General features: G+C 36.9%; 5 protein-coding genes across 6 annotated transcripts; 3 read left to right on the forward strand and 2 right to left on the reverse strand.

Annotated features, from left to right (window-relative positions):
• Positions 1–4,854: 4,854 nt before the first annotated feature.
• On the reverse strand, positions 4,855–5,619 carry LOC141910026 (relaxin receptor 1-like). Its single transcript, XM_074800714.1, has one exon. It carries the CDS (start codon positions 5,617–5,619, stop codon positions 4,855–4,857), a length of 765 nt encoding a protein of 254 aa, XP_074656815.1.
• Positions 5,620–23,764: 18,145 nt separating this feature from the next.
• On the forward strand, positions 23,765–24,925 carry LOC141910027 (uncharacterized). The gene has a single exon (XM_074800715.1). The coding sequence runs from the start codon at positions 23,765–23,767 to the stop codon at positions 24,923–24,925; it is 1,161 nt and encodes a 386-aa protein (XP_074656816.1).
• Positions 24,926–28,099: 3,174 nt separating this feature from the next.
• LOC141910067 (toll-like receptor 2 type-1) lies at positions 28,100–29,969 on the reverse strand. The gene has a single exon (XM_074800780.1). It carries the CDS (start codon positions 29,890–29,892, stop codon positions 28,600–28,602), a length of 1,293 nt encoding a protein of 430 aa, XP_074656881.1. The 5' UTR covers positions 29,893–29,969; the 3' UTR covers positions 28,100–28,599.
• Positions 29,970–36,621: 6,652 nt separating this feature from the next.
• Positions 36,622–42,056, forward strand: LOC141909990 (caspase-3-like). 2 transcript variants are annotated; one of them, XM_074800680.1, is made up of 4 exons: positions 36,622–38,088; positions 39,573–39,761; positions 40,171–40,306; positions 40,547–42,056. In XM_074800680.1, exons 1-3 carry the CDS (start codon positions 37,485–37,487, stop codon positions 40,173–40,175), a joined length of 798 nt encoding a protein of 265 aa, XP_074656781.1. In that variant the 5' UTR covers positions 36,622–37,484; the 3' UTR covers positions 40,176–40,306; positions 40,547–42,056. The 2 variants fall into 2 exon arrangements, with proteins under 2 accessions (XP_074656781.1, XP_074656780.1); XM_074800679.1 differs by having other exon boundaries at positions 40,183–40,306.
• Positions 42,057–58,059: 16,003 nt separating this feature from the next.
• Positions 58,060–58,950, forward strand: LOC141910029 (uncharacterized). The gene has a single exon (XM_074800718.1). The coding sequence runs from the start codon at positions 58,060–58,062 to the stop codon at positions 58,948–58,950; it is 891 nt and encodes a 296-aa protein (XP_074656819.1).
• Positions 58,951–72,089: the final 13,139 nt, after the last annotated feature.

Here is a 72,089-nt window from a genome sequence, read left to right on the forward strand (position 1 = left end):
TAATTTTTCCCTATACTGTATTGTAAATACATGCAGTCTACCACCGATATACTGCCCTCCAATTAACCGCCATCCCCGCCTACCGCCAGGTTTTCTCGATGTACACTTCTATAGAAATATGTAGTAAAACCCCTCGATATACCGCCAAAATCGTTCAGCACCGATGTGGGTGGTATATCGGGGTTTGACAGTATAAAGTGTCTTTATTGTATTTGTCATAATTTGAGCGTCTCAACTACGAAAATTCAATGTGAATTTCATCGTAACTAACTTTAGCTTCGTTCTCTGAGCCCGCCGCACACGGCAAAAAGTTTGTTTGTTCAAGTGATAGTACCGTTTGGGATTATCATTTCATGATAGTTATTGGACGTCAATTTCATATGTGAATTGAAGTTCCCATCTCGTGACTCGCATGGCAGACATGTCACTCCTAGGTCTTCCCCCCTGCAACGCTATAACTAGTTCGGATTGGTTATTTCACCGAGATGCCATTTCGAATCCGTCGATTCCCAACAGCGCCTTGGCTGATTTTGTACGCTTATCCAACCTGGAATTCTGTTCTCACTCGATGTAATATATACAAATAGAATACATGTAGATTCAAATATGATAGCCGATATATGCTATTATTGTTAAATTTCTTTAACTTGAGTACACTGATTCAAAGCATCCTTGCTTGTAGGGCCCGGGGTTAAATTGCCTCCTGCCGAAGCTCAAACCAACACAAACCCTACCCGATGACCCTTATTAAGAAATTAACAAAAATAGCATGTTTTGGCCATCATTTTTTAATCAACAAAGGAGCATCCTGGTTTGAAAAAAAAATCTTTCCGATTCCCGGATATAAGCCGTTGTAATTCGACACAGATTTAAGATGGCTCCTCCACAAATGGGCGCCACCAAACGATAGCTTCGCAAACGTTCGTAAGCTGCCCCGCTGGCTTTAGTTTATTTTTCTTTTTTTGAATTCCATTCTCTCACGAGATTTGTCAAAATTGAGACAATTTGTTGAGTCTAAAATTCCCGTAATCATTCGATCAAAAATCTCAATGAGCGACTGATTTTCTTATGAAAAAAGAATAAAAGTTTTCTTGAGCTAACTCAAGATCTAATAGATATTTCTGATTTAGAATGTGCGGTCGTACAATATTTCTGATTGGTGCAGTGATATGTGATACAATCAAAACATCAATAGGTATTAGATCTGAATTAGTTTGTATATAAATAGTCCCACGTTTCACAATCTGACTTTTAGGCGACGAGCCAAAACATGCTAACTTTACAATTTCCGTTTGGCCACCAACTTAAGTATTTCAGCCAACGACTCAGTGAGGAAACTTCATTGAGCACCGCAATCAACAAGTGCGTTCGCGGTAGTTGACAGAAGTGAATCACTCGACTGACGAACTGTAACGACGGCGGTCTCTAACAAAACGACTGAAAAGGAACCGATATAGAGCCCCCCAATCTCAGTTGGAAGATTGTCGTCACTAGTAGATTTCGTTTCGGATGATTGAACTTCAGTTATGGCTGTTGTTGGACGATTCGATCCATGGCTCGATTGCGTCAAATTTTGCAGTGTCGGATTAGCTGACGTTTAATTAACAGCTGTAGACGACGTAGCCGAATTTCGTATTTGTCGATCACAAATACTCGTATGATGCTTTGAACCGCATTTCTTACAACGTGTTTGCGATCTACAACCATCGGCCCAATGATTGGGTCTGAGGCAATTCAAATACAACCTTTTAGATTTTATAACATCGAAACGCCCTTTGACGGTTTTGAATTTCGCACATAGATTCGACGCATGAAATTTATCACAATAGGCACAATTACGCTTCGAGTGATTGCATTTGCCGTCATGTGCGACAAACGTACACACCTCACTTGTTGAGCGCGAAAAATCGTCGGAATTTGAATATCGTGAATGCTGCTAACATGATTCTAATATGTCTAACTCATGAGAAAGACATTCTAATAAAACACGAAAATTCCACACAACGGAATCTCGGTTGCGTGTTATATTATGAATTACATTTTTCGGCAATTTTTCCAACAAAACCGGAACGAGAAAATCGCCGTACTGATCAGTAGATTTTCCAAGCGATTCGAGAGAGCGCACAGAGCTTATTACACTATCATAAAATGATTGTAACGATTGCAAATCTTCCCCTGGTTTTTTCATGGTCAGCAGCGCTATCATGTGCGCATTGATTTGGAATTCCGATCGATCAAATCTTTTCTGCAGAATCTCAATAGCTGCCAGATAAGTGCTATTTGACGGAGATAGCCATGAAATCGCAGATAGTGCGGCACCGCCTAAATTTGCCTCTAAATACGTAAACTCATTCACTGCTGGCAAATCGGGATTATCATGAATAGCAGTACGAAACGGTTCCCAAAAATCTGCCCACTTTAACATATCGCCATCAAACTTTATCAAGGTTAATTTCGGTAATTGAGCATTCATTGATCTGGACGCATTTGGACGGATGGAGACTGCGGAAAGACCTTTCAGATAGACCGAGGTGTCCCACCTGACAGAATCTACATTTCTTTCGTATTCGTCATGCTCGTTAATCGATTTCTCTATCTCGCTTGGATCCGTGTAGAACTTGATAAGCTCCTCGTGATTTATTGATAGAATTTCAAATTTAGACCTCAACTTATCGTTGAGATCGCTCAACTGATGCGCGTTTTCGGAATTTTCGTCTAATGATTTGCGAAGGTCGTTCACATACCTGGTTACGATTTTTCCGCGTCGCTGTTCAGATAGCTTTTAATCGCGGTATTTCTTCTGACATTTTCCTCTCGAGGGACCAACTATTCTGTCGGGAATTCCTTGGTGTCCAATTGAACGAGGAACTGACTCAGGTTTCAACGATAAAATATATTTATCTACAGCTATATATATACAGGATACGTCGTGACAGCTTGCGTGTCTCTTTCCTACTAACGGTATTTTAAAAACAGTTTCAGCCCTATTCAGCCAACCATGACACTCACGTGATCATGTGATCATAGTAATAAACACACCGTGAAGTCGGCGTAAAATGCCGACAGAATTGCTCACCATTTTGTGACTCCCAAAATTACGTCGGAGGTGCCGAAATTCCCGGAAATTCCCTCAGAAACACAAATATAGGTCAACACAAGTAACTTGTAGAAAGCGAAGAATTTTCGATGATTTTCGCATTTTTCTCGAAAAATATTAGATTCACTTACTGGCCTGACCTCCGCGCATCAATTCTACTTGCTAGTATAACCACTAAATTTTGTGCCGCGATTTAACATACTCTTGGCACACTGCCAACCAACAGCCATAACAAAGGTTAACCAAAAATTCGGCTCGTTGCTAAGGGACTGTGCTTTTTGTGGGATTCGAATCCATTCTGAAAATTATACAAAATCATTTTGTAATCCTTTATTCACGTATTTAAACTACCCGCGCGACGCGGCCCGCAAGTTTCGACGAATGTGATACCGGCGTTAGTGGTACTGGGTTTTCGCTTTGCAATTTCCTTCCATAATTCAATTAAATTCGAGCAAACTTTTCCGATACGTAAATCAATTTTTAGTGAAATCAATACCATACACTCCTTCTGAACAAAATCGCAAGTAGAATACTCCCTCGTACTAAATTCGAGTCGTTTGGAGCTTTTAATCAACCGGACTGACTATACCAGTAAATATAAAATGGACTCCGGAGCTTCCTCGGTAACTGATCAGTGCTAATGATTGCTGTTGACTGAACTAACCTGACCAGGATAGTTTAAAATGTCACATATCACAGGGAAAATAACTGATTATAACTTATCAATGAAACTTCTGTCAAGAATCGTTTGGGTAGATGTTCGAACGGATTGTTGTTTAGGATAATAAGGTCGGGTTTTGGCGACTGGAACATCGTTACAGCAAACTTAGATTACTAACGCTGCTCTTAACATGATTGATTTGTGAACGCTGATTTGTGTTTGAGTTCACGTGAGTACGTCTAATCTAATCGATATTATATTATAATTGCGATGGTTCTAAAATATGTTGGCCAAAAACTATAACAGCAGTCCTCCACTTCATTATTCTACAGTAGATCTTTATTCAGGAAAAAGGCTTTTGAAACGACAAGTAAATAACGAAAATCCGGATAATATAGACCGTAGCAGCTTGGCTTGAATTTCCATGTATGCACACAAATTAATCCACTTTTAGTATATGTTGTTCCCAATTCAGACTACGGACAGAATGACTGAATGTCAAAAGACTTCACCAAAGCTTGTCGGAATCAACGATTACTCTCTTTCTTCCTCAGTCCTATTCGATTTAGATTTAGCTTAGGCATGGCTTATATCTAATTCCTGTCTCATCCAGCTATAAACCTTTTGTCTGTACACATCTACCTTGACGGTTCGACAAACATTCACAATTTTCTCAAAACGCATTCGTCCAGGTGTCGCCACCTCTTGTGGCAGTGCTCCAGACATCATTTTTGAAATGAATTAGGGCGTCGTGTCTGAACAATCAGTTTTAGACAGACATTCACCATTTTGTGAAAAATGTGCTCGTCTAGACTTTGCCATTCGAAAGGTGATCGTCTGAGGGTTGTGTCGCTGCAGATTGACAGCTGCATAAAACTAACTTTGTTATAGTCACATTGACATCCGTAAGACAAGTTAAGATTTAAGAACAATCTTTGCATCTAGGAGCAGCATTGAAAAAATTAGGTCTAAGGAAAATGAGCTATCTTCTTTCTAACGAACGCATAGAAATTCGTATTTCAAATGGGGCTTTTTGAATCCACAATTTGAATCGGTTACATGTGAACTTTGTACAAGGAGCTTTCATTTTAGTATTTCATTGTCGACGACGTTTATATTTTGCCTGTATTGATTTCAAATCGATAGTCAGTATCGTGTAAAGAAGGGGATTCAGGGACGAGTTGATCGGCAAGAAAAGAACCGCCAGCCAAGCCGCCACCTGATTCGGTATGTCCACCCGGAACACCGCGCAAAACTGAACGGTTATTATCGGCAGCCAGCAAAATAAATTGGAAAGATTTATCACCAAACTCCTACGCGCTAAAACCAATTCGGTAGGGTCGATTCTACCGGAGCCGGACCTGCTTCCAGATACGAGTCTGTACATCTGCGCATAAGTCGTCATTATCGTAGCAAGTATTGCCGAGTTAGACACGGCAAAAATCGCCAGAGAATATTGCCAGGCGTGTACGTCAATGATGAGCAAATTCATAGGTAAACAAACTCCGGTTGTGCCATAGAAATTATGACCGAAGTACGGCAATTGTGAAAGCGGTGACAAAGAGATTAAAACAAGTATAAGCCAGCATATACAACAAATACCGGTGACGTGTTTTGGGGTTACGAAAAAACTGTCGGAAAATAGATCTGTGATATTCGAGTATCGATGACGTGTTAATACGAGCAGGAAAGTCAAAGAGCCTTCACACGAAACGGTTACTAGAATCCCGGCAACACGACACAACGAACTGCCCGTCCACATTTCAGAATTTAAGAAATAAACGCCTTTGTAGACGTAATCGGCACCCGCGATCAAGAATAAATAAATCGACATCAGGAAATCGCAAGCTGCGAGATTCATGATGAGGATATCAGAGGAACTGTTGTTTGTTTTGGATGATGATAGTCGAATGCGAAGTAAAATGACAACGCTGTTGGCGAAAGACTGAATGCAGCGATGACCCAGATGATCGCTCGGAGAACTGAATTACCCATCAGGTCGGAACAGGAGGAAAATTGATCAGCTTCGGGAAGGCACTGGTCGACATTCGGAGCCATGCAGCAAAATTTGTACGCATCAGATTTTAGGGAGACTAGTGATGTCAGGTTACCGAAAGTATCATTGTCTGTAGAAATGTAATTTGAATTGATTGCTAAATCAAGATGCAAAAGTTCGTTTAAACCAGAGAAAGCATGTTTAGATATTAAGTTGATTTTATTGCTGCTGATATTTAATGAAGTCATTGAGGACAGACCTGAGAATACTTTTGCACCAAGTACCGAAATGTGCAGTCCGTGCAGATCAAACATTGGAAGCGATCTTAAACCGCTGAAGCTTCCTTCTTCTAAATATCGAATTGGATTTTCTGTTATAAACAGTTCCTCCAGACTACCCAAGCCTAAAAATGATTTCGCGTATAAGGATGTTATGTTATTGTTTGTAAGGTCTAAGGAGTTTAGATTACGCAGGTTTGAGAACGAGTTTGGCAAAACGTGCGATAAACCATTGAAGGAGATATTGAGCGTACGAAGATAAACGAATGAAAAAAATGTCGACACATTGAAAATTACTCTGTTATTTGACAGCATTAGAATTCGAGTTGTAATCGCTAGGAGGTCAGTGATATCGGTGAGGCCGACATTTCTACAGTGAACAGAATGACCTTGACATTGACAACGGTTAGGGCACGTGACGTTGCAGAAAGCCTCGTCATCGGTCGTATATTTACAATTCATAAAACCATCACAAACTTCCGATTGCGGAATGCATCGATTTTCGTGGCCACATTTAAACATTCCTGGACATGAAAATGTCTCGCAATTGTGTTCATCTTCTGAATTGGGACAATCTGATTGACCATCACAGACCTGTCTGATCGGTATACAATACGATGTTGGACATTTTACAGTACTAGCTGGGCATTCAAATTCTTCACATCTCAATACGTGCTCGAGATTTCTACAAACCGGGTAACCAGATGACATCCTTTCTAGAACACATCTGTGACGTCTAGAATAGCAATGCGGAGAATCGAAAGAACATCTTTGTTCATCAGATACCTCGCAAAGATTTGTGAAGTTGGTCACACAGTGATTCTCAATATTGCAATGAATCGTGGGATTTACTGTTACATTATTAGTTGATATTAATTCATCTTCTTCGAGACTCCCTCTGCAATCCACGACTCCATCCTGATACAACTGGGAACTGATACATTCTCCACTGTTACACATGAACCCCCCACATAGTTGAGTGGTGCAGTCAATTTCATCGGAGCCGTCTCGACAATTCATTACTCCGTCACATCTGTTAGACCTACTGACACATTGACCACTTTTACATCGGTATTGGCCGGGCGAACATGGAATATGGAAGCACGAGTTCTCATCGGAACCATCCGGACAATCCTGTATGAAATCACAGAACCCACTTATCGATATGACCCGTCCATCGTTACAGCTGAACTGACTGTCTAGATGTATATCCGTACAGTTAAGTTCATCCTCACCGCGTTGACAGTCGTGTCTGGTATCACATACGCGATGGTCGCTGATACATCTTCCGTCGTTACATCGAAACTGCCACGATTTACAACCGCTTATAGAAGCTAACTCTTCATCAGTTACATTGTAGGAACACAAAACAGAATGTACAACGCCTATTTCTGTTGCGTTATCAATGGTTGGAGCAGACCAAACCAGTGAATAAATATACGTGATTTCATCCCTGGTTAGTGTTGGCCTTATCGCTCTGAATCTGTTCCATCCATCAGTTACTAACACAGCGCCATATTGGTGTTGATAGTTAAACGTAGTGATAACGTTATTCACTTTATTGTCCGTTAAAGAAGTGAACGTGCCTATTTCACCACGAATAGCGCGACACATCTCCGTCGCTGTTTCGATATCTAAACCTCGTTGTTTGTTCCAGTCTGTCAGTATTTGGTAGCACCGTCCGGCTATACCTAGCCAATTTCGGGTACAGGTTGAGTTTAAAGTGATAGTGTTTAGCGTCATATTGTCACTAATGGCTACTTCTGTTTCATTTGCAATCGTTGTTAGAATGTCCCCTTGCTTGTTATCATATCGATCTGATTCGCAAACAAAACTAGTGTGAACCTCCTCGATTTGACACGGGAATCGAACCCAGTTCGCCGATCCTCGCGGATTATTCAGTATCATCGCCGTACACGGCATATTGACGTCATTTATCGGTTGTTTTCGAGGAGGAGATATCAATCCATGAATAACTTCTGGTATCGTTTCGTTACTAGTAGGTTTATACCACTCCGTGTAGCTCAATGGTTTGCCATCAGTCCACGCGTAATGCCCATCAGTATTCGGCTGTAAAATACACAGTTAGTTTGTATGCCTCCTTTAGCAATTGAGTTTCCCTTTATGTTCATGATTTCTAGAATCGTGTATCAATAATCGGTAAATTTTGCCTATTTACTATATGATCGGGGCCGTTCAAATAAGTTACAATTCGCTTAAAATGCCCCTGAATAAAAAAGAAATTCTAGAATGGAATTTACCTGCAATTTCAATCCAATCATTATTACGAGCGCTTTCTGCGAATATGCCTCGTCCAGAAGTTTTGTCGCGAATAATCTTTTTATAGCCATCATTTCCTGTTCTGAGTTGATACTGAGTAGATGTCCCGCGTACTCATATCTACAGTGCGATTCAGCCTTCTCCCAATTCTGACGTTCGTGTCTGATGTATTTCACGCAAGAAAGATATCCAGACTCGATGAATCCAGATTTACAGCGATTACCTTCGCTTTCGGCTGCTTCTTTTAATATAGTATATTGTATTTGGAACGTCGGCACTCGGTCTTTAAGCAGGAAAGAGACTCCATTGGCGATTAAACTGTGAAATACACTACCGAGTAATGAAAATTCAAGCGTACAGATTTTCGAGTCAAGTGATTGGCGCCGCGTGCTGCCAATCAACTGAGTGAACAAAATCGCATCTTTATCTCTTGGAGACGTTTTTGAGCACGGCGTTCTTTCTATGTGTTTGATAACGAATCTGTAATACCCCTGTTCATGTCTAGTTCTTGCTTCCATATCAATAAAGTCGAAGCGATAGATTTGAGAGCTTGTTAAGAAGCCCGCGAACCCCCGGATAGTTCGGCGACTGCATGATTCCGCATTTGTCTTTAAACCGTTCGAAAATTGTTCCAGCCCCGAATGTCCTAACCTTTTTCAAACCTAGCTGCTGCACGGTAGTTTCTGATCACTAGGAAAACATCGATCGATCTGATATTCGTGTTCTGATAGTATATGAATGTTCTTCAAGTGAAGGCGTCGGTTTTCAGGCGTAATTACGACGCAGTGTGACGTAATATCGATCTGGCGTTCTCCTTCCTGAAGCATGTATCCCGTACAGTCCGTCGGTTGAAATCCTATATCTTGGTAATATCCGTCTTCCAACAACTGTCCGTCCCAGTTGTAAGCGTATGCTACTATAGTAACCGGGCCCCCTGATGTAATCAGACTGACGACGTAACGGTCGTACCTGGTCGAAGTGGGAAAATACGGACCGTAGCGTCGGGCCGTTAAGTTACCCCCGTCGTATATGTAAAATCCGGCTCGTTCGCAGTCCTCCGATAAAATCAACATGCGTAATTCATCGTCGTTGATGTCGACCTCGGATGTGAACATTATTCTATCGACGCGATAAGAAATCGTCGGCTCGTTTCTCGCTCGGAACGTTGTAAAAAGTGGTAAATGATTCAAAGGCTGCGGAGAAATATATTAAAAGTCGTTGGAAATGCATATTTTGGCGTTTCATGATATTTCGAAGAAAATAAAAATAAACTGTAGATCGTATTACAGTGGAACCTCGTTAGTACGATTTGTGCGATGAAAAAAAAACGTGAGAGTCGCAGAGGCCGTAATGGTTAAAGCCGCCAGTCATTGGTCTCGTCAATCCAGGGTTTATGGGTTCGAACCCTGGTGGCGACAGCGTTTCTTGGTCGAAGGTTCTTCTCTGGTCTCTCCCCCATTGGAAAAAGAAACATCGAACCCGCTCATAATGACCGTACTAACCGAATTTCGTAGTAACCCTCGTAAAACAAATCCTCAATTACCTCAATATTTCATCTTTAGCTTAAAACGCCGTATCATACTCCTGCTATTTGTTTTCACTGTCAATTTAAAAAAGGGAACTCAAGTGGACGATAGTACTAATAGTCTTTATTTACTATAGAAATGAATAGGAGATCGTGAAATTTTACATCGTATTACCGGGAATTTCGTATTAACGTGATTGCGACTAAGCCAACATTTACCGGTATACAAATTTTTTCGCTGCACGCCGAATCGTACTAACCAGGTTATATATATATATATATATATATATATATATATATATATATATATATATATATATATATATATATATATATATATATATATATATATATACATGTATCGCCTGGTTTATGCGATATTCGTCCTATGCATGGGTTACGGGGTTTTTAAGAAGGGCAGTGTTTTGTCAGGTATTCTGGAATAGATTTAGGTTTCCGTGGAAAATATAAAACAAATTTTGAAAATTTCACAAAAAAATAACTATATAAATTTTACAATATGCGATACTGTATATATGTGCATTATGCGACTGTACGACAATGTGTCGGGAATATACGATACTATCCCTGTAATAATGCATGCAAAGTCCAAACGGAGGCAGTAAAAACGTTAATGGATAACTTCACACAAGGGTAGACGAATATAGATAACGCACTAAAATGTGAATATAATGATAACAATTGAATATATACGAATGTAACACTGTGGTACCAGATCAGAGTAAATGCATATAGGGCGAATTTTTTCTTTTTCTTCATAATTAGATTGGGTATATATGCAGCCTCTCATATTCTACTTCTGCACTATGTATATCGAAAGATATTGTGAGTCTTAATTCCGAATCAAAATTTAACTCGATCTGGATAAACCACCAGGGCAAAGTTTAGGATGGTCTTGCCCTTTCTCGCATAACCCTAGTATTAATAATCAAAAATGGGGATTCGACCCTACATACCCATTCAATATTATCCAAAATATCGCAAATCCCATTTATATATAAATCAACAATGAAATGTATGTTCCATGTGTCTTGTAAATTTAGAGAACACGGAAGAAAATAGATTGTTTGTTTTTCTGATTTTTTTTCTAATTCAACAAGCATTCGTTATATACTACACTAAGTCTGACACTCGTACGTTTATTTGGGCGTTGAGCCAAAATTGAATGTATCTAAAGTATTGTTGAATTTTATTCATTGAAACTGAACAACGCGCTCTGTATGATGTTCAGTGGGATTCGAAACTATAACAAATTCTTCATTCATCGCATAATCCAATTATATATGTAATCCGCATCATTTTGACACTCATACGTTTGATTGGGCGTTGAGCTAGAATTCGATATATCTTAATTATTGTTGAATTCGATTCTTTTAATACCAGAAATTAAGATAATAAGCACGATAAACTGTACCAAATTAAACTTAAGACACATCAACTAAACCACCCTACAATTACAATCTCTTCATTCATCGCATAGTCCAATTATATACTGTAATGTGCATCGCAAAACCCAGCTCAAATAATTTACCATAAAAAAATGTGAATTTCTATATGACATGATAATGAAGGAAATCTGTAACAAAATACCACCAACCATTCCAGAAGTTCTGCTATTGTATGTTCGTTAAAAAGATACTCTGTCGAGTAGCGAAAATGGGGATTCGAACTTACATACCTATTCGATTTTATCCAAGAATATCGCACATCCCATTTTATATATTAAATCAACAAAGTCCCCCAACCTATTTCATATACACCTTTAATAATAATGTCCTAAAAAATAAGACGACCGATGAAACAGCTCACCAACACTACATAATACCAAATTCATTTGACGTGGATTCAAACCCACAGAACAGCTTACCAACACTACCTAATAACAACATACATACTAACATGAAGAACCCGAATTAAGGGAAATAAAGACCAAAAATTAAGATAATAAGCTCGATAAACTGTACCAAATTAAACTTAAGACACATCAACTAAACCTGAAAGAATATTATTGAACAACGCACTCGGTACAATGCTTAGTGGGATTCGAACCTACAACAATCTCTTCTTCATCGCATAATCAAATTATATATAATCCGCATCGCATAACCCATTTCATATATATATCACATGTTTTCCCATAGCAATATGAATTTATATTTTATAGATATTTGGTAGAGTAGCGAAAATGTGGATTCGAACCTACAACCATTCAATATTATCCAAGAATAAAGCACATCCCACTTATATGTTAATCAATAAAATCCCACAATCAATTTCATATATAGCTTTAAACTTATCGTTCAAAATTTTGAGCGCATTGCGTCAAAATGGAATTCATGTTCGATTTGTCTTAAGAATTTAGAGAGCATCGAAGAAAATGGATTATTCTGAAATATAATTTTTTTTCTAATTCAACATGCTCTCGTTATATACAAGACAAAGTTTGACACTCGTGCGTCTGATTGAGCGTTGAGCTAAAATTCGATGTATGTATTTTAACATTCCGTATTCTATTCTGTTTGAATTCTATTTTTTGAAACTGAACAACGTACTCTGTATGATGTTTCAGTGGGATTCGAAACTACAACAATCTCTTCATTCATCGCATAATCCAATTATATAATCCGCATCGCACAACCGATTCCATATATTAATATATATCACTGTTTCCCCCTTAGCAATATGAATTTACATATAACATGATAATGTAGGAAAGTTTTAACCAAAACAAAAACCACCAACCTTTCAAGATAAGCTCTGCTTGTATGTTCGTTAAAAATGATACTTTGTAGAGTAGCGAAAATGGCGATTCGAACCTTCATAGCAATTTATTTTATCAAAAAATATCGCACATCCCATTTATATGTAAAACCTACGAAGTCTCTCGACCGATTTCATATACAACTTAAATAGTATTTTCCAAAAACAAATTTAACTAAAGCCGCATCGACTAAACCTGAAAGAAAATTGTTGCCGGCGGGCAATTTCAATTATCGTTCAAAAGTTTGAGTGCATATTGTGTCAAGATTAAGTTCATGTTCGATGTGTCTCGAAAATTTAGAGAACACCGAACAAAATGGATTGTTTTTGTTTTGAAATTGATATTGCTAATTCGACATGTTTTCTTCACATACGAGACAAAGTATGACACTCGTACGTTTGATTGGGCGTTGAGCTAGAATTCGATGTATCTTAATTATTGTTGAATTCTATTCTTTTAAACTGGACAACGCACTCGATACAATGTTCAGCGGGATTCGACCCTACAATTACAATCTCTTCATTCATCGCATAATCCAATTATATACTGTAATGTACATCGCAAAACCCAGCTCAAATATATATATATATTATATATATATATATATATAATCTCACATATTTGCCATAAAAATGTGAATTTCTATATGACATGATAATGAAGGAAATCTGTAACAAAATACCACCAACCATTCCAGAAGTTCTGCTATTGTATGTTCGTTAAAAAGATACTCTGTCGAGTAGCGAAAATGGGGATTCGAACTTACATACCTATTCGATTTTATCCAAGAATATCGCACATCCCATTTTATATATTAAATCAACAAAGTCCCACAACCCATTTCATATACACCTTTAATATTAATGTCCTAAAAATAAAGAAAAATTAGACGCCCCATGAAACAGCTCACCAACACTACATAATACCAAATTCATTTGACGTGGATTCAAACCCACAGAACAACCCACTCGGTAAAATGCTAAGTGGGATTCGAACCTACAACAATCTCTGGGTACTTCTAAAGTACGAAACTACGAAATTAAGAAATACTATACGAAATGCTAAACTACGAAACGAAATGGTCATTTTTTTCGGGTCCTGCTTAAGTATAAAATGTAATACGAAACGAAAATTTTGTAATTTTTTGCGCTACTGATAGCAGCGGATTCGTGGAGCTGGCTTAAACATGCGCACCCGGTCTAGTGTGGCAGGGTTCCGTGCCGCGACTGAGTTAAGCGATGCCATCAGGGAGAATGATCTGCGCATGCTCATATACAACTGGAAGGTAGCGATTAATAAATTACGGGTTAGAGGACGAAGTGTGCCTTAAAATATATCCTGCAGTGTTTAGGCTAAAAAATTGATACCTCGTTTCTCCTCTGCTGAGGAGCTTAAAAGTTGACCCGACCGGCCGCTAATCTACCATGTACATTAATTTTTTCTGAGCTAAATGATCTATACTAGACAGGTTCAGATATGTCGGCCCGTGTCCAACAAAAACGGGATAATCCTATCGCGGTTACGAGCTCGGTGTCGCGCGAAGCGCTTGCCTTTCCTTTCTGCTACATTATATCGGTCGGGCTAGTGACTAGCACGCTTGAGAGGGGCCGTCCATAAAGTACGTACGCTTTACTTCCTGGTATTTTTAACCCCACCCCTCCCCATGTACGCTCTCTGTACGGGTTTCCATAACCCACCCTTACGTACATACTTCTATGAATGACCCCCTCCCTGTAGATCCATGGCAAAATTCACCAGCATTCATCAGAGGAGCTCCAACGACGATGAACCGTCGTATCGACGAAGTGAAAGACCGAGAGTGGGGAATTCCCAAGAATACTTCTACTCAATGAATACTCCCTCAAAGAAGGGTAAAGAAAAGAAAATTATAACATTTATAGGAACTTTTACAAAAAAATCAATTTATTAGAAAAATTTTGCAAAAATACAAAATTACAGTTTTTTAATACAGAACCTGTATGAGCTGAAGAAAACAAAATTATAAAAAGATATACATGAACACTCTGAGACAAGAAATTATGGTGGAAACAGGAGTGAACTAAGAAAATAAAGTAATTGACACATAAAAACATAAAATCTATCCATATTTGGAGACAAGAAGAGAACAACGGTGTATTGAGGAGAGCATCTTGACTAGGTACCTTCAGGAAAATAAAAATAAAATTACAGTTTTCAATAATGACAGAACACATAAGAAAAGAGATTTTAGAACAGAGAATCCAAAACTCATCGTTGGAGAGGCGATAGGGAGATATTTCCCAATAGCAAATATAATACCCGGCCGAAATGAGACAGGAAAATATTTTTAAAACATCCTGATATCCCAGGGCTTCGCTCACATCACATTAGGGTATACATGTAAATGCAAAAAGAAATCAATCAACATTTTTCTTTTAGCTTGTATATGACAGAAAAAGTTCACATTTTAAAGGTGACTAATCAAAATACCAAAGGTAGAGTTTACAAAGAGCAGCCAAGCTCACGAAGAGTTGATCTGGCCTGCTCTGTTACATGAGGCTCAGCTTCTTTAGAAATGGTTAATTCTGCCGGAGTAAAGTTCACGTATTTCTTTTTTTAGACACGCAGTCTTAAGGCAGAAATATGTATTCTGTTCTTTGATTTCTGTTTTGCCATTGAGGAAAAACTCCCTCTCGCCAAATTTTCTGACTACAAAATCGTTTTTTTCTACAAATTTTTGTTGGCAACCATAACATTTTTGAGCCCTTGTTAGAAACAAAAATGTTATCTCGAATGGATGTGGGTCTCCATTAAGTTGCATCAGCTGTTGAAGCTGGCGAGCACTATCCACAGGAGGAGAATGAGTCCTTCCTCCATATCTAGGTTTAATTGGTTTCTTTTTGCCACCTTTAGGCACATTATAGAACAGTAAATTGTTCAAAGGAACAGATTTCTTGCTCTTCAAATTTTCCAACATCTTTAATGATCCTAAATGCCATGCACCGAGGAGAACATGTGAACATAACATCTTATTGGCTTTAAACATTTGGCAGTCGCAGAATTATTATCATAGAGCCAAGTGACTTGTCAAATTTCACGCGCCAACACTCACCTATCAATAGTGAGTTAAGTGTAAGATTTTGATTGGCACTTTCATCTAGGCGTGTCATAGATTTCCAGGGTATTGTTGTCGGTACGAACTCTGGTAATAATTATTTTGCCACGGTTCCCTCTGAGAGGGCTGGCCACTTAAAGGTGATATCTGACATCAATGTGTTTCATGTAAACGTAGTACCGGTAACAGTCTAAATTTGAACGAGAAACACACGTTCGGATTTTAAGATAAATAATAATCCGTTAGTAAAGAAATTAACGTTTAGGCAATATAGAAATTATATGTAATCTAAAAACTATGCTGATCAGCTGGATGTCGAATTGGTGACGAGTTTAATACAGTTGAATTCATACCACAGAATACGATTTAGACCGGACCTCGTGCCAGTTCCAACAACAGATTTAGTCCGTTCAAAAATTTGGATTGGACCTGGGTTCGCTCTTTTAGGTCCGTCAAAAACCGGTCTAAAATGGAAAAGGCAAATTCGGAATGGAATGTTTGCTCGTGTGAACGCTTGGTCTGGTCAAACTGGACCGGACCAAGTTTAGGCCGGTCTTAACGATGTCGTGTGAACACCCCTTTAAACTTCACTCGGGGTAGACTATCTTACAAGTCTCAACTTTACCGAAGTATAAGACATGTATGGCTCTCATTCGTATGACAATATGTTTGGTTTTGAATTAATTTGTTTGTAGAACAATTCAAATTACTTTCGGTAATAGCATAATCGTCGAGCAGTGAATAAATATTGAACACAAAGATTCGGTAATTATCGAGAAACGAGGCACTTCTTAAGTCGATTTTTGTCGGGGATATTTCGCTTCATCTCCTTAACACATACGTCGAGTGTGTCATTTGCAAAGTATGGGCAGTCTGAATAGACCATGAATAGACCAGGGTTAAATGGACGGGCGGACGTCTCTTAATAAACGCTACGTGGATACTTAAAGGTGTCTTTTTCCGAACCGAATCTGACTTACTGACAGTAATTAATAAATGGCTCAAGTCTGTTAGGCCACACAGAAATACCCTAGTTTCTCATCAGATTCTCTTCTATGACGAGGGCGGGCGAATTTTACTTTTATTGTTTTTTTTTAAATACAAAGTTGAAATAAAAAGCTCAACCCGAGACTTATAGAGCAGACGCGGGAGGGAAGTTTTGTTCCCGAATGACAAACAAATACCAGTAATACAAGTAAATAAAGTAAGTTTAAATAAAGCAAGTAATATGCATAAAATATTTTTTTCATGCCTTTAACCGAGTCCACTAGCCGCTCATAATAAAAACCCTTGCCAGGGACTACGTTTGACTATAAACTCCCGTTGAACTCTATTTTCAGCCAAATAACTAGCAACCTCATTTGACGTAATTATCTCATTCAAGACTTCATTGGCCGATGTAAAAGTAGATGCATTGTCGGATATGCATTTTTTAGGAACTGACCGGCGACTAGTGCACCGCTTAAAAGCCAGAATAATCTCGTCAGTATTTAAATCTCTGACTAACTCTAAATGAACAGCTCAACTATAGTGGCTGATTCGTGGTAAAAAAAATTTCTGTCCACGAGAACGCGCGAAAACAAATCTTTTGCGTGCAAAAGCAAATATTGCCGCGTAAAAACAAACTTTTAACGCTCAAAAACGAAATACCCAGTCTTAGTGCGTAAGATTTGTTTCAGCGCGCCCGCAAAATCAAACTTTAAGATCAAAACGGAATATTTCGTTTTTGCGCGCTAAAACTTTGTTTTTAGTGCTCGGCAAGTAACGTGAAAAAAAAAATAAGTTAGATAATTTACGCGCGCTACTATGATGTCACGCTGTCGCCATCTATTAGATTAAACGGTAACTTATGAAATGATTAATCTATGTAGTTGTATTAATTGATTTCAAAGAAAAACTAACTTGATTCAAGTTTACGACCCCTTGATGAATAAATATATGCGTATATCGTTTGTTATTGTCTTCGATTGATCACAATACAATGAAGTTTTATTGTTGAAATTACCGATAGTTGAATATGATTGACCGGCAACCAGTCTAGCCCCATTATATAGTGATGACCTAGGCACACCAGCCAACACACAACCATATTAATAACGCGTGGTAGTTATTAATGTATGTTAACATATCGTATCGGTTTTTACGGTGTCATAAAACCTTTCAAAATACTAAGAAAAATATCGGCATAACTTTCTGCTAGTTTTCTACCTTAAATACAGATATTTATCTTCATTTCTGAAAGATTCATTTTCTGAGAGACATTTCTAGCAGAACATTGAATTAGAATCTGCAGCACTTGGTACGAACGTGTTAGATATAAATACCGTGCACGTTATATTAAAGTAAAAAAAAGACAATTCCCATATTAGACCATGCGTTAGATTTGTAGATACAGAATTAATAAAAATAAATGAAATTTGACGTTGTTCGTTTGTTTACATTGCTTTACGTCGTTTAGATCTCTATTTGTCCTATGACTAACCCTATTGAACATTTTGCAATGTTTCACCAGTTGGGTTAAATAGTAGGGTTAGATTGAAAAAGCTATTTTCAGATTGTTCTACCAGTTCCAATTTATATTCAAATCGTATGTTAATTAGGGGTGGGACTAGGTAGATCTAACAAGTTATCACATAGAAATTGTTTGATCTAATAGATGGCGACAGCATACCTGCAGGCGTAATATTTTTTAAGTTCACGACCGCTGGCGATTAAAAAAAAATATTCGGATTATTTCGTTTTTGCGCGTTTTAAGTTTGTTTTTGCGCAGTAATATTTGTTTTTGCGCGGTCAGATTTGTTTTTGCGCGTTTTCGTGGAGGACGAAAAAAAATTTTACATGTCCCGAAACAGCCACCATAGCTCGACCGATAGGTCGACACATATAAAAAGCAAGCGTAGCATTTCGATTCACTGTGACCAGACTTTATCACAAGAGGGCCTAAGTAATCTAAATCCGTATAATCGAAATATGGGACCGATACTACTCGACTGCTAGAACCGATACTACTCGATTGCTAGGCAAAGGCAGATGTAGTGGAAGGTTGACCCTAAATACACTTGCATTTAAAACATGGCTTTAATTACGTTTTAACGCGCTGTCTGAGATCTGGAATTCAATAACGAGTTCGTACATCGGCGATGGTAGCATTTACACGTAGATGAAAATTCAAGAATGTGATCTCGAAATCACCGAATCCACAAATTTTTGATACTTTGGCAACGAAATAGGATAGGTCTCTTTGCCAAATCAGAAATGTCAGCATCGTCGATTCTGCCGTTTGAATGTATTATTCCATCGTCACCGATACATAACAGTAAGTTTTCAATCAATCTTTCAGTAACTGGAGCTCAATTATGTAAGGAAACTATTATATCAATATCCGAGTAAAAGATCGAAAGTATTTGTATTTGATGATGCTGTGATAATATATGGATTCGGGAGTCAAAAAATCCAGTTCAAAGTTCAGTGAAAATGAACTAATTTTGACAACGGATGACCTACTGCTCTTCACGCCATCTGGCGGGATAGCTGGTTTTGCTGGTTGTTAGATATTTGTATTAGGGGAAACCTGCTATGTATGCTGATGCTAGTTTTTAGAAGTAGGCATTGCATAATCGGAAGTCAAAGTATTCGCATCTCCTATTGAATTTTATTACATGGATCAGTATTGTAGTAGAACAGTTTTATAAATTGTCTTCTAAAAACATGTAACGTACCGAAATATATGAAAAAGTTTACGCAGAACAAGACGTTTCGAAATCCGTAGAATATTCCTTCTAATTCACTCCACAAAACTATTAGGTAAAACGTTCTAGTAGGGGATCCATAAAAATTAATACGATGGTTTATCCAGATCACATACATGAGAAATTCGTTGAAGTTATGCGTGAATTTAGTGACAGTGTTGGGTAGAACACATATTATATAGACTAAAATGACAACTAGAAGTGTTTTACTAGTCGATGACCGAAAGCGTTCTGCTCCTGTTCTATTCAACATGCTAGATTTCTGAGAACGTGATAAACCAGTTAGAATTGATGCTATGATGATCGCAATGGCCGGAAATATCTCCTGAAAGAATACTCTTGCCATTTTTATAATGACATAAAGAAATTGGTTCATCCTATAAGACTGCTTGCAACTGAATTGAGTGAAGGTTTCGTTATATCTACTAACCGCATTGAGATAAATGTAGATGCTTTTACTCGGAAGAATCGAGGTTTATGATTGAGGAAAACACGATGACCCCACATACTATGATTACACGCCGTTTGTAGGTGAAATATCTCATATGAAAGAATGGAAAACGTATAGAAACAAATCTTTCAACAGCAATTGCTAAGACTATGTAGTGTGATACTGCTATTGCTTGGTTGTAAGATATGTTAACCAACAAACATTTTGGATTTAATTTGTTAGGAATGTACTGAAAATAATGATAGAAATGGTACAATGATGATGAACACAGTTTGCCATGTTTTGACAATGTCATATAGTTATCTCCACATACTTTCGGGTAAAATTGGAATTTTACCAGGATGTATTTCAAATAACATGGAAAGTTGCTCAGCTTGATAAATAAAACGATTTGTTCTGAAAACGCGAGAGTTATGAGATAGGGGAACGTGTAACGAACAGTCTGGTGTCTGCGACATTTAATCAGTAGAATTATTGTCAGAAAGTTGAACACACTTCCGAGTGGAAACACTAACAAAGTAAATGTGTAGAAGTTGAGAAGATAAGCGCGTCTAGTGAAACTTCTAAAGGCTGTAATAAAAGCCGGTGTCCTAGCAGCGTATGACAGTCGCTGGGTTGTATTAACGGCGATGATAGTGACATTATTCATTGATGATACCAGCCGTTTAGAATCCGAATGCTACTCGGTGAACTGCGCAGAAACGCACACGATGCTCCCGTCTCTCAACTGTTATCATTTCTCAACAATCGATATGAAATTACAGTTGAAATGCTCGACATCAAACTGACCGTAGATAATTATGGAGATACAACGGTACTTCTAATATTACTCATTCTGATCGCTCTGTCGATCTCATACAAAGGTTTCAGTCCTCATAATAAACTCCTTCTAAAATTTGTCAGTACGCTAGGACCCAAAACCTAACTATGCGCAGTGATTCGTGTTATATTTTATATCAATGTATATTTATTTATATTATATGTGTATTCATTTGACGTATATAACATTTTAGACAGAACCACCAAAAATATTTCTAGTATTTTATATTAACTTTTTACTCTTTTTACTCTCAACTATTGTGGGATTTTACATTTATTGTTTCCTTTCCAGTTATCCATGGTTTCAAGTAAGCCTAATTGACTGTTTGTTGAGCTTCGTTGTATAAAACCGTGTTGACCGTTGAACAGGATTCTATTTAATTCCCTTCATTTTCTTAAGCATGGTGTAGCTGCTTCGGCATACATGCGATCGTGGTCGACACAGTATCCAGACAAGATCAAGAAGTTTTCTCCGATCGAAAACAGGTGGCCGAAATTAACGGAACTGTCTCATCTTGGAAATAAGTTGATCTAACTAGTGGAGTCACGCAAGGTAGTATCCTCAGTCGTCTTCTCTTCACTGTCCTGAGAGGCAGAGTAATCGCAAAGGTACAGGACCGAGTAAATTTCCAAAACGACCTTATCAAGTTGTGTCCCGTACATGGTCAGAAACACGTATGATAAGCATCATCCTGAAAAGGCATAATATGGATATCGGATACAAAGAAAATCCAGGTTCGTATTATACCTATTGTGTTCGGGTGTGAAGATTACTTTGTTCGAAAAAAGTTTACTCCGTAATGAAAAGACTATTTAGTTCCACGAAAATCTTTTTCTTTGGAATGAAAAACTTTCAATGGATCAATATACTTGTTTGAACGAAAAACTTAATGTTCCGACAAGAATATTTTGTTCGAATGAAAACAATTTTGCTCAATCGAACAATATACTTTCTATACAAATGAAAAGTTGTTCGAATAAAAAGCTATGTTATTGTTTGGACGAAAAATTGTTTGTCCCGACAACAACAAAAATTGGTGAACGAAAACAATTTTGTTCGAATAATAGTTTGAATAAAAAGAATTCTGTTCGATCGAACATTTTCGAATTTTTATTTAAAGTTTTGTTCGAACGAAATCAATTTTGTTCGATCGAAAAAAACATTTTCGGTTCGAACAAAATCATTTTGTTCTGACAAAAAAATTATTTTAAACGAAAAGATTTTCAGACGAAAAAAAGATCTTATCATCCGGGGCTCCGTAGTAACTCATCGGGAATTAATAAAATACAAGTTTCATTAATGATGAAAAACTCAAATGAAACCCATGTTTATAAAGCTGCCTGCTCAGACGAATGCTAACAGCTTATCAAAAAAATCTTCATATTTGCTGATGCAGGCCTAAGTATATGCACGTAGGTCTAGCTTCCAGACAAATGAGGCTTAGACCGATTACGGTTTAACCCTCGTAAACATCGTATTACTACACCTCTATTTAACAGGGTTAGATTTCATGGTGTATTCCATTTGTAATATCAATTTCATTTTCGGACAAAGAAACAAATCATTTGCGCTACGTGTCATAGCAATGTTGTCGGATTTTCTATTGCAAATTTTGTTTGAATTTCAATCCATGTGTCCGTAAATAAACACAACAATTATATTGTGTTTGTTTGAAACAGTAAAGCACGTAGGCCTCAAAGTAGCACAACTCAATAAACACTTCAAGCGGCCAAACGGTCTCAGATCACCAGCGGTATCGGAAATACTGAATCCGAATAACAAGCGTGATTTCAGCTTACGGATAATCATGTGTTATATACAGTTATTTATCAAATATCCTGTCGATTTGGTAAAGATCGGTGTATACTGAAAACGATACATGGTTGAAGCCCGTCGCCGAATCACTGGTAGTAATAAATTCATTTATTTTGGTACCTCGTCAACACTACAGCTTTTCTCTGCTGCATCTTTCCGGCGTGTTTAGTTTAGGCCTACGACTCGCCGGTACTTTAATGGTACTTAAATGATATATCGTACTAAATATCCGTACCATTTTGTAAAGGAAAATAGAATATTGTTAAACTAACTGCCTGAAGCCCGTAGCCAAATCACTGGGAGTAATACATTTATTTGTACTTGATTTGATTTTCATGGCGAGGAGAATTCGCAGCGGATCCGCGGAACGACGATGTAAAGACACACGTAGATTCATCGATCTTTACAGCTACAGCTCGACAGTGCTTATAATATTTAGAGCAGTAAATATCCCGTGGATGATGAAGTGTACTGATGAAGAAGATGGGTAATTGTTAAAATCATTCTTTGAAGACCGCGGCTGAGTGTGAAGTCATGCGGCAATAAATTTGTTTATCTATACTTGAATTGATAATCGCAGTGACGAGCAGCCTGTGGTGGATTTCGGGATGACGACTCAGAAAACATGTACAGTTAGATCGAAAGTCATTTTCATTGCTCGAAAGGCCAATCAATACACACTAACCAGGTGGGGTACGTTTACCTTTTGGCTGCTTACTATAACAGAACCAGAACGAACCATCTAATTGAAGATGCGCTTTCGGAACATTATATTAGCGTAAGGTTGTAATCATCGATTAGTTTTTTCTCGATTTGGACGTCGCTTATTTTAAATGGAGTTTTATTTTCCCATGCACAAAAGCATCTTGCGACCAATTCAGCTTTCGTGCCCGTCGTCCTTAAACCGCGAGCGCATAAATACGATTTTAATTTGTCTACAGTCAATTTGACAAAATCATCGTATCCCTGGATCTCAGCCATTCTGAAATGAAAATAAAATCAATTTTTCAAATTAAGAAGCTTTCATAACTAACATGTGTATTACGTTTATTTACAGATGGGGAAATATGACAATTGCTGTTTTTGTGAAAACGCAAGAAATTATCCGTTCTCAGAGATAAAAAAACCTCATGTAGATGGAAAATTGATATATTACGACATTGTTCGACGCAATGATCCAACATTTGTGAATCACTGCAATACCGCACTAGAAAAAATGGGTAAGCAGCTAACAGTGACGTCGAAGGTCTGCTCAAATCATTTCATCGATGGGAGGCCGACCGATATCAACCCTTATCCATACGTTACAAACGAGGAACAAAATATGCCAAAGAAGCGAAAAAATAGAGATTGTTCACGTTCGGTGATTAGTAAGACGACGACAACGCAGCCGATATATACGGGTGTTGCGGTAGACGGTTCAGGTGATGGGAACACGATGAGCCTGACATCGTGCGTCGCATTTGATGAGATGACGCGGGATGTTGACGTAAAGTTCTTTACCGGTTTCGATAATCGGGCAACTTTGAAAACTATTTTTAATTTCTTGTCTGAAAAAGCTGCCTGTATGGTTTATTGGAAAGGTGGTCAAACAAGAGAAACTCTGTCGAACAATAAGATGGGTAGAAGGAAAAAACTAATCCTCGAAGATGAATATTTCATGGTTTTGATGCGTTTACGTCTGGGGTTATTGGTTCGTGATTTATCGCACCGCTTCAACGTATCAATTTCTGCCGTTAGCTCGATATTTTCAACGTGGATACGTCTAATGAGGCTTGAATTATCATGTATCATTATCTGGCCTTCAAAGAATCAAACCAAAGCTCTTCTACCAGCTGCATTTGTTCAGTTTTATCCGCATACAAGGTGTATCGTGGACTGCACTGAAATTTCTATTGAAACGCCAACAGCGCTCGACCTACAAGCAGCTACTTGGAGCGACTACAAACATTCTAATACGATACAGTTTTTGATTGCCATTACTCCAAATGGATTGATATCGTACGTTTCGCCTTGCTACGGAGGTCGTGCTAGTGATAAATATATATTCACTGATTGCGGTATTCTCGACTTCATTGAACCACACGACGAAATAATGGCCGACCGAGGTTTCAAAGTTCAGGAAATTTTAATGTCAAGACACGCAACGTTAGCAATCCCCCCGAGCGTTTATCATAATGCACAGATGACCAACGATTCAGTGAAAACTACATCCCGAATTGCAAACGTCCGGATATATGTTGAGCAAGCTATAGGGCGGATGAAGAATTTCAGAATTTTAAAGAATACGCTGGAGGTCAAAACCGTTCCTTTAATGGATGATGTAGTTATTGTTTGCGCGGCAATATCAAATCTCAAGCGCGCACTTTGCTCTTAAATTAAGGATCATGTTGTTATTAATTAATTTTTGAAACAATATCTGTTTGTACTAATTCAATAATTACTATGAATAATTTTATGATAAACTGTGTTAATTTAATTCTACCTAAAAATAGAGTTATTTAATAATAAATAATAACTTTATTTCGAATAGGCTTATTAATTAGGCCTGGCCTATTAACTGTTAGGCCCTACTGTAAATATTTATTAGCTGTGAATTGTATATCGAATTATAAATTTTAGCGTTGAAATTGGTTTTCAAAGGATTTGGTTTCCTTAACCTTAATTAAATAATAAAACATTTTTATTTTCAACACATTTGTTTGGTTTTATGGCCATAAAAAATCCCCTGTTTGATACATGTACCGTACACGTATGTCTATCCCGGATCCGGCTCGTATTGCCTTGCTCCAACTATAAGTTCAGATTAATCTAAAATCAGTCATGATTCAAAAGTTCCTAATTCTCTCTCTTGGAAATGGCTGGTTGAATACCCAGTGACGACATCGTAAAATAGAACTGTGGTACCGGTACCCGGCAGTTAAAACTGACCCCGCTGGGACGTTAGATTTAGCTAAATGAAATAGACATTCGGGCCAGCGGTGCACTTAGATCACTCATAACACTAAAGTTAAATTGAATTGAATATATTTTGGCCTTTACGGCTTCCCATAGTCACTCTCCAAGGAGCGCCACTGCATTTGAACTTTGAACTAAAATGGTTGGCAGCCGCTCGAAATATACGCACATTTCGCGAAACAATAGGATATTTCTCAGGCCTACGGATGCGATAAGGTAAGTCTATAGCACCCTAAGAATGATAATAACACACTGATTATAAATCAGTTGCTCGATACTTACCTCAAATGATCATTAAGTCGTAGATGAAGATTCAATCGTCTTTTACTAGGTGATTGTTAAGCGCCATCTAGTGGTCATTGGCAACCCCGAGAAAAATGGCGTTAGAGATAACGAAATTCTCTATTATGCTCGTGTATTTTCTAAGTGTAAAACAGGGTGGTCTACTTTTTTGCCCGGGAGGCTGAATCGGTGATGATTTAGTTGGAAATGGGTTCGTATTGAGAGTTTTCATTTGTTAGTTTTTGGTTCGAAGAATGAGAACCTGAGCTATCGTCAAGTTTCTGTCATGAAGTCACGTGACAAGATTTTTTTTCAGATTGAGTGATACGCCATAATGAAATAGGTCCACATATGTAATTCGCTTGTCTAAAGAATATTATAATTATCATGATTGATATATTCAAATACACTTACTCTGAATAATATCATTTTCTAAAGAGGGTGGCCGAATATTGGTTATACAGCCACCCAGCCATCATTACATCTACTCGCGCATAAATACACCATCAATGGCGAGCCTGTTAAAAAGCGCCAGTACCCGTACGTTCAGCCATACACACGTTGATGCCGACACCGGCTTCCACTTCAAAAGTTAAGAACAAAAATATTAGAAATATTTGTGATCCGATTTACACCAAATAAACCTTTAAAGTAAGGTATTTAGCATCGGATATTGTGCCGAAAATTCTAGATTGATACACTACGTAGTTTTTCAAGTAAGCGCATTTTTAGTGTAAACCAATTATGTTGATTGACAGGCAGCCTCAGCTGCGCGCCTCATTTTATCGTTGACATCAGATGTAAACAATAACATTGCAACATTACCACGTGCGCAATGCAACGGAAAACAAATTGAATTTCTCTAATGGAATATCAATTTCTTTTCATATTTTGCCTTTCTTTTATGTGATTTATAATTTGTACATCGGACTTTGCTTCTTCGAACCCCAGGACTTTGAAGTCCTCTTGTTTGTGTGAAGGTTTAACTTTCATTTACCTCGTCACTTACCTCATTTCATTTACAAATCTTATATGGCCGATGGGTAAAACACAAAAATGAGCAAACGTGTTGTAACAAGTGTATAATGTTATAATCCTACAGCTATGTTATAATCCTTTAGCTACGTACAGGGAGGTTCAATGTGCTCTAAATCTTTATATAGGCTCTTTATCTTTGTATATTTGGTAAAAAGTTGATTAGACATGTTTAGCTCGGTTATTAGGAATGTGTTTAATTGTGAAATACAAATTTAGAAAATCAATTTGCCAATGACCTTTAATTAAACATGACTGCACGATGGCTGCAGTATCGGGAGATGCTGCAGTAATAGAGGGGCAGTATCATGCTACCAGTTCAATGAGGACTCTACGTTCAACTGTGGCAAGGATTCCACTTTTGGCAACCGAAGACCCACCAGGTTCGCTAGTGCGCATTCAGACAAAATCTCCGGGAATTCTTCTCAGATTCACCTAAAATCTATCCAATTTCTAAAATTTGTCCTAAAAGATGATAGGATGACCGTCAAATCAGGTAACCGTAAGTCACTGTCTTGGCGAAAACAGCCAAGTCTGAAAATCTAGGACACTTAGTTTTAGTAACCAATACGTTTTTCAGCAGCTATTTTCAATGCACTAGATGGCGCTATCTGAGGGGCCATAGGACAAATTAGCTAAATTCATTAAGACCGGCTTAGATGTATATAGATCCCTCCAATAGTATTTATAGTATTGTAAATAGTCGATCTACATATATTTTCTTACCCTTCATTCTCTAAATTTTAATCACTTCAGCGTTGTTTTGTAAATATTCGTATACACATGTGTAATAGTTTTCCTCAAAATACCATGGAAATGGTTGGAGTGTAAATAGAATCGTAATCGTAATCGTAATCGTAGGAACCTTGATATAACCCCTATGACGAGGCCAGTTATTGCACTGAGACTAGTTGACCCACAAATCTTCTCTTATGTTAAAAACTCAATGGCCGGTTTTATAAATAAGCATTTTCTTTTACCCGGGAAATTGAAAATAAATAGAGTTACCCCCGGGTAAGAGTTACCTGATACCAGTCTATAAAACCGGTATTATGTGTACGAGTAAGCAGGGGACTGCGTACATGCTGTTTCCACGCTATGTTTGTGATATTCTAGGCCTGACTTTGGCAAAATATGATCTCTAGAAATCACAAAACCTACGACAACATGTTTAAAGATGCTGGGTAAAGAGACTTGTGCTCGGTATTTGACACGATGTTTACACCAAAACCAAACTGCACAAACGCTTATTTCAACTACGATCAAATCTCTTGATTTTATTTTGACATTGACGCGAATTCAAAATGACACATCACATATATTATTTTGTTTAAAATCTTCATCTTTTATATGTGTGCATGTACAACGCCCTTTTGAAGGGTCTATCTACTTGAATATATTTAACAGGCAATAACTATGATAACCGTTTTTGAATAGACTATTATTCTTCTAATGTAGGACAACAATTCTATTAAAACAGATAATGATAAGTCTGATAGATCTCGTTTTGCATATTTTAGGAATTTGATAGAAGAGTTCAAATAAGTTCATTTTCGATAAAAAAACAGGACGATCACAGTTTAAATGTATGGTTAAAATGGATGTCTTTGGGGCCAGGCCTTGTGTCCTGGTGAAGTCGGCGATCCATTTTTGTGATAACGGAACGCTTGTCCGGCGTCTAAGGGTTAAGGCTGGTCTGGCTATGTACGTACACACATTGTATGTGGAAATACGTGGATGTAGTTACGGGTATATTGGACGAGTAATGCGAATAGATTAGCGGTTAGATCGAAACATATTAGCTGGTTGTATGAACTTTTTCTGTTTACCGATCAGGGTAAGGCGAACCTTTTTCCAAAACGTAGAACGGGCTTTATGGTCTCGCGGGTATTTCATGTAAACGATATTTGAAATGATCGTCCGCAAGGATTCAGGCATGCGCGATTCGGGTATATGATCGATATCGAGCACGAGTATGATGTTATTGCCCTCCTCGACGCACCGGGTTGCCGCCATGCTTATCACAAATTCCGTCCATTTTTCCTTGACGAATGATTCGGTCAACAAAAACACAACCCACCGAGACCCGTAAACGGCATCGGCAATGTTCTGTTGTATGTAGCCACCGAGCGTAAAGTCTCGAAACTCGACGCAGAATCTCGAAGCGAAATGTTTGGATTTTTCTATTTCCGGTATGAAATCCAAATAGACAAATTGGAGGTCTTCCATGCTATGGCTGAGGAATCCGTCAAATTTCAAATCATCAGAAGGGTTTATTGTCGTTTGACGTAATCGTTTCGGTAGTATTGGATTAACTTTTACCATCCACCAATAGAACATTGACCATCGGTTTTTGGCGACAATTCGTCCAATAGCCATAATGATAACAGCGACGCATAAAGTCGAAAGTGAAATGATTATATCTTTGTGGTTGTCACATTCTATCGAATTTAAATGAAAGTCTGCGACAGGAACTCCCGATAGCCGTCTGGGTGAAGCGCATACAAGTTTGAACGTGGTTTTATTGTGTATGGCCGCTGCCCAAAAGTCCAAATGGTAATACCTCTTTATTCCATGACTTGCTAACTCTATAAGCCAGTTTCGCAATTTCCTTAGTTTACAATCGCATTCAAAGGTATTATCGAGAAGGAAAATTGATCTAAAATCTTTTAAATTCATGATTTCAGTACGATCGAAGGTTTTTAGTTGATTCGATGCTAAATCCAAAACGCGTAGGTTTATCAGTGGTTTCAACAAACCTGGTTGAATCATTGTCAGTCTATTATACTTCAACCGCAAAAACTTTAAGTCAGGAGTTGCTTCAAACGTGGTTCTATCCAAATGTCTAATTCCATTTCTGGAGAGATCGAGTTCTTCTATCGAGGGAACTCTGCTTAGGATATGATGGAGTACGTGACTAGGACAGCTGCCAATAATTGTTCCACTAAGATGCAAATTAGCTAGTCGATAAAACGTCCTCTTCCACATAAGGCTTTTACAAGCGATTTTAAGCAGACGTTTGTCTAAGTAATTAACAAACGGTCCGGCAAGGTTGCGTATTTCGATCATACGTATAGATTCGGGTAACAAATCGAACGACTTAAGGCATAACAAAATGTAAGGACTTGTTAATCTAATGATCAATACACGCAACTTCCGCAGGTTCGTTATGTCCTTTCTCAAATAGAAATTTCTGTCTAGATAGCCACGCAGCAAATGCCCGGTACAGGGTGATTCAGCGGAAAACCGGCCAGTAACGTGACATAGGATTCTTAATCCTATCAGTCTGTTGTTTGTGGTTGCGAACAATGTGCGACTATCGAAGCACGCTAAACCCGGAGAATTGCCTGATAAAAACAAATATAGTTCAGGGTTGGATATCATAAATTCTGTGAGATTCAAATTCTGAATGTTATTTTGTGTCAAATCTACTTTACGAAGATTAACTTGCCCTTTGAATTGATACTTTTTAAAATTCGTTTCACAATAGTTTAACTCCAAGAGTTTCAACCTTTTGAACCTATGAAAAAAGTCTATATCTATTTCGGGTATTCGATTAAACATTAGACTTAAAACCTTCAAATTCTGCACAGGTAAATATTTCGATATTGACGCAGTCAACGAGATTGCTTCAAACCGCCACACTGCTCGTAAATATAGATATTCTAAGAAAAGGCAATTTTGCAAAGAATAAAATAGATTATGAATATCCTCGACAGTGTGCTTTGTAGGACATGCTTTTTTGATGAGTCCCGGTAAGTTATGCTGATATAGCAGGAAAAAATTGTACGCGAAATATTTCAGATGCTTATTTTCCATGAGAGCCTGTTTGTCAATGGAGTATACTGGATTACACGAAACATCGAGCAATATCAGATTCGGTAGATAATGAAGTGACTTTCGTCCAACCAAAGAACTCAATGCATTTTCTTGTAGCTTTAGCTCCAATAATCTCGGCAATCGACGGGACGGTTTTATGCTCTTTATCCTATTCTTCGATAAGTAAAGAATATTTATGTTATTCTTTATACGAGGGAACTTTCCGAGTCTTTTGTGTCTGCAGTTGGCGATACCAAACCTGAAAAATATGTTCAGGTGCTACCGGTATTCATTTTTTTTTCAAAACTGTATTTTATCTCTTCATAAATTGATAGCTATCAATCAATTTGCATTTGTCATAGCAATACTGGCCGTAAGTTTGACAGTGATCGCCACTAACCGCAGATGTTGCTTTGTTTCAAGCTTTACTTCACTTTTATTCTTGACCGTACCTTTCAATTCAATATCTAATTCCGCCCTTACTCGGTAACAAATACCAAAATGGTTTGAACTTACCCGCGTCGATAATAACAGCGACACACTGACGGACAACCGAAGTAAAAGCGTCTGCTGATGATATCGTCGTGTCTTTTAGGACGCCGTTTATCGTTAACTATTCCAGAATACAGCATCCGACTGTCGTCGAGTGACAGGTATTTCTGATAATCGAGTGAGTTACTTTCTGAACTCCACGGCGTCCTTTCTATTCCATCGATGATTTCAGATATGATACCACAGTGGCGCAACAGTATCGCAACCACGAGAACTAGAAGTTTAGATGCGGCCATTTTCAGTCGGTCACTAAACGCAGCCAACAGACGACACAATTCCCGTATGTAATAATGCAATAGATTATACAATGAAATATCGATTCCTCAGTCGGTCACTGATTTCATCGAACAGACGACAAAATTTCCGTGTATAAGGATGCAATAGATTATACAATGAAATATCGATTGGGAATGCAAGCAAAGCGTCCTGCCTGTATAGGATTGTTGTCATTTATAGATACGGGTAATCACTTTAATGGGATAATTGAAGTGAGAATTCAAGGGAAGCTCCCTGCTTGTTTAATGGATTTTTTTTTCATCACACGTTGGCAATGTGTACGTATGTTCCCGCATCGTACGTTTGCGATATATGTTACTCTCGGCGAAGCGAAAATGTTTTCATAAAATTTGTCAAGTATCTACTTAGGGCAAAGAAACGCTCTGTTAATTCTGCTGTTCACGATGATCTTGGAGAGTTCCTTTTAGAAATATTCGATGCGAAAGGCACCTAGCCAGCCTATTCCATCTTCGCTTGCCAGGGTTTGATTGGCGCCCGTTCGGACTCGCGCCAACACAATCCCTGGCCGCAAACCCAAAAATCATCTATCACCTAACGACACAATCGTACCGAAAATTAGTACAATTACAATGTTTAGATTTTGGTAATATAATGAATATATATCTAGCTAATCAGATGCCACTGACTGCGTTGTTTTTACCGGCACGTTTGCTCCATAAATACCACGCATATCCGATTTGCTAGATACATAGTCTGGTAGGCGCAGGAACCTGTCCGCCCAAGAAATTGTGGTCAATGCAATAGACCAATGAAGGGTTTGCGGTCAGGGTTTGTGTCGGCGTAAGCTCCAGCTGGCGGCAAGCGAGGATGGAATAGGCTGGCTAGGTGCCATTTGCGTAAAATATTTCCATGTACTAACCGATTATATTTGATAATCTAATTATGCTGATCTCATAAAATAAACTTTGTATCTTAAGACCATCGGTTCAATTCATGGGGTTCAGGTCGTACATGTATTTGGTTATATATGTCTTGCCGTGTCTAAAAGAAAAAGCAAATGATTAATTTTTATTATTTTCATTATTTCACTTGTATATGTACATCATATGATCCACAGTTTGTTTTAAACAAATGCTAAGTAATTAATTCTGTTCACTTTTTGTATTTTGTTTTTGTATTCGACTTGTTTCAACATTAACCACACGAGCTGTATAATGCAAGGGATTTGAAGTAAAATGGCAGCTAGCAACTGTGAAATGGCTCGTCAGCGTAAGTAGAAGGCACTCGATACGTAAGTCAATAATTTAGGTTCATTGCTCGCTACATAAAATACGTATTGAAATGTAATATAGAAATTGGTAATTGATTGTGTGCGGGCCGTTTAAACACATTAAATATTTAAGTGTGAGGTGAAACACCGTACGAATTGAGTTTTCCCAGTCACGCTGCCTATGACCAGAAAACAGCAAACACAGCGCAATAAATTAAACTCTTTTGAATAACGGGTTTCAGTTGACAGGTTCTTTCTGAGTTAGATTTGAACAGGAAGTGTTTTGAATACGAAGGAAATATCTTCATTGTTCATTGAAGAAAATATCTAATTCACCATACTGCATTGTAATATTTATCTTCATCTCTTATGCGTTTCCCAAAGTTTTTGACATCATTAGAATTCTGAATGGAGTATTTATATTTTGCGCCAATAAAATGAACCAAATACATCCTTTCAATTTAATTGGATGCGTTTTGCATTTAGTATTTTCCGCCCGATTACGATCAAATTGACATTATTCCGCGCGTATAGATGTAAACACGAGTTCAGAAAATGCCAGGCAAATTCAGTTCTAGAAACTTGTAAAATGTTTAATCACGAGTGACTAAAATAACCTTTTTTAAAGATTCGGTTGTAATAGATACAAAACCTCTAGATTGCTGTTTGGCTATTAAAAGACATACTTTGTAGTCGGTCTCGATAAACACTTCAAGGGACACAGCGAACGATCCCTTTCCCCCACAGCGAACGCTTACTTCACATGTGTTCAGTGCTTCACCTGAGACATTTTCAATTGAAAATTAACTACAAACACCAGATATTAGACATTTTATCAGCACACTTTCAGAAACTGATCGTCCACACTTCACATGTGTTCAGTGCTTCACCTGAGACATTTTCAATTGAAAATGAACTACAAACACCAGATATTAGACATTTCATCAGCACACTTTCAGAAACTGATCGTCCACACTTCACATGTGTTCAGTGCTTCACCTGAGACATTTTCAATTGAAAATGAACTACAAACACCAGATATTAGACATTTCATCAGCACACTTTCAAAAACTGATCGTCCACTCATTGCCGTGTTCCGTGTCCGGGACTTCACAAACTGAGGTATTATTTTAAGAATTGAATGCTTACTAACGACCACCTTTAAAAGCACAAAAATGCTGAACATTACAGTATTGGAATGCAGTTACGTTACGATATCGTTTAGCTGGGTTAGCTGCAGGTTACGGATTAGATAACGTCAGTACCCAGTCTATCCCCATCCCCACTCAGGTAGAGATACTCATTTCATTGAAATCATGTCTACTGTCTGTCACACATGCTCTTCGTGCGACGTTTTGGTCCGTAATTTCGTTAATAATCGGTTGATCTGTAAATATTATGCATCAATTTGTTCAGTAAGGAATTTGCATTCAGAAATAAATCATGAACTGGCATAAATTTGTTTGTGTTTTCTTCTATCAGCGATAGTTTTCCTAGCATACGCTCGCGTAATGCTGAAAAAACGGCTTTTATGGCCCGTCACGTGGCGCCACCTACTGTATTTTGATATGCTTATGAGCAGGTGATGACGTTTCCGAGCGTTCGCGGAGCGGATTTTTCAGCATAACGCGAGAGTATGCTGAGTAAACTATCGCTCATAAATGAAAACAAAAACAACTTTAGTAAAAATTGTTGTTTATTTCTGAATGCAAATTCCGCACTGAACAAATTGATGCGTCATAAAGGTAGATAAACCGATTATTAACGAAATTACGGACCAAAACGTCGCACGGAGAGTAGGTGTGACAGACAGTAGTTACGATCGCAATATACTCTCAATTTCTAGCGCCATCTTACGATACTTTGGATAAACTACACGTATACGGTATGTGACGAGAGAGTTTGTAGATAAGCCGTGTAGTAGTAACGAGTCGGGAAGCTCAGTCGCCTGAAGCAGAGCCCGTGCCAAGGTTGCTACCCAGATATTTGGGAAAAGTACTCTTACAAATACATGACGTAGGCTGTATCGAATAGAACATTCCTTATTCACGATCCAACACCCCCCCCCCCCCTCCCCCACACACATCCCACACCCCCACACCCCACAGCCCCCCTAAAAAGTAACTCAAATGCTAGACACGGGCCTATGATGAAGCTATACATTAGCATCACCAGATCGTGTATACTCCGGACAAACCAGTTTCACCAGATCGTATAACATTCGAATAAACCAGTTACGTTCCAAGTTCGTACGGGTTTAAGGCGAGGTTTTTTACTGTACTGGCAATTCTATTTACTCACACGCCATCTATTGATCATCACGGTTACTACGTATTAGAAACGACCGGCAAAATATTTCCAGGGTTCAAGCAAACATCGGACACCGTGAACGGTTCTAAGTGAACCTTGATATTTCATTCGCATTTTGGGAGGTATTGATGTTACCTCTAAAAGTACCTCGGAAAAGATGTTTGGCTCTGAATCGATTCAACAACAAAAAAAACAGTAAAAAATTCGTTTTTCTAAATATCTTCCGACCAAAGACGAGCTTCGTACGAAGAGTTTTATACTGGCTTGTATCGTCACTGACCACTACTGACCAATTCATACTACTCGTATATGATACTTTGGGCGTGACGAAGAGATGGACAATGTCGCCTAATTCGCGACTGGCCTACTGACCTAATAAAGAAGTTTCCAGTTTCTAGGCGCCAATTTGTGGCGGTTCCTCGAGGTCCCCATTGTTGCGATAATTTGCGCTCATTTTTTAAACATAAGTTTAGATTGAATATAAAAATAGCTCTGCAGTCCCTTTCTTGATTAACTGAATTCATAGACCATTTTAAAGGTAATGAAATGCAGATATTTGCCGGTGATTCTTGAATTTTTTAAATGCAACAATTAAGAGCAGTGACGATGTGAAACCAAGGACCAAGATATTTCAACTGCGCGTCAAAAAATTGCGATAATTATTGATTTTAAAATATCTAAGTGGTTATTAAAGCTAGATTTCCCATTTTTACTGAGGTTAAAGAACGTTATTTGCTTTAAGGGCCTACGTTGACATTTTTTGAATATCTCTCTTGACGACTGATCTCTAACCGCTAGAGTTTGAGATTACGCGCCAAAGGGGTCTCCCACTGCGCACCGCCATTTCACTGAACATTGAGAGATTTGCGAAAAGCATGGGCGTGTGTCCGATAGCGATACAGCTGACACTCAGATTCTCTCTGCGCATTTGTTATACTGTATAAACAATTTAATGAATGGGACATGTTATTTAAAAAAAACCACCATCATTTAGGCTATATGTTTGGCTATATTGATGGAAGTGTTTCATTCTCTGTGATGCATCCTTAACCACAAGTTCTATTAACCACTTCAAATAACGGATACATTTTTAAAACATGTACAAGGTATGGAATGATCTAAATCTATTTTGGAATAAATATGTGACTAAATTTCAATTATTTTCTATAATTTCCTATTCATTATATACATCTGGGCCGAGTTTGAAATATGATAGAATTTCCATTCAGTTGCCATGGTAGTTAGTAACCTGTCTGTGGTTTAGTTTCACGATCGGATATTGGTTGGTATAAGCCCATCCGATTATAAAAAGCTTACCACCAACGATTAGGTAACTAACTATTGCCAAGGAAACGTAAAAATTGGATCCCGATGGAGGCCCGGCTCCCGGCTTCTAAAATTGATAGTTAGGTTTGTATCAACATCTGTGCCAATTTTCGTGAATTTGTCCACCCGGTAACAATTAAAAGACAAACGCTAAGCCATCCTACTAGCGGTACCACCGAGAGGATCGACCCGCGATACTTTGGAGAGTTACCGGCGATCCCCGAACCTGGACGGAGCGCTCCTGATGTCGGACGTTTGTGAAGCTATCGTTTGGTGGCGCCCTCTCTTGTGAAGCGCCATCTTGAGTCTGTGTCGAATTAAAACCGGCTCGTCAAACCCGATCAAACACACTCAACGGCAGCCGCTCTACGATCCAGTACTCGCCCTTGTGCAGCGGTGACACTGACGGTATTTTATCGCGAATTTTAGGAACCAGTTAATCGCAGTGAATACAGCTGAGTGAACTGTTTGTTAGCCGTTTAATATTGTGATTCCGGAAGAAGATCGTTTTTAATATAACAACCAACGGAGGAGATTTCACCTCGGTCGGTGAGAAGAGAGGAGATCACATCAGTCATCATCAGTTAATTGTTTGGTTTGTTTTAAACTTGTGTTGGGGTTAAACTTGTAACATGGAAGTTAAAAACGATTCATTGACGCTCAATAAACGGGTAGATACAGACTTCAGACCCCACCTGATGACGTCAATACCCGATGAACACGAGGGTGAACAGTCACGTGTTATATGTGCGCAGTATCGCTCCACTGATTATATATATAGTGTGAATGATAATGATATACAGAGATACATAGGAATTATGGTAAGATACGAGGACTCGATACTGATAGTAACGGGTTTCTGTTTGTGGTCGTGAGGAAAAACAGTGAATTCATCCTGAGAAAATATAAAAATCAGAGAAAACTCTTCGAAGAAAATATCACTGATATCCTGTCTGGAGGCTGTGGATCCTTCGTAATCCGTGATCACAATATCTATATACAGTCATTGAGAGACGTTCATGTTTTACGTTAATTAGAAAACCCTACTGTAAACAGTTTGATCTTTAGAAACCAAGTGAAGGAGTATCAGCTCCCGGATGGAGATTACGAATATATCAACTGTTTCGATGTCGATTCAAAGGGACGTATGTTTCTCTACTGTTCGCATACACATAGATTACTGTATCTAACACCAGAAGCAGAACTGATGGGTTTTATCATTATGAAATATTGCGGACTAACATTTGATCCACTTACAGGATCCCTGTGTGTTATTGATGATGATCATGTATTACTAACGGTATACTCTGATACTAATAACAGAGGATCTGTTATCAGTATCAGATATAATAATGTGGGGTTTATAGATCACCGTATAATACTGAACTCTACAGACACTAGGACATGTGACATACATCACGTGTGTAACAGTAACGCTGTAGTTATCCATCACTGGGATAACAGTAATAAACAGCGATCACTGAGATTCTACAATATAAACACTGTGGAACCAGCTCCAGATGTCAGAGGGAATGTGTGTGAATCGGGTGGAATAGATCAATACTATATGAATCGTGAACACAGAGGCCTCGCTCTTATTATATCAAATAAGGAATTTGACAACGGTGAAACTAGGATTGGCACCGAGTTTGATGTGGAGTCTTTACGCGGGGTGTTTAGTGATTTAGGCTTCGAAGTTGTCGTCTGTAAGAATTTGACTGCGAAGGAAATGAAATCGAAAATACGTGAAGGCAAGTATAAGAGTTTTATTATTTCAACTTACTAGAGCGGGACCACAATTAGGCTAGATCAGTACCTAGTAGGTCAGACGCGTAGAGTCGGACCCCGGTCGAAAATGGCTCCTAGAATGAACGAGAGGTTTCCAATTGGACCCATCAGTTTGTCAACATGAATTGGGGTTTGGCTAATACACAGCACTGCGGTGTATTAGTCCACCCGTATCCACCCTGACTATTACTCCTCAATCCACCTGTATCCACCCTGACTATTACTCCTCAATCCACCTGTATCCACCCTGACTATTACTCCTCAAGCCACCTGTATCCACCCTAACTATAACACCTCAATCCACCTGTATCCACCCTGACTATTACTCCTCAATCCACCTGTATCCACCCTGACTATTACTCCTCAATCCACCAGTATCCACCCTGACTATTCCTCCTGAATACACCCGTATCCACCCTGACTATTACTCCTCAATCCACCTGTATCCACCCTAACTATAAAACCTCAATCCACCTGTATCCACCCTGACTAAAACTCCTCAATCCACCTGTATCCACCCTGACTATTACTCCTCAATCCACCTGTATCCACCCTGACTATTACTCCTCAATCCACCTGTATCCACCCTGACTATTACTCCTCAATCCACCAGTATCCACCCTGACTATTCCTCCTCAATACACCCGTATCCACCCTGACTATTACTCCTCAATCCACCTGTATCCTCCCTAACTATAAAACCTCAATCCACCTGTATCCACCCTGACAAACTCTTCAATCCACCTGTATACACCCTGACTATTACTCCTCAAGCCACCTGTATCCACCCTAACTATAACACCTCAATCCACCTGTATCCACCCTGACTATTACTTCCCAATCCACCTGTATCCACCTTAACTATTTCACCTCAATCCACCTGTATCCACCCTGACTATTACTCCTCCAGCCATCTGCTTCCACCCTTACTATAACACCTCAATCTACCTGTATCCACCCTGACTATTACTCCTCCATCCACCTGTATCCACCCTGACTATTACTCCTCAAGCCATCTGTATCCACCCTAACCATAACACCTCAATCCACCTGTATCCACCCTGACTATTACTCCTCAATCCACCTGTATCCACCTTAACTATTACACTTCAATCCACCTGTATCCACCCTGACTATTACTCCTCAATCCACCTGTATCCACCCTGACTATTACTCCTCAATCCACCTGTATCCACCCTGACTATTACTCCTCAATCCACCTGTATCCACCTTAACTATTACACCTCAATCCACCTGTATCCACCCTGACTATTACTCCTCCAGCCATCTGCTTCCACCCTTACTAGTATTACTTGGAAGAGTAATGATGGACAGGGTGGATAAAGTGGCTCGTAGTATCCATGAATCGCTAGTTTCAAAGGATTTATGGATATGATTCTAATGCGAAATTGGAATTAACCGATTTAAACACTGTACAATTTTTCAGCTGCCGCAAATCCTATACATGGTGAATCGGCTGCCTTTGTTTGTGTAATACTTAGTCATGGAAAAAAGGGTGACAAAGTTATTGGAACTGATGATGAAGCTGTTCGTGTTGAAGAACTAGTCAAACCATTCAAAGGTGATGCGTGTGAAGCTTTAGCTGGAAAACCAAAACCTACTATTCTTTATTCAGGTAAACAGTATTCAGGAAGTTACGATGGCTCGCTACGATTCCGTGTGTCCTCGATAACTCCAAAAATGAATTTCAGCTAAATTCCCAAAAGTCCCCGAAAACTTTTTGAATTTTGAGAAATTGACAATTCGAAAATTTTAAGCCCACTTGAGACTTAAATCTCAGTTTGTCATTGCAATCACTTAGGGTGCACAGTATTATATTTGCATCGTGTATCTTTTCTTGAGTGTATTTTTGATATTCATGAAATGCTATCAAAGGTTGTTTTGTGTAAGTTGTGGAGAAGTCAATAAATATGAACTAATCAATTCTCTCAGGTTCGGGGGATCATATCTTACTCTCCACTGTCCCCTTGCGATACCCAAACCTAAATTATTCAAGAGCACCATACTTTGATTTTTGGTAATAGTTTAATTGACAGGCTTGTCGGGGACAGCTTCGAGAGCAAGGTGTATTATTCACTGATTCTGAGCCAATTGATGCTAATGGAGGTTTGAGAATTCCGAATGAAGCTGATGTCCTGATCGCCTACGCAACTGTTCCAGGTAAGAGTTATGTATCTGCTTTAGATCGGTAAAAACCTATTGAAACCGCGGGTTAGAAATTTTTATATTAATAGTAAAAATCTTTGGTATCCGGGTCTATTTTTTACCACATTGTCAAAGCCTTAAAAAATACCAATAACATCATTTCCAATATGGAAATCTCTAAATAGATTTATGTAGGCCTATACCCTCACCCCCTATTTCATTTTTGAACCACAATTGTTTCGTTATTTTCCATAGGTTACGTTTCCTGGAGGGATGCAGAGGAAGGATCATGGTTTATACAAACCCTGTGTAAAGTTTTGAAGGAACATTATCGTTCGTTGGACCTTGTAAGAATGTTGACACGAGTCCAGCGTAAAGTTGCGGATGAATTCAAAACAAAAAAGGAACACAAACAAATGCCGTGTTACCACATTAAGGAAAGATTTGTATTTTGCTCGTAAATCTTAATCGAGATGCTACTTAAATTCAGGATTGAATTGCATTAACAGGCCTGGTAGTGTTTGGGAATTAATGGGGGTTATGACGAACTACCTCGAGATCCTAAATTTCCGCATTTGAAACTGGATTTGTCGAAAAGGAATACAGTTTTGGGCTTGCCTTATCCACACCCAACGTTAAGGAAAATGAAGAATGAAACCTTGATTCCTTGAAAATTTCTAAACCAAAAACTTTTTCAAGGTCCTTGAATTTGAGCAAAATGCCTGAAAGTCATTGAAAACTCCAAAAAACGGCCTCGGCCTCTGACGCACACCATCTTTCGCCAGCTCATTATAGTTAGTATGAATGATACAAACTGTGTGCTGGGATTCTGTTGAACCTCTTGGACAAAAGAATCACGTTCTTGGTACTTTCACTTCTTTTTTGGAAAAATTGAAAAATCACCCGTGAAAATCTTGGGAATTTTCAACTGATTTAGGCCTAACTGTGGGAACCAAGCAATCAGACTACATTATATTCGACATGATATGAAATGAAAAAGTGAGTGATATTTAGGCTAAGAAAAATGGATACCTTGTTTCTCATTTTCTGCTGAGCTTAAAAAGTTGACCCCGCCCTTCCAACTATCTACCCTGTACATTTAATTTAAATTGTAATCATGTCGATCAAGTTAACAATAAAACAGACTCGGCAATATTGAAATGATCTGATAAAAAATATTGCAGTTTTCAAAAGCGACCCGGCCGATTAGGAGAAACGAGGTATTGTTTTGCCTAAGCATATATTTTTTTTTTCTAGTTATTAATATAAGTATTATACTGAAGAGTTATATCTGTACATAAAATATCAAAATACGGTGCTACCATGATTTACGGTGCTATACTCACGATTTATTCCGATCAGATAGTGGGTTTTTATCTTATTAACATTATTAAATGTGTAGAATTTAGACGCCGCTCACGAGCAGCAAGACGCGCCCAGGAAAGGGAGCTGGGGAGGATTTGAACCCATTTATCTGACGAAGCTACTATCGACTAGTGCTGCCGCCCTCGTCACTTTTCCAAAAAGGACTGATGAGAAACAATGGTATTTCTTTGCGTGGCTTAAAGCTATGATGAAATTGTATGTATATCCGTAGTGTTTATAACCTATTAAGAGTTTAAAGACATGTTTCTATTTTCGATATTATGATAATCTCGATTTTAATATCTTTATTCGTATCGATAAAACAGATTAAAAGATATAGATAGAATGAAAGCAAAACACATTTCATTTTCGAGTAATATATGATCATATATATATATTGATTAAACTGTCATATTTAAAACTATATTTGTTTGTTCACTCATTCAATGGAAGTATAGTTCAAACCCTGTGGACTGGCGGCCCTAATACAATTAACACTGAGGACTGATGACCCGAATACCATCTATAACACTGAGGACTGATGACCCGAATACCATCTATAACACTGAGGACTGGCGGCCCTAATACAATTAACACTGAGGACTGATGACCCGATTACAATCTATAACACTGAGGACTGGTGACCGGAATACAATCTATAACACTGAGGACTGGTGACCGGAATACAATCTATAACACTGAGGACTGATGGCCCGAATACAATCTATAACACTGAGGACTGGTGACCCTAATACAATCTATAACACTGAGGACTGATATTAATCTTCGTCTTACTATTTGCTGAGCGCAATTTTTCCATGATACAAAATTAGAAATGAAAACCTTTCTCTAACAGATCACGTTTTAATTCCTTTCGTAGAACTGTAAAGTTTCATTTGTACTCTAATGGTAAAATGCATCATCTATACTTGTTTTTAGGACTAGGCAGATTCTCTCCTCGTTGGTGCAAATACAACTCGAATTCATCGTCTGCAGTTAGTCCGAAACAACGCAGCTCACCTCATCATAAAAACAGAAAAATGTGACGTTCATGTTACTGCAGCTTTGGTTACGCTTCATTGGCTTCCAATTTCCGCCCGTGTTCATTTCAAAATTCTTCTTATAAGTGTTTGCATGGTTTTACTTTTGTTTATCTTATGTTATAGCATGCAGTTTATAAGCCTTAATTACGGGCTCTTCGTTCTAGTCAGGATAGCACCCGTCTAATTAATTACCTCCTGTCTCAAACCGTTCTTTTGGTGACCGTGATTTTAATATCTGTGTCCCACGCTTGTAAATGCTCTTCCGGCAAACATACAACGAAGGTCCCACGGTTGAATCTTTTAAATTTCGTGTTAAAACGTACCATTTTTAGAAATATTAATTTTTTTATTTTTTTATTGTAAAATTTTTAAGTTCACTGCAAATGTTTTTGTAATATAAAGCATTTAGAATATGGTTTTAGTTGAGCGCTATATACGAAATTGATAAGAAATGAAATCACCACTCTCGAAACAAAGTCTGAAGTTCCTCATTGTGCTTTAATGTCAAATTTAACAAATTAATTGAACCTTGTTCTATGGGTCCGATAAATGTCTTAAAAAGGCAGTAAAAAACGGCGGATAACTAACTTCAAACACATTATAAACGGACAAGTAGCTACTATCGGTGAGCTTTGATAAACGTACGACATCTAAAACTGCAACTTAACAGTCTGTAGGTCTATTTATCTGATAACGCGCTCAGATTTGTTTGACAATACCCTTACAAAATAAAAATATCGGTCAACCGAATAACTAAGAAGCCTGTGAACAGAAAAACCTCTACACGGGGAATCAAAGCCGGTTTTGGTATTGATTGGGGCCGCAAAACTCAACTCAAATGAGCCCGTTTTTTGTCCTACAAATAACAGAGGGGAACTTACCGCTGTTATCATCGCCCTCTACAGGCAACAAAACTCGGGTTAACGCGAAATACGTGATACTCGGTCTTACTTAGTGGATCCACTCATGGAAAACCGTGACCTTTGGAAACTTCTGCATAAGCTGTCGCAAAACATCACCTTCAACCTTCAACTTTCAACATGTCAGGGGACACTAAGGGGTATTAGGGAATGAGATAGTGGACCAACTCGCCTAACTTGGGGCGTCCTTAAATCTATAAGTTACTTGTCTGTAAGTGCTCAAGTCACTTTTCCCATTTGGTTTTGCCTGCGAATAGTCGTTGCGTCATAGTTGATGTCCTATACAGACCTCGTTTAGACTTGTATATAGTGTAAATATCTTAGTCACGAGTTTGGGAATGCTGTTGTTTGTGAGAGGTTTAGACGAAAAGACCCTCCACCAATTTCTTGCACTTGCTGCATGTATCGGGTCCCCTCAAACTTGCGGCGGTACTGTATGTACTGTATCAGGTAACACCACGAGTTTGTTTGTCGTATAGGCGCTTAATCTGGCTGACCGGTTCAAAGTTTGTGGCAAGCGAGTATTACGTTATAGAACGATAACCACACTCAAACGTGGCCCGAACGGATAATAAGATAAAATCCCACTATTTACAGATTAAAAAGAATTTAAAAACCAGAATTGACTTCACCGTCACCTGACGATGATCTCTAGGGTGAGATCGAAACGTCGTGTCTTTTATATATTTTTGATTGAATAAATAAATTCTGGTTTTTAAATTATTTTAATCTGTAAATAGTGGGATTTTATCTTATTATCTGAGTATTACGTTAGTTCGCGTTTACCCCGCTGTCGTTATTTGGAGGGGCAGCACCAGACAGTCAAGATCTGAGGCGGATGTGAGAACGAGTTTCATAGTGAATCACTGTTCACAACATTTAACATGAATTCTACCTAGATCAGAGCGAAATTAAATAAAGTGAATTAATTAACACACGAGATCCTGATATTAGAGTTAATTTAAATACATTTGAATGATTGAATCGTGGCTCGAAAGTAAGGACCGGCGACCAGTCTAATTCTATAGAGACCGGTAACCAGTCTAGAACTTCATCGGATGGGTCAGGCAACCAGTCGGAAATGGATGGCGCCGATTTGTTTTGTTTCTGTGTCGCTGCGCATAAAATCATGATTTTCAGATAAAAACTGCCGACTAAAGACCGCTCGCTTCGGCATGAGACAAGGAACAAGTCGAAGCAACAGCGACATGTAAAAACATCAGCATTTTCCCCGTCAATTTTGCAAGAAAGACGCTTTTTATCCACTATTTTAATGTCCAGTGTAGTCTGTGTTCAAATCGCCACGTGTACATATAGACTATTCATAGAACTGTCAGAGCCGCTGACTCCTGTTGAATCCGCTAGGTGTCACTAGTAATATTGCGTCATCGTTTATATAGTGATGATAAAATAAACGATAGATTTTTATTTTCTAGACTAATTGCTGGTCTCTGTTCTAGCCTCTGTAAAAAATTCAGATAGCTCCAATCTTACCGAAATAAAACTAGTCAGAACAGGGTGGGCTCGAAAAACGATATGCTTTTCACATTTTTGAATTATCTTCGGTAGTTTTCGAGATATAGCGATCTGAAGTTTGAAAATTTCGGCGAAAAGTGTCGACTTCACGTTTCAATACAATGATCTTAAGAAGGCAATATTTCATAGAAACAAACTTCAATATCTCCTGAACTCGTGGAGATAGATTAAAAATGTAAAGATCATTACACTCGTAGCACTCGCGGGCTAAGTTGAGGTTAGATCGCAAATTGATTTAAATTACGATGATAAATATCATTTTATCTGTTATCAATTTCATAAAGAGAATAGCTGAAAATCAAACTTGGCCTCTTAAATTCAAAATAGCATTTTCATGACATTAATCAGTTTAGAAACATAAACCTGGCAATAATAATAGTACTAATAATAATAACTAAATGAAAATGCATTTGATTTGTTTTAAGCTTAATTTCAACAATAATTTATACTCACTTCAAAGTTGCTACTTTTGGAAAGTTCCCCTCGTGAGGCTCACTGTCCCATCACGCGCCTCTAGTTTTGCCTCAATTCATCCCATTAGACGCCTCTTTCTGCAGCAGCCGTTTTACTGACATTCCCATTGCGGAAAATTACAAAATAAAATCATGCTGTCTTCAGTATTTAGATTTTAAGATCCTAAACCTTCTGATTGCCGATATGTGTCTTCCATTAATACAGGGTCTTTAGGTAGTAATTCATCCCGGTCAATTGCCTTTCTTATTAAAACAAGATTCCCCTTACTGTCGAATGAAATTACATGAATCGGTTTTTTTTAGATAAGGCTAAACAAAAATGATACCTTGTTTCTCCGCAGCGGCCGGGTCATTTTTGTAAAATTTGTAAACAGTTCATTTCTATAGCGGCCGGGTCAGTTATAGGTAAAATTGATCACGATTTGAAAAAAAAAATTATCGACAGGGTACTACCAAAACGGAATGTTCTTAGTTTTGCCGCGCCTAAACTGACTTTTTAAGAAAGATTCGGCGTTTTCTTTTGTTTTAGCGAGCGTTCTGGTGTCCCCATATGCATAGCAGGAATTGTGGAATTGTACACGATTGTCCTGATCAGCCACACCGTACAAACCACTAGTACACTGAACGGCATTTATAACATCTCAAACTGACGCGCGGTATATGTTCTTATTTCAGCTGATGAAGTCGTGCGACCAAATCTGCGCAAACTTTGTTATTTCTTCGATTTTGAGAAAGTTGATACTGAACGTGGAATCGTATAGGAGAGGGAGCCAATATGACGGCGTATGATCATGAAAAAGGGAACAACGTGAAACTCACACTGATCGAAGGTGTTAATAACAGCCAAGCTGTAAACTCGACGATTAAGTATCTGAAATTGTATTTTGGAGACAAAAAGAAACCTATCAAGATAAAGAGCTACTCGATTTCCCTATTAGTCGGTGGAATTGGTGCCGGATCGGTTTACATGAGGAAATACTTGCTGCTGTATCACAGTGGACGTAAAGTTGAGTGTGGGAAATATCCGGAGAAAAAGATACTAGAGTATCGAATCGATGGTAATTTATTCAGCAAGGGGAAATGGGTTTCATTGAGATGCACAAACGGCGATTTGTATTGTCAGAGTACTGCCGTATAAAATATTAATACTAGGTCACTTGACTGCTGTTATTTGAAAAGAGAACTCATTATGTATTTGTAACGTATTCTGCTCGTTGAGTTGTATGTTGTTCGTTTCGTTCGTTTATCGTTGTGAATCTACGGAATTCGTCTCGACATTTCGTCCCTCGAGCTCAGTATGCAGTGAAGTAAAAATAGATTTCGAGAGTTTGAAAGCGACACGGAAAAAATGCATCGTGGTCAATTCACAAAAAAAGAGAATCCGCCCAAGAACACCTACGGACGAAATATGCAGTGCAAGGTATCTCAGTCTGACAGATGGTTTCTGAAAAAAAAACGAAAATATCGAGCTCAGGTATCGATCAATGAGGCAAAACTTGCTCGTCTTCAATGTTCCTGAAACGCCGAATGAAACCTGTCTTGAAGTGGCCCGTAACCTTTTAACTGAGAAAATGAAAGTTTCTCTCGCTTCAGAAAGCAGTAAACCTGTTTTAGACATAGCACATCGTATCGGATCGGGAAGTAAGCGCACAAATAGTTATCCGCTTCACAACGCGCAGCGGGAAAATTGAAGCTATGAAGTATAGCAAAAACCTAAAAGGTTCGAATTACTGCGTACGAGACCAACTACCCATGTTAATGCATGATAGAGCAGCCGCCCAAATCAACGACTTCAAAGCGCTAAAAAGTAATGAACAATATCGTGTGAGAATACCGTGTGAGAATAGTTCGAGATATGCTCATGCTGAATGGAGAAATCAAGCGACCGGAGCTTTCTCGCAACCCACTAACGCCCGACATAATGGATTTAGTTGAAATTCACGAAACCGTATTAATTCAATCAAAAATAAAATCGATCGAAAATTGTGAGATTCGCGTGTGTACAATTCGTACTGAAAAAGTTCACGAAGTCAAAGGTGCCCTTGTGAGAGCGCGCGCAGACCGCAGTGTATTGATTAATTCGAGGTTTCCATACGCCTATCGAGCAAAGGGAATTATTTCAAAATGGCGGCGCCGAAGTGTACACGGTATTTTCGTCGCTCCACATATTTGGATATTTTCGTTTTTTCCGGGAGGCGAAGTAACCATTTGCAGATATCGTTACGTATAATGGAGCTAAAACGCCCTCTTACTGTTGCGTGTGGGGGTGTGATATTTGTGGAAACGGATGTCATAAAGGCTTTGGGAACTCATTTGGTAAATGTGAAAGCAATTCAGATTGTGAAAACCGGTGAGTGTCGAATAACTTTAAAAGACCAAATTTAAAATTGGATAGCAGATGGATTTGACAAATATCACCATAAAAGATGCCCCGGTTGAACTTTCTGATGCGTTTATAGCTGGTCAGCTCTCGCGTTATGGTGATGTGTTAGGCGGGAGCATTACTAGAGTTAAAACTCAGGGGACTGATATCCTAAATGGACGCAAAACTGAGAAATGTTAAAAACATCGTTCCTGTAGAAGCTAAATTTGAAAGGTTCGATATGAGGTTATATTGCGGGGCTACTGATCATCCATACTTCAAATACTTACTAAGAACACGTAAGTTGTGTTTTAAATGCAAGTCAGCGGATCATCTTGCGAATTTGTGCCCGGTGGGGATTGTGTGTTACTATTGTCGTGCATTAGGGCACAAAAGAAATGAATGTCCAAATCTAATAGCCGTTCAGAGAAAAAAAGTATATGAGAACCCCGAAAAGACTGATCAAATCTGTGATCAGTACTCAGTTGGTCATTCAACTCCACGCCCCGTCTCGGTGACCGCAGATACACAGAAAACAAATCGAGCGCAAGATATAGTGACTGGCGATTCAAACTGCAATCGACTCATTTTCCATGACCTCGGCGATGTTTATGTTCACGCTAGATAAGACGCGAAAGCCAGTGACATTAGTGACATGTTGGAATCCCTCAACTCATCAAAAATGTGGAGGAAATTAACAGTGTGATCTGTCATCTTGGTACAAACAATGTCACAGAGCTAAAAGATGAACATGAACAAATTATTTTGAACTTAACTAAAGCGATAAACGATGTTAAGAAGAGGCTGAACTCCATATCTCAAGTATTTTACCTCGTAGCGGTAAAAGTAAATCTATCATGGCTTCAAACGATACTACGAAAAAAGTCAACAATTTTCTATCGAAACTATGCAAGGCGGAACCCAGTTTGCACTTTATTGACAATAACTGTAATTTCTGTCCCGATAATAACGTTATCAGATCTTTATTCGACACAAAAGACTCTAGTGGTGTCCATATCGGATTAGAGGGCGCGAGGTTCTTACTAATTCGTTTATAACGGCCCTCGGTCTACATGTGATCACGGACTGTTCGAAAAAAAAGAAACCTCAGTCAGACATCTACGAACGACAGTAATAGGGAATATCTTGTTTCATACCAAAGGTCGAACGGTCGAGCTCATTAAAAAACAAAACATTAAAAGTAATTAAAAACTATAATATATTTTCATAACCGTGTGCATTTTATATTAAAACTAAATATTTATTCTAAGATATCAATAATTTAAAAAGCATATTGTATTAAATCAATTGGTCGCTCATAAAAAATGAAAAACATGAAAATAACAATAATTTCTACTTGAATTACTCGCGAAACTCATAAAAAATGAAAAATAATTCTCGCACGCTCGAATTTATTTTTCATTTTTACTCGCTAGAAAAAAGTGTGAGTAAAGTGTGAGTGAAATAATTCATAAATCATTGAATATTTATATTAGTATGCGTTGGATTCATTTTAATAAAAGTTTTGTTATTAAAATGAAGACAGAAGAAGAAGAACCCAACTTTAAAATCGAAATCAATGAAACCAATAAATCATTTTCACAGTTTTACATTAAAAATTATATTTCAGCAACAAATTTAGTGTCTGCAAGACATTATAAAATCGATAATATTACTATGATTAATCAAATATTATCAAATGAAACATATTTAATTATTGAACTAGTAGATACTTTTGATAATGGCGTTAAAAATCCTAAAATATTCAATACAGTTTTTAATTTTAAAGGAACTTTAGATGAAAACATAATTAATATTCTTAAAACCCCTTTCAATGAAAGAAATGATGATATAATACTTCTTGTTAATAATTCTTGTTAACCAATAGCGCGAATAGAAATTAAAAAGATTTGAATAAAAAAACAATAAGTTAAATAAGTTAGTATTAGATAAAGTAACTTATTGTTTTTTTATTCAAATCTTTTTAATTTCTATTCGCGCTATTGGTTAACAAAAATTGACTAGAATTCAAATAGATTTAACAAGAAATTCAATAACTGTAACTGTTAGTATCACTCTTGTATTATTTCATTGTTTCTCTTATTGAATAAGCCAACTAACTAATATCACTCTTGTATTATCCTAGTCAAATGTAAAGAATTTACAATATCATACTTGAATGAATTAAAACATAAATTACTTCTTTTACTTCATTTTCAGAAATAAAGCATAATATGTATTTAATACCATTAATACGTATTTAATACCATTAATACGTATTTCAAAAAGAGATCGTCTACTTTAGATATCACATTCCAGTATTGTATAATGTATATTACCTATAAAACTTATTTCCTTAAATTTCATGACAAACAATACAGATATCGATTACTACGATGAGAATGATTTTACGATAGATAAAGAGAAATTTTCGTTAATTTCTATGAATATTGAATATCCGTAGTGTAAACAAAAATTTTGATGCTTTTGTAGATTATCTAAATGTATTAGATGCTAATTTTTCTATTATCGGTTTGGCCGAAACATAGAGAAATGAAGGGAACGATAATGAGAGTATGTACAAAATTAATGGTTATCACAGTATTTTCAAAAGTAGAAAAAATGATCAACATGGTGGTGGTTTGGCCTTATATTTAAAAAATAATTTGATGTTCAAACTTCGGCCAGAATTATCTGGTAATGATAATACGTTTGAATCGCTATTTGTTGAAACTATGGAACGAAAAATGTTATCGTGGGTGTATTATATAGACCACCCGGTTTAAACCTGCGTCAATTTCAGGACGAATTTAACATTTTGCTAAACAAAATTAATAGAGAAAACAAAATTTGTTATTTTCTAGGCGATTTCAATGTCAACTTACTGATGTCGGGTGCACATCATTCTACTGACGAATTTATTAATACTTTATTTGCAAATTCATTTCGTCCTTTAATTGACAACCCAACGAGAGTAACAGCTTTATCAGCAACGCTTATTGATAACATATTCTGTAATCATTATCATTGTAATTTTTATTCGGTCATAGTATGCACGGATATATCCGATCATTTCCCAATTTTTGCTATAGGTTATGAGTCTGAACCTGTACTACCAGAGAAAACGGAAAACAAGCGAAACTTTAGTGAGCGCAATATAAATCATTTCCATAGACTATTGCATACGGTTGACTGGTCATCAGTGTATAACAATTTGAACCCCGACTTAGCTTATAAATCCTTTTTGGATACATTTAAGGCACTTTATGATGAATCGTTTCTATTCGTGAATTTTAAAAATCCCACCGTGAATCAAAATAAACCTTGGCTATCAGCAGGACTTATGAATTCAATTAAGCTGAAAAATCGTCTATATCGTAAATTTTTAAGAAATAATATCGAGGAGAAGAAAGAGAGATATGTCCATTATAAAAGTTAAATAAGTTTTTAAAACGTGCAGAAAAATATTACTATGCAGAGAGGTAACTGGCAACAGGAAATAGTATGAAACAATCTTGGAAAATAATTAAACAATATTCTGGGCAAAACAAAAAAAGATGGACTACCTGATGCATTAAAAATCAACAACAATCGAGCAAAAATAGATGATAAATCTTTGATTGCTTATGAATTTAATAAATATTTTGTAAATATAGGATTAAATTTAGCCGAACAAATTCCTGATACAGGAAAAAATTTCAGAGAATTCTTGAAAAATCCTCCTAGTGAAAACTTTTTCTTCTTTCCAACTACACCCAACGAGTTAATAAATATAGTAAATAAATTCAATGCTAATAAAGGGACGGGTATTGATGAAATTAATATGAAAGTAAACAAGAGTGTAATAGATTTAATTAAGGATCCCCTATGTCATATCTTTAATCAAAGCCTACTAACTGGAATTATACCGGATGACCTAAAGATGGCAAAAGTCGACCCCTCCACAAAAGCGGTGATACTGAGTTATTTAATAATTATCGTCCAATATCGATCTTTCCTTGTTTTTCAAAAATTTTTGAAAAAATTGTGCATTACCGAATAATCTCCTTTTTTGATTAATTTTCGATTATAAATCCAAATCAATTTGGGTTCAGAAAAAATCACTCTACTGCTATGGCATTAATTAAAATAGTCAATGAAATTCTAGATAATTTGGATAATAAAAAAAACAACAATTGGTGTCTATTTAGACCTATCTAAAGCATTCGACACTGTAAATCACAGCATTTTATTAGATAAGCTAAATTCCTATGGGATAAAGGGATGGGCTACCCGCACGACCATCATGCTGGTCACCGTATCCGTCGTTTTTACGGCTACGACTTTCCCGTCGATGTTAATCTGGTTGCTAAACATGCTGGGAGTTCACGCGGTCGTGGACGAGAGAATGGTACAGTTCGCCTCGCGTCTACAAGCCCTCAACTACTGTATCAATTTTTACGTATATCTCCTACTTGGTAAAGACATGCGCGCGTATTTTTGTCGACATTTCAGTACATGTTCAACAATTCGTCACTAATGTCGTTTACAATCAACATAAGACCGTAAATGCAGGTAGTGCATTCTATGGCCAAAGATACCTTTTTGTCCACGGCCGTTTAGCGCCATTCGTCACAATGGATTACACTGCAACTTAAATATCGATAACCCAAAAATTGTCAGTAAGATATAGAAAGCTGCTATAAGACTGTCAGTAAGATATATGCCCCAGAAAGCTGCTATTAGACTGTGTCAGTAAGATCTTGGAGTAATCATTTGACAAATGATTACTCCAAGGTAAGATATATACCCCAGAAAGCTGTTATAAGACTGTGTCAGTAAGATATATGCCGCAGAAAGCTGCTATAAGACTGTCAGTAAGATATATACCCCAGAAAGCTGCTATAAGACTGTGTCAGTAAGATATATACCTCAGAAAGTGTATCGGACAATGGATAAAATCGATATCCCGCAGACGACGGGAATGCAAATATGTGATAAGTTAATATGAAAAGTTTGATATATTCTATCCAGGAATTGGACCAAAAGCATTCTCGTGTTTCCCGGCCGGATGGTATATGGTTTGCAAGTAGGGTATTGCATAGTATAGTTCCTTCGCGTATGCTTACTGCGTTGTTCGGTTTATGTGTATCCAAAAGAAAGTTGTCATGTCGACACATACATATCACCAGCCATTAACATTCCATGTCTCAACGTGTCGACGTATCTACCAACCAACAAATTAACTATTAACGATCTATTAACCTCATACACCAAACACACCACGTGACCAAACACATGATGAACCCCATACTTAAAATACAAATTGCATTTCTATTTTTCTTTAGTCAATTCCAGTTCTCTGATATTAGTTTCAACACGGTTAAGCCTTCAAAATCACAGGAGATTCATTACTTATTTTCAGCACTGTCAACGTGAGATGCGCCTCCAAAAAACCAAACGTGGGGACGGTGAAATATGGCATTGTTCGCATTGCTACAGAACGACGTCGATACGTGACGACTCTTTTTTTCAAAATCAAAAATGAAACTTTCGCAGCTGATGCTTATAGTTTACTATTTCGGTTTAGATTTACTTCTCTTGTTTGTTTGTGTTTTGTGGTCACCCGTCAACCAGTCAAACCACGATCCTTGTACATACATTGGCGACAACATTGCGACGTGACGTCCGTCGACCGTCAACCAGCGGATGATATAGGTATATGCACTCTATCGTCTCTCATTTTTGTCACCACGATCCTTGTACATAAATTGGCGACAACAATGCATCGTGTCATCCGTCGGCCGTCCACTGTCGACCAGCGGGTGAGATATGCACTCTATTATCTCTCCAATGGGCCAACCAACAAATAACCAACAGTAGTCAACTGTCACTAGTCGTCGGTCAACCTGTACATGAACTGTTCCTTTGCCGCGCACTTATACCCAATTATCAATGTATTCATGCGCTAATGTATTAATGCGCTGATACATTAACCGTACAACTTATTAACTCTACGCAAAGGCACTATACTATGCTATATTCGACTTGGGCCATATGGTTTTATAATCTCGCGGAGGAATGGTTTAGGTATGTCAATTTTTGGTATTTAAGCTAACAACGCTTTTATCAAACTGCAGCTTGGTACGGAATATTTTTGTTTTTTCAAATGAAGTGCCCCTTCACCTAGATCGCAAACATTCCATTTGATATAACTTCTCGCAACATCGTAGCGCTTGCATCAAGCTGTTCGATATTATGTTGTCTAGTGTTGTTACCTGATTCGATACATCGCGATCATGGAAATAAAAGTTTGAAGATAATTTTGTCTATTTTTTATAACTTTTGTCTTGGTTACTTGTCGTTCAATTCATGGCATTGATTTGACATTTCCAGCAATGCTGTCCTCCACAAATGGAAACATACTTTCGTCGCATACGACAAAGACAACAGCGGATCGTTGGAGAAGGGAGAATTAGAAGGTTTTCTGGCAATCCTCGGTCAGATCGGCGAGCGCGAGCAAGAAATAAGGGAAAAACTCGCCGAATGCGACACCGACGGAAAGGAGGGAATTTCATTCGAGGAACTCGAGAAATTTGTCAGATCTGAGATCAAAGAAATACTCGACACGAAAATGGACGATTTTCTCCAGCAGGCCATCGATGATCATCGCGAAGTCGTGTAAATTCAATCGTCATGAAAACAATCAGCTGATAGTAGATATTTGTTAGTAAAAGTTGAGATGAATTATACATTTTCTAGCTATGTTTTCTGTTTCGCAGCCGAACCATTCGACTTTCGTCGAGTCGTCGAAAGTAGAGTCGGGAAATCAGATAGCCCGTAGGCAAATTCTGCAAGTATGTCGAGATGAAAAATGAAAAAGGCGCTTTAAATGGATGGAAACGGAAAAAATAATGATACCTTTTTCTATTATTTAATTATTATCCACGGAAAACTCTGACCGCAGACAAACATTTTAATTGAGCGAAAATTGTAGTTTATTATGATGGGAGGTATAGAAAAAAAGAAATTAAGGTCGACTTTTTCTGCACTTGTAACGGAACGGGGATAAATAAATAACCCCGGCAAAATATTCTTCCTCTGAAGTCCGGTTCCATGTCATTGGTAGCGTTCATAAAACCGAATTCAAATTGGCGTCCGCCACTGGGTCCGTCTCGGGTCCTTCCAGTGCCGGAAGGGAACTGGATAAGGGGATGCGTGGTTTAACATCCACCCCGAGATAAGTAAATAAAAAGAAAGAAAATAACCACTAGAGAATATCCGTCATTATGATTCGACCATCAAGGACCGTCATAAAGGGTAAGTAAATAAAGTGAGGCCTATCGCCGCCGGCAAACACCTCTTCCACTGTTGTCGCTCACACTTTCCGTGACTCGAGTCACATGGCCAAAGTAACCACCCCCAACCCACTCAGGATAGAAGTCAGGGGATTTCTCACATCATCGCTCTATCGCGTCCTCAGAGCGGCACAAAATTCCGTCTACCCCCCTGGGCCGAGTCACACAACATTCCAAGTGCCCACCGCACAAACTCGTCCCTCGCACAGTCTCATGGGATCGGCGAACAACTAGTCTGGACCTCAACCAAATATCTTCGTGCAACGTTGGCGACAATCGTCTCCCAAATCTACATACAACTGCGTCATCTAGTTCGAATCCTGTCATTGGGGCTTGCGTGGTGATGCAGATAAGAAAAAGGAATCCAGGATCTCGATACTACGTAAACCAACTCTCGTATAGAATATAGTACGAAAAGGTGCGTGTCCTTATTTACTCGATGGACATCCCGACAACACTAGCAACCGTTATCGATATCAATAGGCATACTTGTAATATACACTTGAAAATAAACCTTCGCATACTGATTACTAATACGATACGTTGACTAAAAACGATATAAAAGAAACGTAAGGCGTTCTCGAGCTCATCCTCAGGCTTCAGATCCGAAAGCTAGAAACTGGCTTGGAGCTTAAAGCTTAAACTGCGGTCCGATGATAAGTTGGTAAGCTTGAACTGGTAAGCTGGTTGATAAGCTTGCACAGAGTCGATGTTGAAGCTGAAAAACTGGTTCAAGATTCGCAGACACAAGCTTCGGCGAGCTTGTCCCGGAGCTACGGCTAAAATCTTCGTTGAATAATTTGGACATCTCGCATTAGCTTGAGGATGAGCTTGAGCAACGAAATCAAATTCCGGGACCCGGAGGTCCGGAGGAGCTCAGAGAGTAACACACGTACCAATAGTGAGCGGAGAACTGTCGAATCTCCGGCCGCGAGCCGTATTTATAGGCGATGCAGTGACGTCATAATCAGCTTGGGATGCTGATTGGACCACTGAGGCAGAGCGCCGCGCGGCTAGAGACACGATCACATACAACGATTTAACAATAATAGAAACAAGTACAATACTAATACACATATATTGAACAAAACACTATACGATTCACCGATTCGTAAAATCGTCTGTAAACCTATTCCAACTTTATCTTGACAGTGCTAACACAAAAAAAAACAAATAATATCTTTACATACACCATTACCATCCGGACGGGACTCGAGCCGTGCTGACTCGTACAGCGGAGCACAGCTCGAGCTAAAAACAATATATACAAACAGCCGGTATAAAAATAGATCGGATACAAAAAATATTATAGCCTGAGTTATAGCTAAATCCATTTGTCAAAATAATCTAAAATCTATAAAATAAAATGATTGTCATGCAATGCTACGGATTAATACTTAATATCGAACACGAGGGATGGTATAGGGAGAAAACCACCATCAGCGCTGACCCAGATTGGTCGACCTGACACGACCGCAATCGCTTCCCAGCAATTTTCGCCACACAATCATAAGAGTCAGATTAAACCCACACAACTGTGGAACTGAATCAAGAATCAAATTAAACCCACACTACTGTGGAACTGAATCAGCTGTCCTAGAACAAGCTATAATTCCACGTAACTCTTTCGTTTTTACGAGTTTTCAAAGGATTTGGAAATCGAATATAAGGAGCAATAGTTAATTTTTTCAGGATAAAGTAGAGAGAATCCCACAATGATAAGAAAAAGTCCGAAAATGTAACTTCGAGATAGTAGTTTATTTCAACGTTTCAACTATATCCTAATTGTCATCTTCAGGAATCGAAGTTACGTTTTCGGACTTTTTCTTTTCTTATCATGTGGGATTCTCTGTACATCCCGTCAACACGGATATAGTGTTCTATCAATCGTTTTCAGCATAAAATCGGGTAGATGTTAGATCCTATAACCGACTCGTCGCGCATGACTGTCTGGAATTAGAAAACTCTAGATAAATGACTAAAAAATCGGGATTCGAACTGGCAAACACGAGAGTGTAAGCGTTGCTAGCTTCCGGAATCACCAATTTTGTAACTACATGTAGCCTTACACTAAGCTACCGACGTATGTTAAGAAAGAAAAATTTTGAGTCCCAACTGCAAATAACAGTGTAACCCCGAGAAAGTCTTAAGAGAGGGCCCTTTTTATAAGTTTTTATGGAGCAGAGTTTAGTTCATGTATGTCTCCAACGACAGCCAACGCCAGAGGTGGTTTCGAACTAGGGACCTATTTGTTCCCAGTCCTCCATTCAACAAACTGAGCTAACTGCACAGGACGATAAATGAAGGATATTTCGTACAATTTCACTTTAAGAAGTAGATCATCCATGAATTATTTCATCGAGGCAGGAAGAAGTTATTGTCACGGAATTGACCGGTTTAGCTGCTAATAATAGGCCTAATACGTCTCGCGATTAGTTACACAATAGGATGATTCATCTGATATTTCTGTGAGGAAAAGTTTTCAATTGAAAAAATGAGAATCAAATTACGATTACAATAACTTTAACAAATAGATGAATAAAGACGTCGATAAAGCTAGTTTATGTCACTGTTAAGATCGAAGTCAAACCGCTTCGTTTTCATTAGGCGTTCGATTATACTTGCTCACATTGTTCGAGAGAAAAATCTGAATCCGAACGACGATGAATTCTAGCAGCGATATCTCCGCGATCAGTCGACCTTACAACAGCTATATAATACTGATGTCCACGATGAACGAGACGGGTCGCACGCGTCTGCTTTCGCTGGTATTGTTACCGATACTATTCGCGTCGGGTGCGTTCGGGAACACGTGCACTTTGCTGATAGCCGGCAGCCGACAGTTCCGCGCTTTGTCCTATTCGAATTATCTCATAATGTTGTCGGTTAGCGATATGCTCGTCTGCGTCGCTTTGGAGGCGATGCCGCTGTTGCATTTCTGGCTACGGGAACTAGGCTTCGGCGGCGTGCTTCTAAACAGCGCGGCCGCCTGCGCCGTCTATGAGGTCGTGTTCCTCGCGTCGTACTGTAACAGTTCCTGGCTCGTCGTTGCTATTTCGCTCGAGCGTATGGCGGTCGTTTCGTTCCCACTGTCGTCGCGCCTAATTTGCACGAGAACCTTCGCGCGAAGCGCCGTGGCTTGCGTCACGGTCGGCTGCTTCGCCGTGTCGTCGGGCTTCTTCTTCAGCATGCGTTTTAAGGTATCGCTGGGTTGTTACACCGTACCGGGTCGGCACGACGAATACATGACCGCCGTCGGAAGTCTATGCTACTTCGTGCCGCAGTTCCTGATCGTGGCGGCTAACACGGCCATCGTGGTTCTACTCTTCGCGCGTAAAGGCCCGCGCTCGACCGATAGGAAGTCGGCCACCGCTACCCGTACGACCGTCATGCTGGTCACCGTATCCGTCGTTTTTACGGCTACGACTTTCCCGTCGATGTTAATCACGTTGCTGAACAAGCTCGGAGTTCATGTAATCGCAGACGAGAGAATGGTACAGGTCGCCTCGCGTCTACAAGCCCTGAACTACTGTATCAATTTCTACGTATATCTCCTACTAGGCAAAGACATGCGCGCGTATTTTTGTCGACATTTCTGTAAATGTTCAACAATTCGTCACTAATGTCGTTTACAATCCACATAAGACCGTAAATGCGGGTAGTGCATCCTATGGCCAAAAGATGCCTTTTTGTCCACGGTCGTTTAGCGCCATTCGTCACAATAGATTACACTACAACTTTAAAATATCGACAACCCAGAAGTTCTCAGTAAGATATAAACGCTGTAATGCTGCTATAGGACGGTATAAATAAGATATATACCCCAGAAAGCTGCTATAAGACTGTCAGTAAGATATATACCACAGAAAGTTGCTATAAGACTGTGTCAGTAAGATATATACCCCAGAAAGCTGCTATAAGACTGTGTCAGTAAGATATATACCCCAGAAAGCTGATATAAGACTGTGTCAGTAAGATATATACCCGGAAAAGCTGCTATAAAACTGTGTCACCCCAGGAAAGCTGCTATAAGACTGTCAGTAAGATATATACCACAGAAAGTTGCTATAAGACTGTGTCAGTAAGATATATACCCCAGAAAGCTGCTATAAAACTGTGTCACCCCAGGAAAGCTGCTATAAGACTGTCAGTAAGATATATACCACAGAAAGCTGCTATAAGACTGTGTCAGTAAGATATATACCCCAGAAAGCTGTTATAAGACTGTGTCAGTTAGTTATATACCCCAGAAAGCTGCTTTAAGACAGTGTCAGTAAGATATATACCCCAGAAAGCTGTTATAAGACTGTGTCAGTTAGTTATATACCCCAGAAAGCTGCTTTAAGACAGTGTCAGTAAGATATATACCCCAGAAAGCTGTTATAAGACTGTGTCAGTAAGTTATATACCCCAGAAAGCTGCTATAAGACAGTGTCAGTTAGATATATACCCCGGAAAGCTGCTATAAGACTGTGCCAGTAAGATTTATACCCCAGAAAGCTGCTATAAGACTGTGTCATTTAGGAGCAATAAAAGTTAAAATAGAGGATGTGTTTGACGAAGATCAAATTGAAATCTATCGGCCAATTTGTCCGTCGGTCCTATACTCGGGCGTCAGTCATCACTGGGTTCATCTCTAGTTTGGTGGAGATTACCAAACTGCAGGCATTTTACACAAAACAGAATCCGTTTATACGAATAGAAAAAAAGAAATGTCCCCGAACAACAACTAAAAACAACAAGCAACGTGATCACAACTGATGTAGAATTTATTAAACATTTAAGAAAGAGGAATAAAGTAAAAAGATAGCCCCCGGTGTCTACCAGTTTGTAACGTGGATTTTTTTTTGAATGTCCTTGAAGTGACGATGATTTTCTCGTCGATTATTTATTGAAAATATTCACGCATTAGCCTTAGGGTATCATTTACAAACCGACCAATCAAACCCACCGGGAACGAAACAGAGGTTGGATTTTGAAATCTGAAATCGATGTACAGTTTATGTTGTTGCAGGATCGGTCCAATTCACAGAACTTTTTGATAATCGTTAATTTTGTATCCAGTTCGTGTAAACAATCTTCCAACCAGCCTGAACCGGTCAGCGACTGATTGTGGTTTACATTATTAGCCAACATTGTGTTATCAATACTTAGTTTCACAGCGCAGTATTGAGCTAAATATGTAATGGTGATGGTGCGAATTTTAAACACCTTTAAGTCCGATTGCTACCTGATGAAGTTCAACTCAAATTCATGGTGTTATTACAATTTTATAATTCGCCACCTGGTGTTTTCGATGAGAACAGGAATTCAAACTTAACCGCTTTTTAGGTTAATACTTTTTCAGGAAACTGGACCCTGGGCCAAGGGCGCAGTCGTGGGGTTAGATTTAAGACCAATTTTACACCTTAGTTCTATAATCAATCTAACAACTCAAGACCAGTCTATGACCTGGTCTTAAGATTTAATACCACTTTTTTACTTATCGTATCGCCCCTTGTTAAAAATTTGGAGTCGCAGTAAAGCTAACGGTGAAAAAAAAACAAATTCGACGGTGAAAAAGCTCCTTTTTGCGGACCATAAATCAAGCTTTGGCGGCCGAGCTAGCGGATGACTTATTGGTCAGCGGAGTTTGACACCTTAACATGTAGGACAACTGGTTTCTGAAATTCGGGCTGCGAATGCAGTAGATATAACCGTTGATCGCGTGTCCGATCACGTGCAGAAGTTGCGCCGACGAGTCGAACATGATCAGGGAGTGAAGGAGGCTCGTGCAGGCTAACTTGATGTAATTGTAGAGATCCTGGACGAAGAAATTCACGCAAAACGGTACGTTCGAAACCAGAAACGATACCGACACGGACATCAGCGTCACCGTCAGTTCTTTCTCTTTCGTGGCTGCGGTCATCTCCGAGGTGGACGCCGCCGCTCGCAGCAGCGTCATCACGATCGCCGTGTTGAACAGAAACAGGCTCGGTATCGGCAGATAGAATAATAAACTGTTGCTGACGTGCGACCAGATGTCGTACAGAGACTCGCCTATGTGATTGCTCGACAAACAGGCGAACAGGTCGCAGATTTTGATGGTATCGTAAAACACGTAAGCCGGCCCTCCCCCTAGACGGGCCAGAACGAATATAGCCACCGTGATTGCGATGGCTTTTTTCACCGTGCAGAATTCGGTAGCTTTGAACGGGAATAGCACGACGAACGATCGGCGGTCATCGCTATGACCGTCCAGGTGCCCGCCGTATTCGCGGTGAACAGCCAGGCTTGCATAAGTTTGCAAACGTACTCGTTTTCGTAGCCGTACGCCAAAACGGGTCGCATAAACAGGTAAACCGTGTCGACGGCCGCTATAGAGCACATGTACCACGAGGCAGAGCTACGCAAGGCCTGACCCCGGCCGCCAACAGGGTCAGGACGTTCCCGACGATGCCGATTGCCACAACGACGTAAATAGCGTAACGACCGAGGATGTAAAACATGTTCACGTAGAACGGGTCGCACAGTAAATTCGTCTTGGCCATTTCGCAAAATTCTGCGGTGAAACCGCCGGCGCTCGCGTTCGTCATCCTGGTTGGTCTCGAGATAGTTTAGCTCTTCTAATTCTATAGCTGCTGGAATCGACTTCGTTCTAAAAAGATTGAGAAAAGAGAATGAAATTATTCGTATACGGAGAGATGTAATTTGTAGCTATCCGCAGATATGGGTGAGTCATGTAACACTGACGGTCAGCCGCGGGTTCAACGGGATTCGAACCCATTCGAGTCCAACCCCGCGTAGCACGGGCTCAATGGGATTCGACCCCACCTCATCTGGTTTGAGAGTCAAGCATGTGTATTACCTCTGCGACTAATCTTTCTCATCAATTCCTTGCGATGTCAATTCAACACGTCCATTTTTTTGATACCGCTGTGTGATACCGCTTTATGGACGCTTGACACAATCGAACCGGTGACAGTCAGCTCATTATCGTGAACTAACGAAACGCGAGCCGAATTGAGAGTGTTTAAAGAGACACTTTTATTATACGAAATAATTCACCAGGTTCTGAATACTGTCTAAAAAGGGTCTACGTACTCAACACCAGCGATGTAAACAAATTAGCGTAATTTTACGTTTCATTGAAACACTGAACTCTCAAGTTGGTTTTTACTACAGACCAGGATTCGACAAATCACGATGTAGATCACACATAAATTAATCTGTGGAACTGAGTGAAATTAACCCCAGACGAATGCGGAACTGGATTTAAAAGGCAAAATATAGCTGCACAGCAGCGATAACGGGTTTCTGCCTAATTGTTTCATATGTCGAACTGGGAAGCGTACGAAGATTTCATCGAAATAATTCTAGCCCATAACATATGACTATTGCCAAGAAGCGCAATCTGGGTCAACATTATGCTGGATATGTGGATATGATTTGTCAAAGCATCGAAGCAATACAGTCCAACTTGTTTATGTCTCAGATGGAGCGCGCGGGACAGGGCCGTCATTATACTGGTGACATCCAAATTACACCTTCACAGCGCAACGTCTTTCAGTGTGTAAACTCCATCGTACTCGGCATTAAAGGACAGTGAGGAATTGAATTTTAGCCACCTAAGCCCTTGGCTTGATTCGAGCAAAAGACCTAACGAACCCGGCAGTTGACTAAATGCACACCTTACGCCCTGTTTGTCTCAAATATGAGTTACAACATGTGACTGAACTGCATGAATTAACAATTCAACAATTTCAGTTAATCAATGATTTTATCAAGTTCGTCGAAATCGAAATGTTTTGCCTTTTAAATTCGAGTTAAGATTGTGCAGGAATGTACTCAAGACAATGCGGGCAACAGTACAATATGCCGTATAGCCCCCCCCCCCGCCTATGATTAGAGATGTCGGCAGTTTAATATTAATATTTTTAGCGCCTGTTATGCCTAATTCTAGTTACACAATGTGTTTGGTTTGAATCAATTGAATTATGTAAATTTCACGCAATAAATGATTATGACAATTATGAAAATGAATGAGTTTTTAATAAGCTCCAGGTTAACAATGTTTAGAATTCATTTATCGATTGGAAATGAGGAAGTAGCTTCAGTCGAAGCAGTCAGTTGTTTCATTTTTTTTGTGTTCAAATCGTTGGAAAGCTATGTTAGAGAATCCATTGAAACAAAAACCATCTGTAGAAAGAGCTTTAGAGATGAACAATATCGAGTTTTCGCTTGATATTTGTTATGTAAGAATTTGATTTTTTTTTCTATAAGGCTTATTCGGTGGAACTGGGATCAGTGAGGTGAATGTTTATCAAGCTCCAGAACGGAACATGCTGAGAACAATAGCCCAAAATTTTATTCAACGGCAGTAATTAGAAAAGTGGGGTTTCATACCAGAGGGCGAGAGGGCGAGACACCACTCATCACCACAAGTAATTTTTTTCCTAACACTCATTACCACAAGTAATTTTTTTTCCTAATAAATGGGGGAGAATGAACACCAACTAGAAAACAATAATGTCAATAAAAATCAATATTATTGTCAATATTGTAAAAAAAACATCGATACATCTCATAAAACACGACATGAAAAAACTGCAAATCATATAAAAAATGTAATAGATTTTGAAACTCCAGAAAATTCCAATGAAAGAAAAGAACGATTAGAAAATATGAATGTGGATGAAATAAAATGTGAAGTTTGTAATGAATTTATAGTAAAAAGGAATTATAATAGACATCTCGAATCACAAAAACACCACCAAAATTTGAGTAATAATGTTTTAGGAAAAGATTATTTTGATAATAAACCTCAAAAAGTAAAAGAATCAACTTCAAAAACTAAATCCATTTCAAATAAACCTTACATGGAAAATGTTAGAAATTATATTGATTCACTAGAAATAAAAGATACAATTGAAATCTTAGAAACATTACATAGTAAAATTGGTCCTGCAGCTATTATATTTAGATTTTTTAAAGGTACAACAATAGAAGATTATAGTAAATTTAATGAAATAATAGAAAAAATACTAGATTTGATAACAGATGTTGAATATCCAAAAATTAGTATCTCTGGGAAAGTAAGTTTTATAAAGTCAGAAGAAAAAATGAATTATAATATTCAAACACACTCTGAAGAAATAATTTCAAAAACACAAATAAAAGAGAAGTTAGAAAAAATATTTAATGAATTTAAACGTCATATTGAAGAAAGATATTTTGAGGGTTCTGGCTTAACATTGAATGAAATAATATATTTAGATTTAAATGTTTATAATACAAAAAGGAATAAAACATCAAAAAGTAATAAAATGTTTAAAAATGATTCAAACTTTACAACAGAAAAGGATATTAAAGCATCATCTTATATTAAATTACCATTTACAACAAAAGCAGTAATAAATGTTCAAAATGAAGATAATAAATGTTTTCTATGGTCAATTATTAGTTGTTTACACCAAACAGAAGATACGACGCATAGTTTTAGAATAACAAATTACCGGAAATATGAAACATTATATAAAATTGATCAATATCCAGTAACTATAAAAATGATTCCTAAAATAGAAAAAATTAATAATTTAAAAATAAATGTATTCGAATTAATGCAATTACCAAAGACAAAAGGTGAAAATATTAAAGATTATACATTGGAAGCTTTATATTTAACAGAATATTATGATGATGAAAATGCTATAGATTTGTTATATTACAAAAAAGATGAAAATGAACATTATATGTGGTTAAAACAAATTGATTTATTCTTTAGAACAACAGAAAGTGATCATCATCGTAAAATTTATCTATGTAGAAAATGTTTATCTAAATTTATGACTGAGAATACATTATTAAAACATAAAGAATTATGTGATAATAAAGATTTTTGTAAATTAATAATGCCAACAGAAAAAGATTATGAATTGAAATTTCCTAATCATAAATTTAAAAATATTGTTCCATTTGTAATTTATGGGGATTTTGAATCGTTGAATAAAGAATTAACTGATCAAGATAGAAAAGAAATATATAACAAAAAGCAATTATTAAAATCAATGGATAAAGGAAGTGAATTAAATGAAGATATAATTCAAGACCCACCAATCATAAATACAATTAAAAAAGTTCATCAAAGAGCTGCTGCTTATGGAATTTATATAAAATCAAATTATCCTGAATTATATGAAAGTCAATATATTTCTTTTAGAGGTGAAAATGTAGTTAATGATTTTTGTGATAAAATTATTGAATTAGAAAGTGATTTTGCAAAATTATTAAACAAAAATAAAAGAATAGTTATGACAAAAGAAGATGAAATTGATTTTAATTATGCAACTCATTGTTGTTATTGTGAAAAACGTTTTTATTCATTTGATAAAAGAGTTAGAGATCATGATCATTTGAATTCAAAATATCGTGGAGCTGCTCATGAAGATTGCAATTTACAAGCTAAGAAAGTTAATTTCGTACCAATATTATTTCATAATTTATCAGGCTATGATACCCATCTATTTATAAAACAATTATCGGGAAAATTGGGTGCAATTAATCAAGAAATAGAAGAATATAATGCTATGAATGGTGTAAATGTAAGAAAATATGATTTTAAACTATTAGCTAAAACATCTGAAAATTATATTTCATTTCAATTTGGTTGCATTAGATTTTTAGATTCTTATAGATTTCTAGCAAGTTCATTAGATAATTTATCAAAATCATTAGTTGATAATGATTTTGTTATAACTCGATATTATTATCCAAATGACCAAGATTTTAAATTACTGAGATATAAAGGCGCAATTCCTTATTCATTTTATAAAACACATGATGATTTTAATGTAACAGAATTATTAAAAGATCAATTTTATGATAAATTAAAAGAGGAGTATGTGAAAGACGAAGTGTTTAATAGAACATTAAATATTTGGAACCATTTTAAGATGAAAAATCATGGCGAATTAGTTGATTTATATTTAAAATCAGATGTTATGATATTAGCTGACATATTTGAAAAATTTAGAGAAGTTAATTTGAATCATTTTAATGTTGATCCTTGTTATTGTTATTCTAGTCCTGGTTTAACCTGGCAATGTGGTTTAAAATATACAAATGTAGAATTAGATTTATTAAAAGAACCAGATATGGTTTTATTATTTGAAAAATCAATTAGAGGTGGAATTAGTGGTGTTATGGGAGATAGGTATTTTAAAGCAAATGATGAATATAAATTATTATATATTGACGCCAATAATTTATATGGTTGGGCAATGATGCAACCTCAACCATATAAAAATTTTATATTAACAGAAGTTGAAAATGGTGATAAAACTGATTGGGAAAACGCAATTGCGAGTTTAAAAGATGAAGCACCAATTGGTTATTTCTTTGTAGTTGATTTAGAATATCCTGAAAATATAAAGTTTAAAACAAGAAACTTACCTTATTGCCCAGAACATTTAACTGTAGATGATAGTTATTTAAGTGAATACCAGAAGAAAATAAAACCGAAAGATCATGTTTTTACAGAAAAATTAATACTTACTCAAAATGATAAATACAATTATATTGTTCATTATAGAATGTTAAAATTTTATCTAAAACAAGGAATGAAATTAAAGAAAGTACATAGATATATTGAATTTAATCAATCGAAGTGGTTAGAAAAATATATAGATTTCAATACTCAACAGAGAACCATATCAAAAACAGATTTTGAAAAAGATTTCTTCAAATTAATAAATAATAGTTTTTATGGTAAAACATGTGAAAATATTAGAAATAGAAATGATATTGAATTAGTGAATAATTCTGAAAGATTAAGACATTTACAATCAAGTCCTAGACATTTAGGAAATAAAAGATTTGAAGATTATTTAACAGCAGTTAAATTAAAAAGAACATCATTAAAATTTAATAAACCTATATTTATAGGTTCAACTGTTTTGGAAATATCAAAATTATTGATGTATAATTCTTATTACAATGTTTTGCAGCCACTTTTTGGGGAAAAACATATAGAAATATTATATTTTGATTCTGTAACGGCTGACACCCCAATATTATTAAAATGTAATAATAAAATATTGGTAAGAAGAATTTCAGAAATAATTCCTAATCAAAATAAATCTTATATTTCATATGGTGAAAAAGAACTAATACAAATAAATGGTTTAATGGATGTTTGGACAAGAAATGGATGGAAAAAATTAAAGAATATTATTAGACATAAAACAAATAAGAAAATCTATAGAGTTAGAACTAAATTAGGATTTGTAGATGTTACTGAAGACCATAGTTTGATTAAACTAAATGGTGATGAAATAAAACCAACTGATATAAAAATTGGAGATGAATTATTACATAAAAGATTTTTCCCAAGAATGAATCATATGTCATTTGATGAAATAATTAATAATACTTATAATATAGAACCCGAAACATTGGAAGAAAAAGAATATTTTATCAAAGGATTTTTCATGGGTGATGGTTCAGCAGGTGTGTATAATTATGTTAGTGGAACTAAATATTGTTGGTATTTATGCAATCAAGACTTAAAATTATTAGAAAGAATTACGAAATTCTGTGAAGAAGTTTATTCACATAAAACATTTAGAATCATGGATGTTATGAAATCATCAGCAGTTTATAGAATACTTATAAATAATCCTAAAGATTTTGCTATAGAATATAATGATGAATTCTATATTCATGCAATAGTGAAAAGTAATACTTCGACAAAAGAAAAGATAGTTCCAGATTATGTATTGAATGCAAAAAAATAATTTAAGAAAATGGTTCTTCATTGGATTATATGCAGCAGATGGTTCAAAAAGTTTCAAAACAATATCTTTAGCTCAAAAAGGAAAAGTTGCTATATCAGGATTGAATATATTATGCACTTCATTAGGATTTAATATGAATATTGGATTGATTAAATCTAAACCAAATTGCTTTAATTTAAGCCATGTAGAAAATGAGTTAACTGAAGAAGTTAAAGATTTATTTGAAATATATAACCCAACGGATTATGTTTATGATTTATCAACTGAAGATGGTACATTTAACTGTGGATTTCCATTAATAGCGGTCAATACTGACGCCTACATACTAAAAATCAAGACAAATGACATAACAAAAGACTTAAAAACATTAAAACATCATTTTGATTTTAGCAATTATCCTAAAGATCATGAATTGTTTAGCAATGATAATAAAAAGATTCCTGGTAAATTTAAAGATGAATTAGGGGGTGATGAAATGATTGAATTTGTTGGGATAAGAAGTAAAATGTATAGTTACAGAACAAAAGATCATGAAGCTAAAAAGTTAAAAGGAATAACAAAACATGTGGTTGATAAACATATAGAATTTCAAGATTATATAAAGTGTTTATATAAATCAATTGTAATGAAACACAAAATGAATTGTTTAAGATCAGAAGATCATGAGATGTACATTAATGAAGTTGAAAAAACTAGTTTAAATCCATTTGATGATAAAAGGCATATTTTAGATGATGGTATAAAAACATTACCTTATGGTTATTAAAATGGATCTATATCATCAAACTCGAAATCACTATTGGCTTCTTCATTTTCATTTAATTGTTCAGGTTCTTCTTCCATTCCATTTTTCTCATTTAAATAAAGTTCTATCTTGTTCCACATTTCATCTCGCTCTCTTTGTTTCTTTTTGTTTGTTAATTCATCAAATGGAATTATAATATCTAGGTTTAAATAATTTACAATCTTATTTAAAAAGAATTCATAATTTATTGAATCTGTTATTCTATTTTCCAAATGATACATTAATATTTGTTTAAATATTTTTTTTATATTTTCCATATCTTCTTCTGTTAATTTAGGTTTTTCATAATAATCGTTAAATAATAAATATAAATACATTTTCTTTTGTTTTGTGTTAAATGTTGGTGGAATAATTGTTTTTATAATATCTTTTTTAGTTATTTCACCATTTTTATTTTCTATTATTTTCATTTTTTCAAGCCATTGCATATATTCTGGTGTATGATCTTCTATAGAAAATATTTTAAAAATTTCATCTAGATAATTTAATTTTGGTTCTATGAGAAAATTTCTAGTTTTTTCTTCACCCCATAAATTCTTTTGCCATCCACATTCAACACAAAATAACACAGTACCTTCTTGCCTTAAGGTCGCATAAATACATTGTGGGCATTTTTGTTTATAATTTACTAGTAATAGATCTTCATTAAGCTCTTGGTATTTTCTTACGTTTTCTTTATGTTTTATTGTTCTATTATGTAGATTTGAATTACTTGTTGTAATAATCAATTTACAATATTTACAATAATATGTTTTTCTTGTTAATTCATTATATTGTTTTTCTAACTTTTCAACTGTTTCTTCATTATCTGGTAACGTTTTCTCATATTTTATTTTTTCTAATAAATTATTTTTTCTTGCATTGAATTCAGTTTCAAATTTATTAGAAATTTTATCTTTATGTACTTTACGAAATTGATGATTCTCCCAATCTTCTATATTTTCAGGGTTATATTTTATTCGACAAGGCTCACAGAAATAATCGTTTATATTATCCTTATCATAGAATAAGAAAGGTCTTTTCCAAATAATTTCAGGTTCAACTTCAACAGAATTATTATTACTTTCGTAACTGTCAACATTATCTATTAAGTTATTATTTTTACACTTCTCTAAATGTTTTTTGAAATAATTTCTAGAGAATGTTTTATTACAATTTGGACAGTTTATTTTAGGGGGTTTATAATTTTCATCATGTTTTTTCATATGTCGAGCCATATTACTTTTTCTTAGAAGTTCACCACAAATTTCGCATGCTATCTTCTCATCCATTTATTAAGGAAAAATTTTATTAAAATTAATTTTTAGTGATGAGCGGTAATTTTTTTATGTTATAAATAATGGTAGAATTAAAAGAATACAGAATATTTGTTGATTCTAGAAAACTTACAAATTATAAATCACATAATTTACTAATACAATTAGATAGAGAATTCAAGAATTGTGTAGATTTAAAATTAGTAAATATAAGTTTATGTAACTCATTTTATAATATAACAGCTAAAAGTCTTGAACATTTATTTTTTTCAATCAAGAGTAAGGATAAATGGAATTATCTATTTTTAAAACCAGGATTATATAATTTAAATACATTAGCGCAGGAAATTAATAAAAAAGCTCGGATCAAATTAGGTAGTGATGCTGAATTTAACATTAGATTTTTGAAAAGTGATAATTCTAATAAAATGAAGATAAGGTTAGCTCATAATGAAAAATATCAATTTTCAGTTAAAAAACCTATAGCTAAACTATTAGGAATTACACCAGATAAATATTATTCAAATGTTGATACTACACCAAATATAATACCTTTTACACACTTTTATATTTATTGCAATTTAATCGATCCTACAAAAACATTCGAAGCAACTAAAGATATAACTTGTAATTCTGGTTTACTAATTTTACCAATAAAGAATGTTAAACAATTTGGAACTCAAATAAATTATAATTTAGCTGAATGTGATTTCAAACCTTGTATTCCTCAATTTAATAATTTTAAATTAGAAATAAGAAATCATAATGGATACTTAATTGATTTGAATAACTTTCCTGTAATTTATGAATTAGTTATGAGATGTAAAGAGTAATTTTTCACCTATATAAATGAATATAACTGTTGGACCGAGTATATGTTTTGGGTTTGATTTTAAACGTGAGAAAGATTATATCAAAAATATTGCATTTTCTAATGAAACAACATTTGAGTATGAAACAACAATAGATAAAGAAACTTTAAATGTAGAAAAGATTACTAATTTAATTAGAGAATCTTTAAGATTTTATGAATTAGATGAAGATTTTATAATCGATGATATTAAGAAAATAATAATTGAAATATATACAAATGAAACTAGTAATAAAATAAATGTTGAATTAATCATAAATAAGTTAACTAAATATTTTGAAGATAGTAATTTTTTTGATTAATAAATGAGTGATAATAAGTGGATAATAACTGGATTATATAATGGCGCATTACTATCAGTTGGAACGGTTGGTTATTCAATGGTATTAAAAAAAGTATTCAAAATGGGAAGTGTTAATGTTGATAGATTTGATATAAATGATATTTTAAAGTTAACATTAGCAGTTACTTTATCTAATTTAACTATTGATTATTTGGAAAAACAAAAATATATTCCTCCCATATAAATGTGTAATTTTTTTTATTAAATAAATGGCTTCTGCAATTATAACTATTATAGGATCGGCAATTGTTAACGCTTTAGCATTTACTGGTGGTGGTTATTTATTTAAACATATTGATAAAAATAGTTCATTAGGAGAACAAAGAAGACATAACTTAGCGTTAGAGAAATACAATAAAGCTGCAGAAGAATATAGAGAAAAGAGGCAAAACTATATGGATTACATCAATAAAGAATTATATGATCAGAAGATTTCACATAGAGATTTTCAATCAGTTGATGATGCAATGAGTTTATATAACGCAGTAACAAATAAAGAAAAATTACATCTATACAAACCTAAATTTTCAGATTATTATACCCCAAGTAAAGAACAACAGAAATATGAAATAATATGGATTTTAGGTGGAACAGTTATTGTTATATTTGTTGCTTATAAGTTTACTAATTAGTAATTTTTTTTCTAAATAAATGGAAGATAAAGTTGATAGTATTGATATTATTCCTCATGATATAAATAAAACTAAATTAAAA

This window comes from Tubulanus polymorphus, chromosome 8 (assembly GCF_964204645.1).
Source record: "Tubulanus polymorphus chromosome 8, tnTubPoly1.2, whole genome shotgun sequence".
Classification (NCBI taxonomy): Eukaryota; Metazoa; Nemertea; class Palaeonemertea; order Tubulaniformes; family Tubulanidae; genus Tubulanus; species Tubulanus polymorphus.

Coding starts and splice junctions, on each gene's coding strand:
- LOC141910026 (XM_074800714.1), bottom strand. CDS start 5,619: ATGAATCTCGCAGCTTGCGATTTCCTGATGTCGATTTATTTATTCTTG.
- LOC141909990 (XM_074800679.1), top strand. CDS start 37,485: ATGTTTCTCTACTGTTCGCATACACATAGATTACTGTATCTAACACCA. Junction 38,089..39,572: donor GAAATCGAAAATACGTGAAG/GCAAGTATAAGA, acceptor ACAATTTTTCAG/CTGCCGCAAATCCTATACAT. Junction 39,762..40,182: donor ACCTACTATTCTTTATTCAG/GTAAACAGTATT, acceptor TTTAATTGACAG/GCTTGTCGGGGACAGCTTCG.
- LOC141910029 (XM_074800718.1), top strand. CDS start 58,060: ATGAACGAGACGGGTCGCACGCGTCTGCTTTCGCTGGTATTGTTACCG.
- LOC141910067 (XM_074800780.1), bottom strand. CDS start 29,892: ATGATCGAAATACGCAACCTTGCCGGACCGTTTGTTAATTACTTAGAC.
- LOC141910027 (XM_074800715.1), top strand. CDS start 23,765: ATGGGTAAGCAGCTAACAGTGACGTCGAAGGTCTGCTCAAATCATTTC.